This window comes from Eulemur rufifrons, chromosome 30, assembly GCF_041146395.1.
Source record: "Eulemur rufifrons isolate Redbay chromosome 30, OSU_ERuf_1, whole genome shotgun sequence".
Lineage (NCBI taxonomy): Eukaryota > Metazoa > Chordata > Mammalia > Primates > Lemuridae > Eulemur > Eulemur rufifrons.
This window is the reverse complement of record NC_091012.1, coordinates 15,171,066-15,231,956: the sequence shown is the minus strand read 5'-3', so window position 1 is coordinate 15,231,956 and position 60,891 is coordinate 15,171,066. Positions and strand designations below refer to the sequence as shown.

Below are 60,891 nucleotides of genomic sequence, written 5' to 3'. Positions count from 1 at the left end.
CTATTGATGTGTTCTGTCACATTTATTGATTTGCATTTGTGAAATCATCTTTGCATCTCTGGGATAGATCCCACTTTGTTATAGCGTATGGATTTTTTAATGTGATTTTGAATTTGGTTTGCTAGTCTTTTATTGAGGATTTTTGCATCTGTGTTCAATAAAGATACTGGCTGTGGTAATGCTGGCCTCATAAAGTGAGTTTGGAAGTGGTCCCTCCTACTCAATTTTCAGAAGTTTGAGGTTTGGCATTGATTCTTCTTTAAATATTTGGTGCAACTCACTAGTGAATCCATTTGGTCCTGGGTTCTTGCTGGGAGATTTTTGATTACTGATTTAATCTCTTCATGGAAGACAATTTTTCCACAGAAAGCTAGGGACCGTGGAGCTCAGGCTACGATGCGTGGCACGGTTCTTAACAGGCCACACACCGGTTCTGGGCTGCCGCCTGGGGGTCAGGGACCACAGCTCTGCAATCTAATCGTTTTCATGTCTGTAAAATTAGTAGTAATATCTCCTCTTTCATTTGTTATAGTACTAATTTGAATCTTTGAGTTCTCTCTCTCTCTCATCAATCTAGGGAAAAGTTAGTAAATTTTGTTGATCTTTTCAAAGAAACAACTTTTATGATATCAGATCTCACAATTAAGTCTTTAATCCATCTTGAGTTAATTTTTGTATATGATGAGGGATAGTAGTTCAGTTTCATTTTTCTGCATGTGGTTCTCCAAGTTTCCCAGCACCATTTATTGAATAGGGCATCGTTTCTCAGTGTTTTTGTCTGCTTTGTTGAAATCAGTTGGTTGTAGCTATATGGCTTTTTTTCTGTATCTAAACATATCTAAACATAAAAAGATACAGTAAAAATGCAATAAAAAAGATTAAAAATGGTACCCATATATAGGACACTTACTATGAATGGAGCTTGCAGGACGGGAAGTTGCTCTGGGTGAGTCAGTGAATGAGTGGTGAGTGAATGTGAAGGCCTAGGACGTTACTGTAAACTATTGTAGACTTTATCAAACTTAGGATATACCCCTTAAGTACACTTAGGCTACACCCCTTAATTTATTTTTAAAAGTTGTTTTTTCCTTCAATAATAAGTTAGCCTTACCTTACTGTAGCTTTACTTTATAAACTTTTAAATTTTTTTAACTTTTTGACTTTGTTTTAATAACACTTAGCTTAAAATACAGACTGTATAGCCATATAATAATAGTTTCTTTCTTTATATCCTTATTCTATAATCTTTGTTTTGTTTTTATATCTTTTTATTATTCTTTAAACTTTTTTGTCAAAGACTAAGATAAAACACACACATTAGCCTAGGCCTAAATAGGGTCAGGATCATCACTATTACTATCTTCCACCTCCACTTCTGTTCTACTGGAAAGCCTTCCTGGGCACTAACATGCCTAGAACTGCCCTCTTCTGTGATATCAATGCCTTCTCTTGTAACACCTTCTGAAGGACCTGCCAGGTGTAGTTTTACAGTTGAATTTTATAATAAGTATTACATAGAAAGAGTAACTCTAAAGTAATAATAAAATGATAGTATAATAAATACATAAACCATATGTATTTCCAAATATGTACTGTACATATGTGGGATACTTTTATATGACTGGCAGCTCCTTAGGTGTATACACAAGCATCAACACAACCACACGAATAATGGATTGCACTACCATGTCTCTATGTGAGAAGAATATTTCTGCTCTGTTTTAATCATATTTTTGGTCCATCGTTGACCAAAATGTCATTCTCCAGCGCATGAGTGTACCTGTACAATACATTTTTCTTTCTACACTGCTTTAACCATGTCTCACAGATTTCAAAATCTTGTGTTTTCATTTATATTCAATTTTATTTATTTTTAAATTTCACTTGAGTCATTGTCTTTGATTCAGTGATTATCTAGTCATATGTTGTTTAGTTTGGAGATTTTTTGAAATATTTGAAGATTTTTCATGTTATCTCTTTGTTATTAATTTCTAGATTGATTTTACTGTGAGAATATACTCTATGTGATTTGACTTCTTTTAAATGTGTTCAGTTTTTAATGGATTTATCATATTTGGTATTTGTTAGACACTTGAAAAGAAAGTACATTCTATTGGTAGGTCGAGTTATCTATAAATTTCAATTAAATCAATGTCTTTGATGCTTTTATTTGTTTTCTAGGGCTGCCATAACAAAGTACCACAAACTGGGTGGCTCACCCTACAGCAATGCATTGTTTTACAGTTCTAGAGGCTACACGTCTGAGATCAAGGTGTAGGACAGGGTTGATTATTTTTCAAGTCTCTGAGGGAAAAATATCTTCCATGTCTCTATTCCTCCTTCTGGTGGTTTGCTGAAAATATTTAGTTTTACTTGACTTAAAATGTATCACTTTTCTATATATGGGATTCTCCCTGTGTCTGTCTCTGTGTCTAGATTTTCCTTTTTTATAAGGACACCATCATATTAAATTAGGGCCCACCCTAATGACTTTATTTTAATTTATCATCTACAAAGAACCTATTTCCTATTAAGGTCACATTCACAGGTACTGTAGGACTTCGACATATTTTAAGGGGTATATGATTCAACCCAAAAAAATCCTGTTGTTTAGCACTTCTTGTCCTTGCTGATTTTCTCTGTGTGGTTGTCTTATCCATGTTGGGAGATGGTTTTTGATACCCCAACTATGATTGTTGATTTGTCTATTTCTCCAATAGTTCTAGAAGTTTTCGCTTCACATATTTTGCAGCTCTGTTTTTGATACATATACATGAAAGACTGTGATGTTGGCTTAGTGAATTGATCATATGGATGTGACATCTCTCTCTGACTCTAGTTATTTGCTTTGCTCTAAAGTCTGGTTTATCTGATATTAATCTATCCCCTCTTGTTTTCTTTTGATTAATGTTTGCATGTGTATCTTTTTTTAGCATTGACTTTTAGCCTGTGCATATTTTTATGTTTAAACTGAGTTTATTGTAGACACATCTAGTTGGATCACTTTTTAAGTCCATTCTGCCAATCTTTATCGTTTGATTAATGCATTTAAACTTAAATTTAATGTAATTAGCAATAATTTAGGGCATATGTCTGTCACTTTTGTTAGTTTTATGTTTGTTGCCTGTTTTCTTTTCCTGCCTTTCCTGCCTACTTGTTTAACTTGTTTTTGTATTGTAATTCCAATTTGAATCATCTATAATGTGTTGGACTATATCTCTTTGTATAGACATTTTTAGTGATGTGTCCAGGTATTACACTATACATACATAACTTATCACTGTCCACCAGTGTTGATATTTACAAGTTTGAGCAAAGTAAAGAAACTTTATCTCCCTTTAAGTCTTTTACCCTTTTTTATTTATAATAAAATAATGTTAAGCATTTCCTCTATATGCATTGAGTACTACATTGAATAATGTTATAATTTATTTTTAATGTTAAACATAATTTAGAAAATTCATGGGAAGAAGGAAAGTCTATTATTTTACATGTTTTATTCCCTCCTAATATTTCATGATTGCCTCTTTTTGTTTTTTTTTCTGTTCCAAGAACTTTTTAAAGTTATTTCTTTAGTTAGACCAGCTCATGGTAACTTCTCTGTTTTTCTTTATTCAAGATGTCTTTATTTTTTCTTCATTCTTGAAGAATATGTTTTCTGGATACAAAATTCTGGGTTGACAGTTCTGTTCTTTCTACACTTGAAAATGTTTTGCCAATTCCTTTTTGTTTCCATGATTTCCATAGTTTTCATGGTTTCCATGAAAGCTGTCATTTGATTTTTCTCCTTATGTAAGGTGCATTTTTTTGTTGTTCTTGCTGCTTTCAAGATTTTATTTTGTCTTTAGTTTATCAGAAGTTTAATTGTGATGTGTTGTGGTATGGATAAGTCTGGGTTTTTCCTCTACTTTTGTGGGTAGCTTATGGAATCTATTGGTGTGTGCATATATATATATGTGTGTGTGTGTGTGTGTGTGTGTGTATTTTTTTTTTTACTAAACTTGAGAAGTCTATAGTCATTCTTTCTTTGATCACTTTTTACTTTTTCAGCCTTTCCTATTTTTAACTCTCTTTTCAGAATTCTGATAATATGGATATTAGATCTTTTGTTTTAGTTCTATAGACCTCTGAGTCTCTGTTCATTTTTAAAAGTCTATTTTCTTTTTCTCTCTTTTTAGGTGGGTTAATGTCTATTGTTCTATCTTCATGTTCACTGATTCTTTCCTTTATACTCTCTATTTAGTTGTTTAGCCCATATAATGTTTTTATATATATGTAAATATAAATACATATATATTAAGTGTTGTTAAAATTTTGGGTGTTGCATTTTACACTTCTGATTTTTTTTGAGTCTTGCTCTGTCACCATGGCTAGAGTGCAGGGGCATCATCTTAGCTCACTGCAACCTCAAACCCCTGGGCTCAAGCAATCCTCTTGCCTCAGCCTCCCAAGTCAGTAGCTGTGAGTAGACTACAGGTGTGAACTACCATACCAGACCAATTCTGAAATTTTCATTTAATCTTTCTATCTTCTATTTTGTTCTTGAGATTCTTAAAATTTCTTTGTTGAGGATTTCTTATTCTCATTTATTTCCACTGTGTTTGTAATTGATCCTTGAATCAATTTTGTGATAGCTATTTTAAGATCTTTGTCACATAAATCAAATGCTTGTGTTATGTCAGGGTACACATCTGTTGGTCATGATTTTCAGGTTGTGATTTTCTTGTTTCCTTGTACTCCATGTGATGTATAATTGTATCCTAAGTGTTTAGTTATTGTGTTTTGAAACATTGTATCCTATTAAAATCCTCTGTTTTACCATATTTTCTCTGATATCGCACCACTGGAGGAAGAAAAGACTGTCCACAAAACAAGAGAAAATATTTCTGGCACATTATGTTTGACAAAATAACTTTGTCTAGCATACAGAGAAAATTTTTACAAATTTTGATATAGATACAAACAAAAACATTTTCGCCAAAGATATTGTGAACTAAAATAAAATCTTAAGCTCCCCTCCCAAATGAACAGACCCACTCTTGGCCAAAGGGACCACAGAAATACCTTAGAACTGATTTCCTGGCCATGAAGGGAAGGGACGTAAAACACTCCTCAGATCATAAGACACTAAATTATTAAAAGAACCTAAGACCATGCAGGGCAAAGATTAAAATTGCCTGTAAGCCATAAATTTCTTTAACAGATCACTTGAATCAGTATAGTATGGCTGGTCTCCGATTAAGGAACTTGCTTATGTTAAATTAAAACATTTCAAGCCTTCAGACAAAGCTTTATTTCTTTAACCAATTACAAATCAAAGAATCTTTGAACCCACCTATAACCTGTAAGCTGCACCCCCTACCAAAGCAATGCACACCTTCTATGTATTGATTTAGGATTTTACCTGCAGTATCTGTCTTGTATAAAGCCAAGCTGTAACCCGGCTGCCTGGCCACCTCAGACACATTTTCTCAGGACCTCTTGAGGCTCAGTCACACAGAGTTGTCTTGGAATAAACCTCTTTAAATTATTTTATGGAGTTTGTTTTTTTCTATTAGCAATATAAAGATACTCCTCATAAAAGAACATATATCAATTATCAATAAACACCTAAGAATGTGTTGAACTTCATCATTCTTTAGTGAGTTTCAGATTTTAAAATGATAATAGAGCTAGCTACATGCCACTAGAAGGGTTAAAATTAAAAATATTTGCAACACAAAATACAGGTGATGATGAGGAATAATGAGAGCTCTCATACATTGCTGGTGGAGGGTACAATGTACAACTACCATGCTGGAAAACTATCTAGCAGTTTGACCTTCAATATAAGCTAGTTATAGGCTCACATAAAGTCAAAACATATTTCCAAAAGACTTGTATGGTAATGTATGTGGAGACTTTGTTCATATTGGTCATGATAAAAATAAATAAATTCATTGGAGGCCATTAGTCTGTGGTGGTTTCAATGCCCTAGGTTCTTGCATAAGCAAACTGAAATGCAATTCAGTGTAAATGGTCATATTCTAGGCCATCAGAAACTATGAACTTAATCCTAACTAGGAACTTTCCACTAAGCTTAACAAACCAAAAACTACCAACTAAACTCTAACTAGGAAATTTCACACAAGCAATTGCCCTAATTAACCAATCAAATATTTTCTTGCCTTGCTTCCACATTCTCCTTATAAAATCCTCCCTCCCCCTGCCATGTTCCTTTTTTGGAACTCCCAAACTTCTTGTAGTTTGGAGCTGCCCAATCATGAATCACTGAATGCTCAAGTAAACCCTTGAATATTATAATGTGTCTCATTGTAATTTTGAGCAGTTTGGATGTCAGAGAGGTACTCAAAAGAAAACCCTGATGACGACCCCTGGGAGCAATGTGGGACCTCAAAGGGTACCCATTGAGGCCCTTGTGTTCACTGCTTTCTCACTGCACATCTGAAAGTCCCTGCCAGTAGGATGCTCTTGGACCCAAGCTCCACAACTTTTTTGCCAGAACTCTTTGCTTCTATTTGAGCATTTAAAAAATCTGGATTAGTTTCAGAGCTGGACTAGTTCAACAGAAACTGGACTGTGTCCATGAAGAGGCCTCAGGTAGGTAAGGTTTTGGGGAGACAGGGAATAATGGCTTCATCTGAATCCAAGGAGTCTAGGATTCTAATTGGGAATACCCAGACCCTGTGTTTTTTAGAAAAATGGGTGAACCTTACCAAAGACAACAGAATTACAGTGACTACCATGGGGAGGTTTTAACCTAAACAAATTTATACACCAATAGGGCCCACTGGAAATCAAGAAATCCTGAACATGTCAGGCACAATCTGCTTTTGTAAGGGTCCACTCTCTACACCAGGAAAAGAGGAGGAGTAAATCACCAAGAAATGGAGGAAGTGTTGACTTACATCTACATCACAAAACTTAACCTTTGTTTAAGGTATTTTTTTTAGTCTTCTTATATTAACAGGGTCCTTACCTATACCTTTCGTTTTCTTTTGACAAATGACTACATTTAAGCTTGAAGTTTATGCTCTGTGAGTTTGAGATGTAAATTTTCCATGCTGTCCCCTCTAGGACCTGAGAGATATCTCTTTGATATGCAAATTTGAGAGAAGATGTCTCATCAGAAAAATAGAACAATTTGGAAATTGGGCAAATAAAAAATTGTAAAAGTCTTTTCCACAAATACTATTGAAAAGCTTTTGCCATCTGGGCAGGTAATTTCATCTTCATCCATCTACCAGAAACATGATTCAGTTGCAAATATTCTTTTATAAATTGCTGAGTTCTTTATTACTCCACCTCAAATGTGGCTAAAAATTTAGAATGAAAACTCTAAGACCTGTTTCTGTTGGTGTGTTCATATATGTCTATGTATGTATGTACGTATGAGGGCTGTCCGGAAAGTATCCAGCCATTGTTAATATAATGAGAACATATTACATGGCTCCGGACAGCCCTTGTATGCACAATATTTTTTACCTATGGATAATATTGTCAAGATTAATTTTAATAGAGCTTTATTAAATTATTTTAAGGAAAAGTAAGTGTTTATATAAATTAAATATTTATAAAACTCTTAGAAAAACAGAAAGTAACTCCAATATTTCTCAAGTTTGCCTGGTCTGAGTAATCTTTGGTCAATAAAAGCTGGTTTAAGTCTGGTAGTTTAATTAAAACAGGCATTCTTCAGAGTTGTCAGCATTAAATATAATGCAGATACACAGCATTTATTCTACCTTGGTTTACTAGTAAAATATGTTTATATTATCTCAACTGGATGCTTAAGATTTATTATAAAACTATGATTTCATACTAAGAACAAATGAGAGGCTATCCTAAAGGGGAGAATTTTTCTTTAAAGAAATAATAATTGGAAGGCCATTAGGCTGAGGTGGCTACAGTGCCTTTGTAACTGCAGGACCAACTCAAACTGGCCCTGCTCTTTTGATAATGGAATGTCAACTTATGGTGTAGGTATACCAGAGCCAAAACTGCAAGTCATGTTGCCTGGGCATGTGCAACAGAGAAAGCTTTGGCCTCTAATGACACCCACAACCAATGTTTCCTCCCCACAGAACAAAGAAGACCAGAACATGACTGAACCTTGAACTCTGGAACCCCTTCAGAAGTGAGGAGTCTGTTGACCAGGAACATCTTGTGCTAAAATGTCTGCCTCAACATTCCTTACTATAAATGGTCAAATTTGAAGCCCTGCAATCAGGCCCTGCCAAGCCAAAATTCCTAATACTATCCCTTGTTAAAACTTGTCCCAGACCCCCAATTTGAGGAGACAGATTTGAGCTGTGCCTCCTGTTTCCTCAATGGTCTCCTTACAATAAAGCTTGCCTTTTCTCAAAAGCAGGTGTCATAGTTATTGGCTTCTAAGCAAGGTGGGCTGTGACCTCATCACTCTATAACACCATGAGTTCCTATGTAAGCAAACTAGAACCCAGCTCAGTATAAATGGTCACATTCTAGGATTATACAAAATCACCAGCAAACCTCTAACTTGGGGCTTTCCCAAATAATGCAACTGAACCGCTTTAACCAATCAAATATTTTCTTTGCTTTGATTTTATGTTCACCTTATAAAGCATTCCTCGTGCCTCTTTGTTTGAGCCCATTACCACTTGAAGTCTGGGGCTACCTGATCGATAAATTGTGAATGCTCAAGTAAACTGTTTAATATTTTAATGTGCCACAGTTTGTCTTTTAACAGTCAAACTTGTAAACCATTCAAATGTACTTTAATAAGAGAAGAGATAAATACTATGGAACAGTCATACAATGGAATACTACTCTGCAAAAAAGAATAATCAATAGACACACACAATATGCACATATCTTCTTAGATTGCATTTCACAAAAGGAACTGGATGTTAAAAAGCACATATTGTGTGTGTACATTTCATGTGTTCATGTGCTTCAAAGACAGATACATAGATACAGTCAAAAGACAAGATTATAAGAAACTTAAAGATGCTTGGCTTTTGTTAGTGATTATGGAATTGAGCAATATCTCATGCTGTAATATAATGTAGAATGGGTGTTCCAATGAGCTAAGAAGTGGAGGTTGGGTTTTAGGCAGAAATTGGCTTTAAAAAGAGAAGAAACAAAGAAAACACAGATTGGTCATTTCAAAGTTTCTTTCCTTCTAAGAGTAAAACAGAGGATACTTCTTCATCATGCTCTCTAAGGTAAACTGGGCCCCTTCTGCTTGGTTGCTATGAATTTCTGTTTGTTTGTTTGTTTAAACTGGACCATGTCAATTTGATGAGTGACTTCATTCTGATTTAGTCTGGTCTGTTGGGGCCTAGTGTAGGAATCTAGTCCATAGTGATGGTCCATCATAAATTTCATTTAATGGTATATACACATACACATATATATACATGTTTCAAGAACAAGCAAATTAATTTATGATTGAAATAAGAATGATATTTTGGCCAGGCACGGTGGCTCATGCCTGTAATACTAGCACTCTGGGAGGCTGAGGCGGGTGGATCACTCGAGGTCAGGAGTTCGATACCAGCCTAAGCAAGAGCGAGACCCTGTCTCTAATAAAAATAGAAAAAAAAATAGCGGACCAACTAAAAATATATAGAAAAAATTAGCCAGACATGGTGGCACATGCTGTATTCCCAGCTACTTGGGAGGCTGAGGCAGTATGATTGCTTGAGCCCAGGAGTTTGAGGTTGCTGTGAGCGAGGCTGATGCCATGGCACTCTACCCCGGGCAACAGAGTGAGACTCTTTCTCCAAAAAAAAAAAAAAAAAAAGAATGATATTTCAATATTTTTTTAGTAGGGGTGAAGGATTATCTGGAATGAGACAAAAGAGAATTTTCTGGGGTGATGGATAGATTCTATACCTTTATTAGATTGATAGCTACATGAGTATATAAATTTCTCAAAAGTTACTGAATTACATACTTTTGATTTGTAGATTTTATTATGTAAAATTATTATATAAAAAATTACAGTGCTAAGAACTTACTTGCATTATCGATGTAATATAACCCAATGATAAATGTCTCTTTTTTCTGAAAGTATACAATAAGACATTCAAATCATGTGAGTTATATGGAAAATATATGAAAAAACTTATAGGGTAAAAAAATACAATAACCCCATTAAAATTGAGCAAAATACATGAACAGAAGTTTTTCAAAAGAAGGTAGACAAAAGGCCAACAAACATATGAAAAAAATGCTCAACATCACTAATCAGGGAATTGCAAATTAAAACCACAATGAGATATCACCCCTGTTAAAAATGTTTTTTATTAAAAAGCCCCACCACAAAAAATAGATGCTGGCATGGATGCAGAGAGAAAGGAATGCTTATATGCTGTTGGTGGAACTGCAAATTAGTACAACCTCTATGGAAAACAACATGGAGATTTCTCAAAGAATTACAAGTAGACCTATCATTCTATCTAGTAATGCCACTACTGGGTAATTACCCAAAGGAAAATAAGTCATTTTATCAAAAAAAAAAATACACCTGCACTCAAATTTTTATTGCAGCACAATTTGCAATTGCAAAGATGTGGAATCAACCCAAGTGCCCTTCAATGCATGAGTGGATTAACAAAATGTGCTGTATGTATACCATGGAGTACTATTCAGCCATAAAAAGGGTGAATTAATGCCTTCTGTAGCAATTTAGATGGAACTGGAGACCATTATCCTAAGTGAAGTATCTAAAGAATGGAAAAACAAACACCACATTAACTCTCACATAAATTGGAACTAATGGATGGGCACACATGTGCACAGAGGGAGGTAAAAGTCACTGGAAATCAAGCAGGGGAAGGGGCAAAAACCTACTTAATGGGTACAATGAACATTATTTGAGTGACAGGTACACTTATAGCCCTGACACAAGCAGTACCAAAGCTATAAATGTAACAAAAATTTTGTATCTCCTTAATATTTCAAAATGAATGAATGTATGAATGAATGTAAAGAGGCTTGGCCCTGGGGCAAGGTAATTCACTTTTCTATGGATTAGTTCACTCATTTGTAAAATGGGGATATTAATATTAATAGCAATTGCCTTATAGTGTTATAAATATTAAATTAGTATTGTAAAACTCTTTAAAGACACTCTGGCACATAATAAGTGCTCAGTAAATATTAGCCATCGTCATCATTATTATTATAAAATAAATAAAATATATGGAAAACCTTATGGGGTTAAAAAAAAATGCACCACTTCTCTTTCTATTGCCAATCACACCTTCATTGCATTTTGCATTATTTAAACTTTGATATACATATAGATAGATAAATAAAGATAGGTATGTATATATATAAATTCACAAATAGACAAATACATTTTGTTAAAAATCAGTTAAGAAACATTGCTGGCTGGGCATGGTGGCTCATGCCTGTAATCCTAGCTCTCTGAGAGGCCAAGGCAGGCAGATCGTTTGAGCTCAGAAGTTTGAGACCAACCTGAGCAAGAGCGAGATCCCGCCTCTACTAAAAAATACAAAGAAATTAGCTGGGCAACTAAAAAAATATGTATATTGCCTGTAGTCCCAGTTACTTCGGAGGCTGAGGCAGGAGGATTGCTTGAGCCTGGGAGTTTGAGGTTGCTGTGAGCTAGGCTGACACCATGGCACTTTAGCCTGGGCAACAGAGTGAGACTCTGTCTCAAAAAAGAAAGAAACATTGCTGATCTTGGTTTGCCTAATTTGATCTTCAGAGTCTTGAAGAGACAGTTAGATGCTATTAAATAAAATATTATGTATTAAAATTACTTGGAGAAAAATAGAAAAGTTTATGAAATTTATAAATATTACATAAGGAGACACATAGCCACAATTTAAATGTATAAACATGTACTATTTATCAAATTAAATAACACATGATCATGAAGGTCTGATAAAACAATCCACATTTTTCACTAAACAAATAGTAAAAGCCCTTTACAAAATATGTTTAAGGAAATGTTTTCTGTTTTTCTCTGTTATGGGTTCTAACTCTTCTGTTAGTTTTGATTGATCAAGTTCTGCATATGTAAGCCCATCTACTACATCATATGAATAAGGCTGTTCATTTCCATTATATTTGGACCTTTTTGAAAACAATGTTATTTTCCTTGGTTGGCCAGTGGTTATTTTTTACTCTAAAGTGACATGATTTTATTACAGTATTGTTTATAAAAGTTATACTCTGGAATTCTTTGAAATGTGCTGGCTGACTTTGTGCTTAATCACAGACAATGGTTCTTTTGTGATAAGTTTTATAACTCTGATGCAAATGCATGTTGCTCTCTTAGACTACATTCCTCTACAATTAGGGTAGAGGAAAGGGAACTTTGAAATAGGTCTTGCACTTAATGATAAAAGAAAGTAAGCACCACAAAACCAGTGCCTACCTCCAAAGTGAGGTATCACAAGAATGGAAGAATAGGCACCACATGTACTCGCCATCAAACTGACACTGATCAACACTAAGGTGCTCACACGGTAGTAATATTCTTTGGGGGTAGGGGGTTTGGGGGTGGATAAACTCACAACTAATGGATGCAGTGAGCATTGTAGCAGGGAAGGGCACATCTCAAATCATGGTTGGGATGTGGCACAGTCATAACATGTAACCAAAATGTTTGTACCCCCATAATATCCTGAAATAAAAAAAAAAAACAGTGCCTAATGCAAAGACTGACAGAAAACCTAGAGAATCTAATGTATTCATGGATTTGTTAATATAATTCATAAGCAAGAAATCTTCATATTAATGTAATGGGTGAAATTGATACTCTTTAAAAGTAAAATTTACCATTGAAACAATATAGTCCATTGCATATCAATGTTACATATGCTTATTTAATGCCAAATTGTAGTTTGTTTATGTTACATCTAAATTTGTTATTTAGTATCTTGATGTTTCTGTTATGAGGCCTTTGAAATGCTATGCATACTTTTCATATGATTGTCCTATTTTACATGTGATTTTTGAATATTAATTCACCTCAAACCTTATTTGGCAAAATAGGGGAATAAACTAAACTTATAAAGATGATATCGGAATGATATATTTTGGTAATTATATGAAGTCAACAGTCAAATGGCAATAGTAGCTTACCATCTAGCCTCTAATGACTTTCTCTCTTCTCTTTATTATTTAGTTGTCATTTCAACCACAGCTTCTGTGTCAGTCTCTAAAAGAGATCTCTGATGCCCAGTGTTTGATGCATCCCTTCATATGTGATTATGGGTATCTGATGCTTGCCTGTGTCATTCCTTGCATAGTGTTAATTAAGAGATTAGGCTCTACAGTGTTGACTTCATCAACTGGAGTTTAAATCCTCATTCCATTAGGTTCTCTCTCTGTGTTCTTGGGCAAGTTATTGAAACTATTTCTCAGACTCTATCTTAAAATAATCACATGAATATCCATTCCCTAAGTTTATTTTGAGGAATAATTCAGCAAATATTTGTAAAATATTTAGATTATTATTTCCTAAGCACACATTAAGATTTTAATCATTTTACTTAAATATCATAGTATTGACCATTTCTTTTTCTTAAATCTGTCACACAAGGTTGAACTTTTCAAATATATGACCTTTCACTTAGGTAGCCACAAAATGAAATAAAGCAACACACATAGTAAATACTTAATCATATTTTAAATGAATAAGAACATACATTCTTTCTTAAAGTAATCTAAATTGCAGTACATTAAAAAGTATCTCATAAAAGGTAGTTTTTTTAAACCAAAGATTTCTATGCATCAATATGGGATTATGGGACTGCAGAGGCAAGAATTGAAAGATTTAGCAATTCTTGAATATTTAAAATATTTTTATGTATATTGACCAATTTTTATGCAAAAAATTAATCTTACCTTTTATACACATGAAAAAATTAAGTACTCATAAAATATTGAATAGATTGAGCATATTTTTAAAGAGTTCTAATTTTGATTTCTTCACAGTAATTGTTTCTCAGTTTTTATGTTTAATGTGAACTTTTATCAACTTGGGTTGGATTATAACTTTTGACTGGCAGCCAAAAAGATCATAGATTACCAGGTTTCATGAAAATGGAATAATCTGGGCACTGAAACTTATTCTTAGATGAAAACTTCATAGAATATACAAATGTTTGCCAGTAATGCCTATATAATGTTTTGTTCATATCTTAAGATATTTTATTTTTATTTATTTTTTTATTTTTGAGTCAGAGTCTCACTCTGTTGCCCAGGCTAGAGTGCCATGGCGTCAGCCTAGCTCACAGCAACCTCAAACTCCTGGGCTCAAGCAATCCTCCTGCCTCAACCTCCCGAGTAGCTGGGACTACAGGCATGCGCCACCATGCCCGGCTAATTTTTCTATATATATATATAGATTTTTTAGCTGTCCATATAATTTCTTTCTATTTTTAGTAGAGGCAGGGTCTCACTCTTGCTCAGGCTGGTCTCAAACTCCTGAGCTCAAACAATCCACTTGCCTTGGCCTCCCAGAGTGCTAGGATTACAGGCGTGAGCCATGGCACTTGTTTTTGGTACCATGGCCTAAAATCATACCATGTTAGAGACAGCCCACTAACTTCATGTTTAGCAACAGCCCTCATCTGCTCTACTGGCTTCATATCAGCCCTAGAACCCAAATTAAAATCACAATAACTTTCTTTTCCAGGCCAACAAATCAGATTTAGAGGGTGGAAGAAATTGGCCAGTGAAAAGATGCTATGCTAAAATCTTACTACAATCCTTAATTATCTTAACTACAGCTCGTACCAAGTAGGAGCAAAGAGAAGAAAGATTCGAAGTGCCATCCTACAGCAGTTGCCTGCATTTAGGATTATGAAACCACAACTTTGTCAAGACAGCGATTCGCCTTCTATGACTTTTTCTCTCCACCCATTCCCTTTCTAACATTTTCCAACACTAACAGGACAAGAGCCAAAACAAAAATTATCTACTGGGTAAGTCAGATGGTAAATTACTGGTAATGGACCTTGTCATGAGCATAATGGACCTGGATGATCATTATGATTCTAATAAGTAAGGGATCTTTTGCCCAGGTTTTGTTTGTTGGTTTTTTTTAAAAAATTATTAGGGGTACAAAATAGTTGTATATATTTATGGGGAACATGTGATGTTTTGACACAGCTGATTTTTAAATACCTAGTTGATTTTTAAATACCCAGTCCCTGAGCATGGGTAAAAATCCCACCCAAATGCATCTCCACTAAATATAACTTTCACTATGTGTGAAATTGTGTGCTTGTCTACATTAGAAAGAAAATTTGGGTCAAAGAAATGTCTACCACCTTTAGTGCATGTTCAATTCCATACCACACCAATAAAGCAAAATCACAATAAAGTTTTTCACACAGAGAAAGAGAAAAAAAGAATGTGAAATAGTTTTTTATTATTTTATAGAAACAGAAAATAGTCTTGTAATTTCTTTCTTATTGTTCCAAATTTCAACTGATGATATTGGTAACATATTTGAAAATTAAATTATAGAATTAAAAAGATACCCAAATGTAATTATAACAATGTTTGCTTAATTCATTTGAAAATTTGATGTACCATATGCTGCTGTCTAACTTATTACAGATATTTCCAATTTTTTTAATTTATGTATTTTGGAGATGCCCCTACAGTTTTCTCACTTAATGAAAAATTGTTCAACATGTTATACAATAAAGAATATTGATAAACCTGAAAAGTGGAGTTCTCCAAAATCAGGTATAAATTTATTCTGTTTTTCTACATTGCATCTTGGCTAAAAAAAAAAAAAAATACATATATATGAAAAGGTAACTTTTATCTTACCAGGCAAAGTTTTCATAAATCCAAGGAATTTAGAATCAGAAAATTTCATATAAGTTCCTCCTCTGGCAATTGGTAAATATACATATTTGGACAGGTCTCTGCTGCACTTTCATAAAAAAAATAACTGAAAACATTGAGTTTTTCACTATATTAGGTGACAAAATGTACATGAATGTCTACATGCCTGACATGGGGTAGGTCTTCAAATTGACAGGTATCTAAAACAAAGCATAAACAAACAAACAAAAGCAAAAGAACATCTTAATATAAGTATTTAGGGGCAAAGGTGTTAGAAAATCCCATGTGAAGAACCCCATCATATGGCACAGATTGGGACCGTCCAGGCTTCTCAATTATCTCTCCATTTTCTGATGCATCTGTTGTTCAGCCTGTCTAGTCTACACCCCCGTTTGTCTTTAACTTGTGATCTATATCATGGGGAAAATTAGTCTTGAGGTATTTATCTTTCTCCTCAACTTGAAAATCCATGCACAGATCTTTATTTTGACATGTGCTTAGTTTAGGTGACCACTGCCTATCACTGGAAAATGTTACAACTTGTTAACTGGCGCCCCTACCTCCAGTCTATTGTCTTCAAATCCCACATCACTAAAATCTAATCTTTGTCCTTGACCAGAGCAGTGTTTCAAAATGCAACTCTGGTCCTATCATTCCCCTTCATAAAACTTTTAATAGTTCTCCATTGCCCTACAAATACAATCCAATCACTTAGCATAATACACAAGCCCTCTATAAATTGTCTTTTACTCTTTTTTCATCTATAACATCTTCTCTCCTCCTATGCAATATATTCAACTAAATAACATGCAGGGGCTAGAAAGAGTTATGCCATGTTTCTCTCTCAGCTCAGTGTCTACTCGTCCCTTTTGTACATTTTCATCTACTTAACTCTTACTTCTTCTTGTAGGGTTGGCTTAAACATTTTTCCATTTTTAAAACTGGGTTCAGTGTCCCTCATGTATTTTCACAACATCATCTATCCTGCTAGAACATATGCTATACTGCAATAGCCCATTTTCTTTTTTCTACCCTCCAACAGACTATAGAGGTTTTGAAGGCAGACACAGTATTTTATAAGCATTTAGAGCTCAATAAATATTTGTGAATTAATAATGAGTTTGGGTTACACAAAAATATGTACTTGGGCATTACTGTGCTGTCAGTCCTTATGAAAAAACTACTAGCACAGAACCTTCTTCTGAATAAGTTAATTAAGAAGGGTCATATTTGTTTTTGTACAAAATAGGAAAGTATGACTTACTATTTGTTTTTAAGATATATTTTTCAAGAAATATCAAATATCTTACCATTCATATGACAGCTCAGTTTAGCACTATCTGAAATTGCTGTTGAGCAGAACAAAATTTTAAATGCCATAAAAGTATAAAATGTTGACATATAAATTCTTTATAAACTCATACACAGAATAAGAAAAATGGACTGCTTAGAAAAATAACAATTGCCTGAGAGAGTCCAGTGGATCCATTTCTAATGAGTTAATGTCTATAAGCACCCTGCAGAAAAATTGGCTTATATAACTGCTTTATACAATTGAAATATATTTGCAAATGCTCTAACTAGCAGTTGTAAAGTGTTAGCTTCTTGACCTCTTTAAAAATAAAATTGATTTTGTTTTATAATTTTACTTTGGCTCAAAGCATCTAAAATTTTTCTTTGGTGTTTTGTTTTTCTGATAAATTTCACAATAAAACATATACATATTTCAATATGTTTGTATATGAGTGTATATATATGTTAAACTATGTATATGCAGTGTATATGCATATACATATAAAGTTAGTTTTTGGAATTAATATAAAATTTGTGGACATCTTAATAATTTGACATTAAAATGTTTCTTGCAAAAGAAACTGACAAAGAAGTAAAATATAAATTTTGAGAACAAATATTAGACTTCTAATCTACCTATAGGCAACCAAATTATACAAAATTTAACACTTAGGATAAAATTTAGGAGCAAAATGTAGAAAACACAACCAACAGGGACTTATAGAGGACTAATTTCCCATCCCCCCAACAAGAAACTCAAAGGAAGGTGAATCCTTGAATTAGTTTTCTAGTTCAATAAAGCCAGAATGAATGATTTCCCTTGCCTTTTCCTCATGATAACATGTTCTTGTCAAGCTGCAGACAAAACATTCATCTTGAAGATCAGAGTGAAATGATAAGCATTCAGTGAAGACATCTGGTCCTTTAGCTGAGGAAGTAAAATCTTTCAGAGGGTCCCAAGATATCCTGATGCATCTCATTGATAAGGATTGTTTCTTAGGTCATAGCTAGATGCAAATGAGATAAGAAAAGTCAGCATTTTTAACTTTTTTCAAGAGAATGTCTTTCAGCACAATTGCAGTATTTTAACCTTCTATATTCTCTCTCATGTTTTGCTTGATAAATAAATAGTAAAATATCCTGGTGAACTAAAAGATGACTGGTGGAGACTATTGAACACATGAGACATGAGGAGAGGCAATGCCTGCTGCTGAGGCTGCCACCACTGGGGAAACAGGATGAGCCTCGGGTGAATGCACCCCCTCCCCACTGGCTATTACATTCCAAGTTGCTCACAGTAATCTGGTAGGGCTGGATGTCAGACTGCAATGGTTGAGGAGATTTTAAGATACATAATGAGGGACACCCTTGCTCCTCCCTTGGTAAGATTATGAGCTGCTATGCCGTACTGTAACTCACTGCCAGCTCAGTTTTTATGGTTGATGGTAGCACCTATCCCTCCTTTGATGGAGGGACTGAAATACAAGCACTTTGGATAGACTAAGTCAGTAATAAAATTCTCCAGATCCACAATCCCATTGTTGGGAAAGCAACAGTCCTTCCAGGATATATCAAAGACCTTGGATCTAAATCTTGCAGTTGATCAAGATTGATTGTCGAAAGAGCTGAGCAATAATTTGTTTCAGTAGAGTGTTGCAGGAGGTCAATCTTCTTCCGAGAGGCCAGGGTGCAGGGGATAAGTTAATTTTGAAGGAAACAATAAAAAATTTAAACATGATATTTTTAAATGTCAGTTTTCTAAAAAAAAATACTTTAACTGATTTTAATTATATTACTGTATGCCAAGCATGAATACTGGTACATATAAAAGGTTTTGTGTTAAAATTGCTCAAAATTTCATCTGTTTTGATAAAATTTTTAAAATGTATTGCAGAAATGCATAAAAATTATATTTCTGGTTTCTGTGAAAGTTAAAAGCTTGTATATTGGAGAAATGAAATAAATCATGCTACACTGAGAAAATGTAAAATAGAAAAGGAAAGTAACATTTTATTATGCAGCATTAGGTTAGAATTAAAGTCATCTTCCTTTACTGAGACACCAATATATTTTAATTTATGGTATGAGTTTTATATCACTATTATTATGATTAGTTATCAAATAATCACTATCATAACTATCTAGTTACTAAAAACTAACTTTTAAAATGTTATTAAAATGGTTGTTCTCCTATAATTTAACTACTTCCTAATAATGTTTGTGTCAATCTTAATTCAAGTCTCCAGTTACTCCTTCAAACTTTAACAAAAGTATATATGATTAATTCTGGTTTTGCATATACATTACAAGCAGCATTAAATTTCAGTGACATTCCCTAGAGAAATATGATCTTTATTATCTTAGCATAAATCAAAATGGCCACTAAAGAAGCACCGTAAGTCATTACCTCCTATATTTAATAACTTTAGGAGATGTAACTACAATTTTTAGTTCAGGCAAAATTGCTTTTTCCCTACAAATAAATGATACTCTCCTTTGGAATACTGAGTATCTTGTTTAATTGTTTTATTACCTCTTTCTTTCTTTCTTTTTTTTTTTTGGAGGCAGAGTCCCACTCTGTCACCCTGGCTAGAGTGCAATGGCATCAGCCTAGCTTACAGCAACCTCAAACTCCTGAGGTCAAGCAATCCTCCTGTCTCAGCCTCCCAAGTAGCTGGGACTACAGGCAGGCGCTACCATGTCCGGCTAATATTTTCTATATATTTTTAGTTGTCCAGCTAATTTCTTTCTATTTTTAGTAGAGACGGGGTCTTGCTCTTGCTCAGGCTGGTCTCGAACTCCTGAGCTCCTCCCGCCTCGGCCTCCCAGAGTGCTAGGATTACAGGCATGAGCCACCTCGCCTGGCCTGTTTTATTAGCTCTTAATTCCTGGGAAATTTTCTTCTATAAACAGCTAGATATAATTAACAATTAAAGGACAAAAGTGTTACTTATGGAAATGAAAACACTGACTTCTATAGAAAATACACAGACAAGTCATAAAACGGCACTCTCCTTATTTACCAAGCCCAAGCACATGTGAGCAGAGATTTCCTAGGATAGATCAAAATCACCCCAGGCTGACTGAGCCGGGTCCTGCAGCCTTCAGGCTTGCTGCCCACTGTCATGAGAGAACTGAAGGAATGAATCTACCACACTCCCTCGTCTGGGGCTATGAAGGAGGAAATGACCCTTTCCCTACCTAAAGTCACGTCCTCCATCTGCTCCTTGTATTCTATTCTTTACTTTCTTCCTAGAGAGCTTACCAATCGCATTTGTCTTTCCTATGCATTCTGTCAGTCTCTCTAAACAGCATCTGTCACATTAACCTCCAAATATTTTCATGTCTGCAATTTTATAAGAATAATAAAAGTAAAAACACACCTTCAAACACAAGGTTACAAGTTACGCTTCTGAATCGTCCCATCTCTCATTTCAGCTTCATGACCACACTTTTTGAGAGTTGTCTGAATGCTCTTCCTCCTTCTCCTCTTCTCCCGGGACACACAGGCTTTCCTTCAGTGGCTCCAGTGCACCACGCTTCCTCACACCACTGGGTTCATAGTTCTTACTAAGTCTTTCCTCTGGAATACTTACAGTTGCACATTTACCATGGACACTTTACCTAAATGCTGTTTGTTCTGTATTGATTTTTTTTTTTAGAGGCTGGTTTGCCCAGGCTGGACTCAACTTCCTGGGCTCAAGCAATCCTCCTGCCTCTGCCTCCAGAGCAGCTGGGACTATGTCACATGGCACTGTGTGTGGCTTGTTCATCTTTTGGATATCAGCCCAAGCATTATTTCCTCAGAAAGTTTTTATTTTTAATTGCATAATAGTATATTATCAAACTGTATTGCTTTTCCTAAATCATCTTTTTCAGTCAATAATCACCGATACAAAAGTGTGATATTTTGGTTACTGTCCTCTTAGCTGCTCCATGTGAAGCCCATAGCTGATCCTGGCTGTGATAGAAGACTCACATCATTCCTACCAGAGCATTTGGTCTGATCTCAGTAATTAGTTTGTTTCCTTTGTTGATTAATTCTTCCTTTTTCCTGAAGTGGAATTAGAAAAGAAAATTGAACTATGAAAGGACTGGTTTAAAAAAATGGTGTCTTTCCTACTATTTGATCTGAAAGCTGTGTGCATCACTATTGAGGTGGTACAATTTAAAATATAATGTCTTGAGCCCAGAAAGCTATGGGAGAGGACCCTTAGTTCCGTCAACTCACCAAGGCAACTGACACTGTTTAAAGTCTCCTAGTACCCAAATTTTCACAAACTCACTAATGTTTCTTCTTCAAAAATGCATTACCCAGCTACCTTCTTTCTTTCTCTATGGTGACAATAATCCAAAATGATCTACCACCAAGTCATTGTAGATCCTTGAACTTGTAGTTTTATCTCTGTATGTTTCCGTTTCCACTTCCAGCAAAAGAAAACAAATAAAAAATTAAAACACTTGGATATGCTCTTTAAAAAAATACTAAATAATATTTTTACCTTTAAAATTCTTGAATGATAAAAAATTTATTATTTTAACCATTCTTCAGTGTACTTTAAGTGCATTTACATAGTTGTACAAATATTATCACCATCAATCTCTCGGGCATTTTTTATCTTTTCAAATGGAAACTTGGTCCCATTAAACAATAATTCCCATTCACTCCTTATTATAGCCTCTGGTAACCAACCACTAATCTACTTTCTGTCTCTATTAATTTGTTCTACATAAGTGAAATCATGTAATAATTGCCTTTTTGTTTGTGCCTTATTTCACTTAGCATAACGTTTTCAAAGTTCATCTATATTGTAGAATGCGTCAGATTTTTTTTTCTTTTAAAGGCTGAGTAAAATTCCATTGTATCTGTATATTGCACCACATCTTGTTTATCCATTCATATGTTGATGGATACTTGGGTTGCTAGAAGTTTTTAATTTTAGTTATGTCCAACTTATTTTTTTTCTGTAATGAATAGTGCCATTTATGCTGCATTTAAGATGTTATTGAGAATCCAAGATCATCTAGATTTTCCCTCATGTTATCTTCTAGGATTTATAGTTTTATTTGTTTTACATTTATTTCTATCATCTATCTTGAGTTCATTTTTGAGGGTGTAAAGTGTGTGTCCACAATTTTTTTGCATGTGGATGTCCAGTTGTTCCAGTATTACATTTTGAAAAGTCTATCCTTTCTCTATTGAATTGCCTATGCTCCTCTATGGAAGATCAGTTGACTATAGTTATTTAGGTCTATTTCTGGGGCCTTCTATTCTCTCCCACTGATTTATTTGTCTATTCTTTTCCCAACACCACACTGTCTTAATTATTGTAGTTTTATAGTAAGTCTTCACATTCAGTGTTGTCAGACATCTTTGTTCTTCTTCAATATGTGTTTTCTATCCTGGCTTTTTTGCCTCTCCATATAAACTTTAGAATCAATTTGTCGATATACACAAAATAACTTGCTGTGGTTTTGATTGAGATTGTGTTGTACTCTAGAACAATTTGCTAAGAATTGACATTTTAACAATGTTAAATCATCGTATCCCTGAACATGAAATATATCTTTTGTTTAGTTCTTTGATTTCTTTTTCTCAGAGTTTTGTAGTGTTTCTTATATAGATCTTGACATATTTTGTTGATTTATACCAAGTATTTAAATTTTTAGTGCTTATGTAAATGGCATTGTTTTCATTTCAAACTCTGATTGTTAATTGCTGGTACACAGGTAATGAATTACTTTTTTATATTAATCTTGTACCATGCAGCCTTGCTATAATCACTTATTAGTTCCAAAATTTGTTGTTGTTTTTTTTTCCTGTCAATTCTTTGGAATTTTCTATATAGCCAATCAATCATCTGGGAAATGACAGGTTTTTTTTCTTTCTACAAAATCTATATATCTTTTATTTCTTTTTCTGATCTTCAACAGTCCCTGGTGGTCTAGTTGTTAGGATTCCGTGCTCTCTCTTTTTCAGATCTTTTTGTATTAACATTAGCTAGGACTTCCAGGGCAATGTTGAATAGGAGTGGTAAAAGGGCATAAATTTCCTTGTTCTGGATATTAGTGGGAAACCATCTAGTTTCTTACCATTAAGTAAGATGTTAGCTAAAGGATTTTTGTCGATGTTCTTTATCAAGTTGAGGAAATTTTACCTCTATTCCTAATTTGATAAGAGTTTTTTCATGAATGGGTGTTTTATATTGTCAAAGGATTTTTCTGCACCTATTAGTGTTATTGTGTGATTTTTCTTATTTAGCCTGATGGTGTGATGAATTACATTAATTGATTTTCCAATACTGAACCAGCCTTGTATATCTGGAACAAATCCATTTATTCATGACTTATAATTCTTTTTATGCATTGTTAGATTTGAATTGCAAAGTTTTCTTAAAGATTTTTGCACCTACATATATGAGAAATATTGCTCTTTTGTAGTTTTCCTTTCTGGTAAAGTTTTTCTCTGATTTTGGTGTTAGGATAATGCTGGCATCATAGAATGAGTTCTGGAAGAGATTATAAAGTATTGGTATAATTTATTCCTTAAAGGTTTGATAGAATACATCAGATAACCTATCTGGTTCTGGTGCTTTCTGTTTTAGAAGGTCAATAATTATTGATTTTATTTCTTTAATAGATATAGCTACATTCTAATTATCTATTACTTCTTGTATGAATTTTGGCTGATTGTACCTTAAAAGAAATTGATCCATTTTTATCTATTAATAGATTATCAATTTTCTAAGGATGAAGTTGTTCATAATATGTATGTTTTTATTGTCCACAAGATCAGTAGTGATGGCCCTCCTTTAATTTTTATACATGTCTGCTCTCTTTTTTTCTTAGTCAGTCTGGCTAGAGCTGTATCAATCTCACAGATCTTTTCAAAGAACTAGCTTTGGATTTCATTAATTTTCTCTATGAAATTACTGTTTTCAGATTTATTATTTATTTTTTCTGTGGGGTTGTTTTAAGATGTTTGCACTATTCTATTTCTTAACTTGGTGATTGTATGAATTTATTAAACTAGCCAATTAGTTTGCATGCACTTTTCTATATACATGTCATATTCCCAAGAAAAATTGTTAAAAATAATATGGCTGAAGAAGTGGTAACTTAGCAGAGCCGCAGAGATTAACAACTGTCATCAGATGGGTATTCAAGTAAGAAGCAGGGCGGCAGGGGGATTGGGCTATGGCATAGCAGGCGATGGCCCAGAGGCCTTGGTGAACCCGGACAGGGCACACGGAGTGGAGGCGGCCACTGAGCTCAGCGGAGCCCTCTGGGGCCTGGCGAACACGGCCCTGTGCACTGTCCTCCATGCCTTGTATAATTATTTGGGGGCAGCGAAGAGCCCAGCTTTCCAAACGCGTTTTCAGGCTGGGCTGGGCAGCATGCCCACCTACAGCCCGGCCGCCCAGAGCGCTGTAGCCGCCGTCCCCACCTCCGCCTCGGCTTCCAGCCCAGCCGCCACTGCAGTCCACGAGGCTGCCGCGCTCCACAGCCCGGGAGGCCGCCGATTCCTAGCGCCACTCGCCTCCCGGGGGCCCCCAGCCCGCCCAGGCCCCAGCCCACGACCCCTCCGCCTCCAGCTAACGGCGCGGTAGGGCCACAGCCCAGGCACCTGCACACCGGCTTTGGGGAGCCAGGGAGGCGTCTGCTGGGGTGGCACAGCCGCCCACCATGGAGCCCCAGCTCCTGGAGCTGCTTGCTCAGCGTCAGGTGGGCCTGGCCCAGGCCATGAAGGGGATGGAAGCTGTGCTCAGGCTACTTGAGGACAGGGGAGCGCTCAGCCCCAGGAGGTGGGAGGTGCCCAGGCAGAGCCCTGTGCAAGCTGCTATTGGCCAAGGAGTCAGACCAGTTCCAGGACCTGCGGAAGTACCAGGACCTGGAGAAGACTCACCTGCTGCCCATTCTCTACTTGAACGGCGTCGTGGGACCTCGCAGCATGCTGAGGCCTCCGCCTACAAGGGCTCCACCTACAGCGTCCTGGCCACCATGTCCTCAGGCTCAGGGAGCAGCAGCTCCCTCAGCAGTGTGGGCGCCACAGGGAAGGCGCCGTCCCCACCCCAGCCCCTCACTGTCCTGCAGTTGAACGAGAAGGTAAAAAACTCCCCATCCAGCTTCCCCAGTGACCCAAGAGAGAAAAAGGAGCTGCACAAGTCCCTGCCTTCGCAACGCATGGGTGGCCTTCGACAAAAGGTCCGTCGCAGGCTGAATCCCCACTAGGAGAGGGTGAGGATCCAGTGCACACTGGTGCCCGCAGAACCAGTGCACCAACGCCCTGAATGGAGAGGTGCAAGGAGGTGGCCAAGGAGACTGACTTCTACCACACACTCTGCAGCCAGCCACTGAGTGCCGAGACCCAGCTGAAAGATGACACTGCGGGAGCGTGGCCTGCTGCAGCAGTCGCAGGAGGACAAGGAGGGACTCCGCGAGGAGGATCAGGAGACTGGAGACCTCTGGGCCCAGCAGCGGGTGTTGAAGCACAGTGGGTCATCCGAGATCCTCAGCAAGCTATGGCCATGGACAAGCGGGAGGTAGTTAAGAAGGACTATGGTTCCCTGTGGAAGAAGTACGGAAGACAGCTGAAAAAGTCGCCATCTACAACTCAGACCTGAGCCGCTTGGAGCAGCTGGGGGAGGAGAACCAGCGCCTGCTGACCTTGACCCAGCAGAGGGACACGGCCCTCCAGATGCAGCACCAGTAGCGCCCTGTTCCTGAGGAGGTTGGAGGCATCCACCATGAGCTGCACGAGGCCCCGGCCCAGAACAAGGGCCTGTAATGGGAGATGGAGCTGACAGAGCTGAGGACCACACAGGTGAAGACCCCAAGGAGTCAGAGAAATACCGGGAGGAGCGGGCTGCCGTGTACAGCAAGCAGCGGGACCAGGTCATTTCTGAGCTGGACAAGCTGCAGAGGTGGAGTTGGCTGAGTTCAAGCTCAAGAGAAGCACGTCTGAGATGGTCAGCGAGGAGATGTAGGCACTGTGGCAGGTAACAGTGCACTGAATAATGGCACTTTCATACAAAGGGTGCAAGACTTTTCCAGAACATCGAGGTAAAAGCTAATGTGAAGAGGAATATTTACTTTGATGAGTTTTTCTTCTATCTCCTAAATCTTAACTCAAGCTTTGATGAAATTTTTGAAAAGACTATCATGTGAATACATGTATAATAAGTAATGATAATGCATTAGAACTTTGTAATTATCCTAGAAAAACCACCAACTCATTTTCGCATCCTGGTATCTGACCACATAATTGTTGGAGGAAAATGACATCAAATAAGAAAAAGAAAATGAAGAAAAAAAACTTTGAAAATGACTGAGTTAGTAACTACCCTAAAATGTCACAGAATGTCAGATACATGAAAGGTGAATCTGGGATAGGACAGAGCACATGTACGGAGCGTTTTTTTTTTTTTTTTTTTTTTTTGAGATTTTCGAAGTTAACTGTGAAAACTGTATAGAAATGTGGAAAGCACAGAGAAGGACGAAGAACACCTGAATTCTCCGGCGATAAGATGCTGAGGTCTCATGTCTAACAGCAGCTGAACACCCCTCCTGGCACTGAGGCGTGCCCTTCAGCCTGAGGACTGGTTCTGGCCTCTGTAGGAGATTTTGGCTGAGCATGAAGTCCACCTGTCAACTGAGGCAGGAATTTCTTCCAGGCACTGTTCTGAGTCAGCAGGCAGGAGAGAGGAAACCCGCCCCACCCCCTTGCAGTATCCAGGACTGAATTTTGGGTTTTAGTATTGTATTTGGTTGTTATAATTGGGTGTAAATTAGTGACAACAGTGCAGCTTTAGGAACAGGAACAAACTGCCCTAAAAGTTCTAAAACTATGGACAGGGGTGCCATCAACAAACTTTACGCTAGATTGATTCTCCAAGTTATATTTGATAAGAGATATTCTTAATCATATGATGACAGTTTTACATGTTCCTAAGAATCTGTGTCACAGTAGTCTTCTCAGGTGAGGCCTCTCCTGAGAGAGCTTTCCTGACTCCTGTCCCACAGCCCTTGTCCTCTTCACCAGAGCCTTCCCACCTTTGCAGAGATTTGCTTATTTATATACCATTAAGGGCAAAAGTTCCATGAGGATGAGGTTCCCATACCCACGCCTGGCCCTAGGCACTTAATGAATATTTATTGAAAGGGTGAGAAAATAATCTGCAAAGTAGATGATATTACCTTCCCATTTCAGGGGAAGTTCTTGAGATTTTACTCCTGCATGGGTCTCATCTTGTGTGAGTTCTTTTTGAGTTTTCCGAGACTCACATACCCCCGCATGTAGGGGTGTGGCCTTCACTACAGCACCTACCTGGAGAGAAGAGTGATTGGATAGATTGTGCACCCATTTCTGATGCTGAGGAGACATCATTTCTGCTTCAGCAATCTCCATCTTCTTCATCAAGGGGACCCTGTCATTCTTCAGGGTCACAGAATGCTCCAAAGCCTTTCCCTGTGACCACCAGGAAGCAGACCAGTTGCACCTTAATTCATGAAATTTCTGATAAGGGGATCACAGCATCAGACTCCTTGGCATCCTGAGGCCAACTGTGACCTGAGAAGGACACATGGGGACTTGCTACCAGGAAGGCACTTTGCAGAGAGGTCTGAACCCTAGGGCCCATCATTGCAGGAGGGCTCTCCTTCCCATAACAGTCATTAAGCCACTTCCAGGAAGGCATTTTTTGAGAAATTTAAATGAGGACCAAGATGTTCATCCCAACATTTTTAAAATCATAAGGAATTGGAAAAACAGAAATATCCAATAATAGGGGAGTGTGTGCCCTGGACCTTTTGCTCATGCATAATAACATTGCTAACATTTTCTGTTTAAAAATAGATTTGACTGTGACCTAGTGTTTTGAAACCTGCTTTTCCCCCTTCACAGACCCTCTACAAAGTCAGTACCATTCGTGGACTTCCTAATGTTTAGTGGCTGCTTATTTGTTAATCTAGGACCCTATGTGATGCATTAAAGTAATGCCTTTTTGATGATCACACAGGTTGTTGAAATCACCTGGTTCTCTCTGAATCACTGCACAGACAAAACACGATCTTGAAAGAAACACACAGACTCATACTATATTCTTCCTTTAAAGTTCTGTATTGCTTATTTAAAAGGAATTTTCATTTGTAATTAGAGCTTTAAGTAACATTCTTTGTAGAACTTTTGGAAATTATAAAAATACAAAGAAACCAAAGAAATAAATTTTTCACATAATCCCTATAAGCAACACCACATTCTTAATGTTTGGCATAGTTCCTCCAGGTCACTTTTTATGGACTGTAAATTTTGAGCTCATACCGTACAACATTGGCTATAATTTTTAAGTTATCAATATAATTGCTATTTTAATAGTATATCATCTCACATAAGCATTTCCTCATGTTTTTTAATCCAATTTTTAATAAATGCCTAAGGTTCCAATGAAGGGGCATACATCATTTATTCAACCAATCCTCTATTATTGGACCATTCTCTTTTAAGAACAGAAATTATAAAGATTGAATTAGTTTTAGATGGAAAAAAGAAAAAAATATATAAGTAACCAAGGGAAAAGATAAAAAACACAACAGAAATAGAAAATGGAATTATTTACAGTCACTGCTATCTCTGTCCTGTCCCAGGGGGCCCTGCTGGCTTGGGCCTTGTACATCAAATTATGTCCTCCCTTCCTTCCTCCCTTCTTTCTTTCTTTCATAGATTACCTGAGTAGTGATCCACCTTCCATGTTCAGAGATGTATGGGAGGCCATAGACAGGAAAAATGCCTTTACCTCTCTTTCCTGCCCCTTAGTGTCATCTATAATATTAATCTCCTCATTATTCACCTTGAAAATGCCTTTGACTGGAACCTCATTTTTCTCCTTTGCTTACCTCAAGCCAGTGCCCATATCCACAAAGCCCGTAGATCAAAGAAAAACAGGAAACAACTTAACAGGTAATATTTATTGAGAAGATTAATCCCTTCTGAAACTATGGAAGGGAACCATAATTAACACATTTTGCAGTTGAGAAAACTGAAGCTCAAAAATGTGGTCCAGATCTCGGAGATAGAAAGTGGTGAGAACCAGGATATAAATCTGGGCGCCATAATTCCAGAATGAACAAACCTCTATTTATACTGGCCTTGAAACTAACTGGAAAAAAAAATTGGATCCAATTTAGCAGATATGTGTCTTGAAGCATAGCATGTATGCCTAAATGTATGGGAATGGCAAGGACAGGTTGAGCATCCCTAAACCAAAAATTTGAAACTTGAAATGTTCCAAAAGCCAAAACTTTTTCAGAGCCAACATGACACACGTGGAAAGTTTCAAATCTGACCTAATGTGATAAGTCACAGTCATAATACAATTGCACAAGACACAGTTTATTCCATATCCCCCAAGGGCAAAAAAAAAAAAAAAAAAAAAAAAATCCCTCTCAGTCCCCTTCAGCTGCAATAGCTCTTTTCTGTGCACACCCATATTTCCCCATGCAAGCAGGCCCACAAAGGGCAATACTTAAGAAAATGGCATGTGTGCAGGCCAGAGGCAGCAATGGTAGGTTCCCCATGGTGCCCCACATAGTTTCAAGACCTACATGTATTGCTTACTGTGTTTTTGCTTATTTTCTGCTTTGTGGTATAAAGATACATTAAATTGTCAAGTCTTGCAGATACTCCTATGGGTAACAATGATAAGAAAAGCAAGAAGCATTTACATTTATCTATAGCACAAAAAGTCAATCTACTGGAGAAACCAGACAGTGGCATAAGTGTAAAACATGTTACAGAAGAGTATAGTGTTGAAATTATCAACATATATGACCTGAAGAAATGGATAAAAAGTTAAAATTCTATGCTAAAAGTGGCAGACAGAAGTTAATGAACACTGCATAAAGCTATAAATGAAGATCTTGATTGTGTGTCGCAAAAGTAAATTGAGATGCACAGTGAACACATGCCACTTAATTGTATGTTGATCATAAAACAAGAAAAGATCACAATAGACTAAACATTAAAGAGAACTGTAAGTATTCCAAAGGCTGTCTGCAAGAATTTAAGAAGACATCACATTACATTTTTAAAGATCTATAGTGATAAAATGTGCTAATCATAAAGCAGTGGAGAAATTTATTGATGCGTTTACCAAAATCACTGCTGGTAAAAATTTCATGCCAGAATGAGTCTACAATGCTGATAAAACATCACTGTTTTGATGTTATTGCCCCAGAAAGAAACTGACTACAGCTGACAAGACAGCCTCTGCAGGAATTAATGATGCCAAAGACAGACTAACTGTGCTGGAATGTATAATGCAGCAGGCATGCGTAAGTGTAAACTTGCTGTGATAGGCAAATGTGTGTTTCCTTGCTGTTTTCAAGGAGTGAACATTTTACCAGTCAAATGTTATGCTTTAAAAAGGCAGGGATTTCTAAGGATGTCTTTTCCAATTGGTTGAACATACATTTTGTAACAGTGGCTTATGCTCACCACAGGGAAACTGGACTGGAAAATAACTGCAAGACTTTGTTATTTCTTTTTTATTTCTCCAAATATGATGTTGATACAGATGATTTTTTTTATTTCTTTACAACAATTTTGCTTGTCTTCCAGCTAAAATTTTCATTAAAAGTAATGTTTATGCCATGTGCTTTCCCCCAACGTAACTTCATTAATTTAATCATGTGACCAGGATATTCTTATATCAATAAATAGTAAATATAAAAACACTTTCTTGAAGAGCATGCTAGCAGCAGCGAACACAGGTGTGAGTGTGGAAAGTTTTATAAAGGAGTTTAGCATGAAGGATGCCAATAGCTGTTGCCAACACTTGGAACACAGTTACTAAAGATACAATTATGCATGCCTTGAACAAGCTCCGGCCTGAGACTATTTTTAGTGGTAATGGTGAATAAGTTGATGGCATTGAAGTTAGGCATATCAAAAGAAAAAAAAAGTCTGAGCTTCTTACACATGCAAAGCATTTACCTTGGGAGACCATCAGTAAACTGGACAAAGTGGATATTAAAGAAGTTTATAGCACTGATAATGAAGCTCCAGTTGTTTATTCACTGACATATGGTGAAGTAGCCAAAATGGCTCTGAATAAAAGTAATCATGATAATAGCAAAGATGAAGATGTTGTTAACAAAAGTTAACAACCTATAGGTGACATGGTGAAACGTGTGGCTGGATTACTGAAGGACTCAGAGTATTTTGCATTCTTACAAAACAAGAAATAATGATGGTTTACAAAATCAAAGAGACTACTGAGATGATAAGCACTGTTAATGAGGCAAATGACTCTGGAGGAAACATGTTAGGTGTTCAGCAGAATGCCCTCTCATTTCTAGAGGACCCACTTACTGGTGGTCCCTCGATTGCTTTGATTCTTCTTCTCAAATAAAAAGGAAAAGAAAAGAAAGTGTGCAGTAATCTTTTAATGAAATCACAGATCATATGTAAAAACTGCAAGCCTGCCATTATTTGTTGTTGCTATTGTTTAAAAGCTGAAACAGATATTCTGGTGATGCTACTGTGCTACGTAGCTACCCTGAACATATATATATTTTTTTACTTCATTAATGGTATATACTTTTCTTTAACTACAAATGTATAAGAAAATTATTGATTATTAGTAGACAATTAGGAATGATGGTGATTCCATACAACCACAGATTGCCCACACGGATAGTTGAGATACTGACATTTTTCCTTTCTTATGATTTTAATGTACAAAAATTTTACTTCATGAACAAAATTATTTAAACATATTCTATAAAATTACATTCAGGCCATGTGTATAAGGTATGCATAAAACATAAATAAATTTTATGTTTAGACTTGAGTCCCAATCCCAAGATATCTTATTGCAAATATGCAAATGTGCAAATATTCCAAAATTTTAAAAATCTAAAATTTGAACCACCTCTGGTCCCAAGCATTTTGGATAAGACATACTCAACCGGAACATACTAATGAAGTATCTGACAGGAGCACATCCAGCTTCCAGTGGCCACAAGAAAAAAAAAATATTACAAGCCCTCCATGAGATCCCTCATATTATAATCCCAAATCCATACTTTCTTCCTCAATGGTAAAAAAAAAAAATCAAACTTCTGAATTTGGTTTGCTTATTAGCTTTTAATCAAATAAAATAATACAGAATGTACTGTTTTATGCTAGTCTAATTTCATGATATTTGCAAGTTTCATACATATTTTTAAAGTGGCTATAAATAATTTTTATATGCATATCACTTTTGAAAAGATATAAAATCTATTTTATTAATTATTTCTATTATTAAAGCAGAGTTGAGTTGTTTTGGATAGTCCGGTTTGGAACCTGAGAATATCTTTTGCCTGGTGCCTGATTGTTCAATTTGGAGGCCTGACCCCATATATGCTTGGCAAGCAGAAAGCTGGGATTGCATTCACATCAGCACATTTTGCCAGAGGTTGAGGAAGTGGCCAGGACAAATGTCTTGGTGGCATCTGGGGAACATCATGAGCAAACATCATGCCTGCTTACTGTTATCTTGGCAATGATTGTTTAGTCCTGGCCAAAATGCTTGGATGCAGCATGGGCCCATGGAAAAATCCACCTCCCATCCTTTATCTGTTCATGAGGTGAGAGGGAGCCCAGTTCTTGTCTTGATGGGAGGCTCTGCCAGGGCCATGGATCACAACTCAGGTTTCTTTACAGCCGGCTCATTTGTAAGACCAGATCCAGGTCAGATCTATTCTTGAATGTATAGACAGGAATCAGCTTCCTAGGATGATGTGAGAGGGACAGCATTCAAATAAAATATGTTAGGAACCCCTGACAATAAAGAGTAAAAACACAAACAATATAAAAAATCAAACAGATGCAAGACCTATGAAAACATTTCACAGTAAAAAAAAAAAAAAAAAAAAAAAGTGCAAATGGTCATTTCCCACACAAAGAAGCATCCAACTTCAATGGTGGTTGGAAAAAATAAATTAAATTAAAAATATATGTGTTTTGTGTGACCATCAGATTTCAAAATTAAATGGTTCCTAATCCTATATCTTTTTCTGATCAGTAGTTTGTACATGCTTACACAGAGTATAAAGGACCAAAGAACTTTTGAAGAATAATTAAGGAATATGTGTCAAAACTTAAAAGATGCGTGCTTTTGCATATAGGATTCTACATCCTGGAAGGCATGTGATAAGAACACTTGAACATCTGCACCAAAGTGCCCACACTAGCCTGCTGTTGGTGGACATGTAAATAATAGCAAAAAAGGAGAATGAGGAGGAGGAGGAGGAGGAGAAAGAGGAAGAGAGAAGTACACATATGTGAGGAATCCTCTTGGTCATCCTGGGTTTTTAAGATAAGCCCCACCCCAGAAGGTCACAGAAATAAAACAAATCAGGGAACCCATGAGGACCAAACGAGCAGGGAACTAGAGGGAAAAAACACCCTCAGAGTGCCTTTCCTTTCAGTTTGCTGATGCTTCAGTTGAAGTCTCCTGGGAATCTTCCACAGTAGGATCTTCGTTTGCAGCTCTTCTCGCCTGTAGTACAATTTATGTTAAGTGTGTGGACATATCTCAACTTACTGTTTCCCTTGGGAGATGGGAAGAAAGAGTAGAGTCCTTGCTCATATTTGAAAGTGAAGGAAGCACTGAAGGTCCTGCAAACTTTGCCAAAGTTTCTCCTACCCTCATGTTATATCAGTACCCAACTCCAGGCAGTCCCCAACCCCCATAATGTTCTGATGCACAATCAAGATCCACTTTCATTTGGAATCCATTGCTATTCTACCTGCCACACACAGTTTCAAGATATCCCCATATCCCATCCAAAATGATCCTCCAGGTGTAGCATGTGCTCCTGAGTGAGGAATTCTGGAATATACTGTGCTCTTTGTGTATTTCTGCTGAGTTCCTCTACCCATGCTTGGAGAAGGCAGTAAACACAGAGTAAATAGGAGACACAGGGAGGTCCAAGGATGATTTCAGTCCTTCAGATGTCTCACCTTTGCCATTGTTTCTTCTGTCAGTCATGGTGTAGAGGCCCAGAGTCTGGAGTTGCTGGGGCTCCTTTGGCTGCATATTCACCTTATTTTTCTTATTTGCACCCAAGGGCTGTGGGACAGGGCCCCACCTCACTCTTCACTGAGCACCTCCATATCTTTATCATGTGCCCTAAAACCTGATAATCCTTCCACATTCTCTGTGGGTTGAGAAGTAGGGAGGTCAGTAAGTCAGCATCCATCACAGGCAACGTTCAAAGGTTAATGTTAGGACAGGCTTTTTGGATTTGTGTATTTTTTTTTTTTTTTAGGACAAGACACAGACAAGTAGCCCATTAGGTCTCTGAAAACTCATAATGCAGTAGTCATATCCTCACCCATTATGAACAGAAACACAAGGAAAATGTGCCAAAAGGTGTAAGAATGATAATAATCCAGCTGAATTTATCGGCTCAGATTACAGATGCTGAATAAATTCTACAGAACACAGTGGAATCCCGGGATGACTGAGGTAAGGTAGAGGGGAGGTTCCCCTTTCCAGCTGCACTCTTTGCTGCCTCTAGAATTAGCAGTCACTTAGGTTAGCATTTTTTGTTTGTTTGTTTTGTTTGTTTGTTTGTATGAGACAGAGTCTCACTCTGTTGCCCAGGCTAGAGTGCCATGACATCAGCTTAGCTCACAGCAACCTCAAACTCCTGGGCTCAAACAATCCTCCTGCCTCAGCCTCCCAAGTAGCTGGGACGACAGGCATATACCACTATGTCTGGCTAATTTTTTTATATTTTTAGTTGCCTGGCCAAATTTCTTTCTATTTTTTAGTAGAGACAAGGTCTCACTCTTGCTCAGGCTGGTTTTGAACCCCTGAGCTCAAGCAAGGGCAACGGGAGCCTGTATCTACCCTATAAAATACCTGTGTGGAGTTTCAGTCTTGGATATATTTTATGCAGGAAGAAATATATCAATCCGGATACGCTCCTTTTATCTATTTTCATAAACCTTTACTTTATAAACTATATATTTGGCTCTGTGTATTTTTATTATCATTATTTTACTTTTATTTCTGTTTCCTACTATTTTTTCATCCTTTGCGATGACCTCTGCCTGAGAGACCTGATCAGAAGAAAGAAAAAAAACCTCTTTGCGGGGAGCGTAGCTAACTCCCTGCAATATAGGTATTGTCATTTTCCTTATATATTGTTATATTTTATTGATATATTTTTATTGATAGTTTACACTGGGATCATGCAATATTTCAATATATAAATTCGCTTATTTTTTATGTAGGAAAAATAAAAGCATTTGACTCTGTTTTGTTCTTTGCCTGATAATTTCCATATTATAGAGGATGACGTAAACATTCATATTTTCTGAATATTTTAAATTTTAGATAATTATGCATTTTATCCACATGTAATTTGTTTTAATTGCATGTGTGGCTTACAGGTCTGCTTTCTCTTCACTTCTTCTTCATCCCCACCATGGCTTCCCCAGAATGCGCAGCTTTTGTTGTAGTTGGGGAACAGCATTTTATTATCCTAGTAAATGGGGGCAATTCAATGATATCATTGATTCAGTTTGAAACCATGACAGGTCTTCAAATACAAGTGCCTACATGGGTAAAAAAATTAAAATTTACAAGTTAAAGTTGACAGGGCAGATGAAATTTTTTAAAAAATTGTTAAGTTAAATGGAGACCAGGTCTGAAGAATCCCTGAAATAGGCCTTATTAGTCACCTCAACCTTGCTTAGTTTGCAAACATAAGTAAAACTTAACTTGAGCCATTACTTGCAAAGGCCTATATTTAAAAAAAAAAACACATAAATTAAGCTCAACCAATCACAAGTAGCCAACAAAATTCTTATATAACTATGGTCTTTCTAACAAGATGTGAACTAAAATAAAATCTTAATTCCTCCCCCCCCAGCTGACTGAATGGACCACCCCTCATTGGCCAAGATATTAAAAATAATAAGTGAAAATTTTTTGTCCTCATATGAACAGTTGTCAATGACCTATAGCTTGGAAAACAGTAAATTAAAAAACAATGTAGAATGATACAATTTATGTTAAATTATTTTTATATTTATAATTTCATACAAAGTATCCAGAAAAATAAACACCAACGTCTTAACAATAATTTTTTCTATGAATGGAGTGAGTTTGGAGGAAAGGGAAGACTTTCACTTTATAAAGATCTGTATAATTTGACTTTTTTTTTACAGTATGCATTTCTTTATAATTAAAAAAAGATGAAAAAGTGTTGTTTCCATTTGGTAGGTGGGCAATAGTTTCATTTTCATCAGTATCTGTAGCATATGTTAGTTTACAGTACAAACCTGTGAAAGCCCAGAGGAAAAATTAACACAAAAAAATCACACCTGCAAAAAGTGAGTGGTTTATCTTTGCATGACAGCAAATGTTCAAGGTGAAGACTGGTCAGGATCCACCATTGCTCCAGCTCACTGGATAAACCTAGCACCTGCCAGGGGGAAAGCAGAGGGCAGGGAAGGCCAAGCTACAGCTTCTTTCCTCCCCGCAACTCCTTTTCATGGAAGTTTCCTATTACTAAGTAGAAAATGGACTCAGAATGCAATGTGTACCTTTGGGGATTCAGGTAGAGAGACACAGAATAGAATATGAGGTCATTGAACACACCTAGATGCAGAGCTCCAGGCTAAGACTCAAAATGCACCATGAACTTGTGTAAAGCTAAGATGTTACTCAACCTCCTCTCAGTGTTAATTTTCTAACCTATTAAATGAGAATTACATACCTACTTGATTAATTTGATTTGAGGGTTAAGTTCATTAAGGTATTTAAAAGTGCCTTCTACAAGTGTTCCCATTATTAAAAAAAGTAGTATTAGACTGCAAAACACACAAAAAGAATGATGTCAATGAGACCAAAGACAAGATGTCCAGCTTCCTAAGCAGCCTCAGCAGCATCAGAATGAGTGAGATCAAGTAACTAGAATTGTTCACAGCTCCACTGGAGTAGATGAACATGGGGCTACAACAAGAAAACTAGTGGCCAGTGTACATTGACTTAGGTAGTGAGGGTGGAATCCTGTGACACACAGTTACACAACTGGATCCCAGGAAACAACTGGAACAAACCAGAAAACCAAGCAGATATTTCCAGGAATGAGGTGAGCAGGGTAGGATCAGAGCCACAAAATCTAAACAGAAGACACCAAGCCACAAGGAGCACCCAGCTCTGTGAACAGCAGCTGTGGTTGCATCAGGACTGAGCTTCTGAAATAGCCACTGTGGGACTGCTGAGAGCACAATCTTTGTAGCCACGCACCAAACAGCATTGCCTCTGAACACAGATCACAACACCCTCCTCTCCATTAATCCTTCCTTTAATATGGTGGATACTCTTATGTTACAACATCCCCATCCATCACTTGTGGGATGTTGGAAACTCCCACCTAAAGAGGGCTTAGGAAGGAGTAGGAAGACAATACTTGAGGAATAGGAAGAGATGCATGCCCTTCACCATACAGACTGTCTGCACAAGCCTTATTTAAAATCAGAAAGGAGGCCGGGCACGGTGGCTCACGCCTGTAATCCTAGCACTCTGGGAGGCCGAGGTGGGCGGATCGTTTGAGCTCAGGAGTTCGAGACCAGCCTGAGCAAGAGCGAGACCCCACCTCTACTAAAAATAGAAAGAAATTATATGGACAGCTAAAAATATATATAGAAAAAATTAGCCGGGCATGGTGGCGCATGCCTGTAGTCCCAGCTACTCGGGAGGCTGAGACAGGAGGATCGCTTGAGCTCAGGAGTTTGAGGTTGCTGTGAGCTAGGCTGATGCCACGGCACTCACTCTAGCCTGGGCAACAGAGTGAGACTCTGTCTCAAAAAAAAAAAAAAAAAAAAAAAAAAAAAAAAATCAGAAAGGAGCCTTAGTATTGTCCTGTGGTCTCCTCCTTCTTTTGCCATGCTTATAGATGACACGATGATTTCTTTCCCTTTCAATACAAAAGTGCTGATGAATGAACATGTAATTATTTCTAAAGAAGTAAACTCTTCACAGAGTAATAGGGTCCAATTTCCATGGTCGGGTTTTTCAATTCTTTTGATAGAATCCCATAGTCAAAAATTACAAATGAAAGCTATTGGAATGTGTACTATAAATAAGGTCTTATTTTCATGTATATTAACAGCCAAGTTTTTACAGATTATATATAACACCATGAAAGCTGGCACCATCTGGGAATTTTTTAAAAACTGTCCCTGAGGGCATAAAAATTTAGGGACATCTATCCTTAAGAGGCTACATGCAAACAGAAGTTCTTCTGGATGTTTCCTTTCTCTAGGCAGAAAAATTCAACAGAACAGGAGTTAAGGTACATCCCTGACTACTGTCATCCAGGACAGAGATATAAAACCTGACGGGCTTCAAATGCCCCTCAAATGCTCCATACCTTGAAAGTCACTTCCACAAAGCTGAAACACTTTTTCTGTTCTGAGGGATCAGGTCACTATCCGTGTCTCTGAGACACTGGCCAGTCAGGCCTGAGTTGAGATGAGGGGGATCAGTTTCAAGTGTAAAGAACTTGAACCATAATCACTTCCAGGTTGATTTGAGGCAGGGGAGGGCCTGTCCACGTAAATGGGTTGGTGAAGGTAGCCAACCACACATGCCTGGGAATTGGGGTTTTCCCTTCTGCTCTGAGCAGATCCTGGGTAATGCAATAATTAGCATGTCTCACCTTCCACATCTGGGTATCAGTGAGGGTGACAATTCCACAAAGGCACAGTCCATGTCATCCCCTGCAAAACTCTCAAGTTGTTCATAGGTGGGCCAGGTGATTGATTTCTCCTAAAAGCAGTGGAACTGTTGCTCTGGCTGGAGAAAGCTGGTGGGGCGTGGGGCGGGGGGCGGTCAGCAGCACAATGGACAGTGTTGTGGGCGTCACTCTGTTTCCATAGCAATTTAGGAAAGCAGGCGGCTCTGTGACCTGGAGGAGGCAAATAATCTGGAAAGATCCCCTGGTGCTGGTGGGAGAGGAAAAGGAGCTGTACAGCTGAAGGTGGAGCGAGCAGACCCACCAGATTAAGGTAAATGCAAGGTGTACTTCTCAGCCGCACACCCTCCTCACTGCCCTGCCTGGACTGGCCCTTTATCTCTGCCCAGAGTAGGTCATAAGGAGGGCGACAAGGAGGCAACAGCTAGCTTCCTTTGGAAAAGGCGAGGCACGGACTTCCCTGTCCCTCCTTCTATACCTGCGCACTGCCCCCGAGCCTGGCGCATGCTGGGATTGTAGTCCCACAGCTCTGCAACCAAAGGCCTGGCAGCAGTGATGAGACTACAGCTCCCAGAATGCAGGGCGAGGTGTGCGGCTCCCTACCCCTCCTTCCAGGGGTGCGCATCACCCCTGAGCCCGATGCATGCTGGGATTGGAGTCCGGCCTCCCTGCACCCAAAAGGCTGAGCTGGTAAAGGATTAAGATACCCTGCAAGCCCTGCGAAGTCCCAGCCTTTGGCCCACCCCAACATGCATGGACAGAGCATTTTCACCTGGTGGACAGGAACCTGGCTGTTCTGAAACCTCTCCTGTCTGTGGTGAGTGAGCATAGTCAGGGCGACCTGTCTCCCCCATAAGTGTGAAACCACATCTTCAGGAGATGCCATTTTCTGACCTGTCTTGCCTGAAGTTTGATTCTGTACGGACCAGCTAGGGACCCAGGGGCTCTCTCAGTTTACTCAGCATTGCCATGGTTACAGTTGTCTTCCCCGCCCCTTCCATTCACCGTCCACTTGGTATTTCCCTCCACCCTTCCTCACATTCCCTTTTGTCAACCATGGCCTTTCCTGCCCCACCTCCTCTCCTCTGCCTTGCTCTTTTGGACGTGCACAATACTGTTCCTCCATAAGAATGGCACTGAAGGCCTATGGGCCTGGAAGTTCTCAGGTTTCTTGGGAACCAGGCAGAAAGTTCCCTGGTGAGTGCCTAATACTGTCAGTTCATTGCCTAAAATGAAAATACCTGGTCCCTGGTAACCTGGCACTTGCCTTTTCAATGCTCCCATTCTCTGTATTTCTCCAGGCTGCCACAAATCCCGCTCTGCACCCTGGGAGCACCCCTTGGATGACCAGATTGGCAGCATAACTCACATCTGGCTTAGGTCCCTTAGGGGGATGCTCCTGCCACTACCAGGAGGAAAAAACATAACAGGGGAGAAAGGTCTGACCCCTGATTGATACAGTTAGGAAACTCAGTCACATGGAAGAGACACCCAAAGCTGTTTGGAGGCCACATCTGCCACTTCTCTGACTCCCATCCAGGCTGGTTCCAAAGTCCTTGCCATTTTCTCTGCCCCTCCAAATACTTGGTCCCCATCTCCTGGCCTTCACACTTTCTTGATGAGCAGACCCTGCTTAGTGTGTTTCCTTTTGTGAAGATTTTTAAATTTTATGTGGAGACAGACAAGAAGAATAAATTCAAATATAATGGGGACTAGTGCAAGTTCAATTTCCTTTTATTTGAGGAACAAATGGATCCACACTGCCTGGTGGAGTTTCCACTGGGCTCCTCTGAACCCTAAGGGCTCCATGGCACAGGAAAGGGAGCTTTGTGGAGGCTAAAGTAACTCCTCTTGGATGCTAAAATGGCATATTTACTTCTGATTAACGCCTGTTCTGGGAATGCCTCGGAGGTTTTTACTTTATCAACTGCTCCGTGTGTAAGAGCACATATTACCATAAATCCAGCCCTTACATCAAAACAAACTTGAAGTTATCACACAAATTACAGGCCATGAAGTACACAGCATTGGTATTTTTGTCTTTTCCTGAAAGGTCAAATTTAATTGTCCTGCACCTTAACATGTATACCCTTTCCCTATAGTATATAAACACTGTATCTAGGGTGTAACAGCATGGGGATCCACCTGTCTTTTTGCTACCTATGACCATGCACCTGTCCATAAACCCCCCAGTAAGACCCTCTACTGTCAAACTGATTTGTCTGCCTCTTTATTTGGTTTCTTGACTTCTTCTGCATTTGGACATCACTTTGCATGTGTGGGAATTTTACAAAACAATTGATGAGCTAGCCACCACTAGTCCAATAACCAAAGTATAAATATGAGGAAGGAAGTTTTGGAGTGGAAAAACTGGGGTGTTACTCTTCATCTATTTCAGGTGGTGTTACCAATTTGTGAGATGCATGTGGACTACTGAGTACAGGGATGCTCCTAAAATGCCAGAGGGACTAAACAAGTTTTTAGTAGAAAAATGCATTACACCCTAGAGTAAGGAAGATAACCACGTGGCATTAACCATGGATTGGCCATTACTGGGAACTTTGCAAGTGGTCACAAAGCCAGTTATCAGCTGAGATGAAGGTACAAAAGCTAGGTGAAGAATTACTGTTAGAAAAGCATATGAAAACCTCCACAGTCATGTTATCAGTCAGCTTTGTGGATAAGTTTGAAACCGAGAAGCTACAGCTAGAAACTCTATCTTCCTGTTTTGTGCAGCTTGAAGGATGGAGGTGTGAGCATATGACAGTCCATCTATGCTCAACAATTTCAGGGACAATAAAATCATATAATTACTCTAACTGAATAAGCAGAAAGTTAAAAAGACAGGATTTGTATGAAGGGATTCTGCACCCTGGAGACATGAGATTTGCAAGAAATAAATTTAATGTACAGCAGAGAAACTCAGTTTGCTTTGAGAATTTGTGAGGTCCAGTTTGCTAGTACATCATCAATTCTTCTGAAATTTGTTTTGATCATTGTTTCCATTTTCTTCTGAAGATAGGTACACACACACACACACACACACACATATGCATTTCTTCCTCTATAGTTCTCTTATACAGTTTATTTTTAGCTTGAAATATTGTATACTGCATTCAATGTAAATCTAAACAAAACATCTCTATGTGTTCAACTATCCCAGAAAAGGACCATGTGCAAAGAAAAATATTGCATAAAATTTTATGCATAGTGATTTAAAATTTAAAGGTATGGCTTTGAATTATGCTCCCATATACTCTTTATTGTAACTATATCAATATACCCATAGTTATAAAAAAGAGAAAAAGGACACAAAATAGTAACTATGAGAGCAATATTACAATAGTATTGAAAGCTTAGGTCCTCAAAAAAATAGATTACTAAAGAAGTTATTCCATTGTGTTACCCAAATACTACATTATTTTTGTCTGTTAACTACAATCTTGGACAACATAAGATAGTTTAACATTGGTGGCAAGGTAACATTTCACTCATTGCACATCACTGTTAAAACATTAAAAACCATTTAGTTTTACTAATAAAAACAAATTAATTAACCCAGAGACTAAATAAAGCATTTTAAAATCCACTATATGCTCCTAGGTCACAAGCACTCAAGAAAGATTATTTTCTGTCTACTATAGTGATCTTAGAGTTATGTTTTCTTTAAATTTAAAGATTGAGACTAACTATTTAGTGCACATTGATTTAAATACATATGCAACCTTTCAGATAGGAGTTATCTTCACTTTCCTCTGATATATGTGAAGATGTTCTTATTGCTATCACATCAAATAACATTCAATATTTCTATGTCCTCTAGCACATCAAATAGTATTTAAGACTTCTATTTCATTCTATTGTTCAGATATGTCAGTATTTTAAATAATTGGCCAGTTTTTTCTTACGTAAGGAGCAATTGGTAAAATGATTTATTTTGAAAATTTAGGATGTTTTTCTCTTACTTTAATACAGAAGACAAAAACTGATTACAGAAGACAAAAACTGTGTACACTTGCACATATCATTATTTTATGCTTCCAACACCAACATCATCTTTCATTATATTTTATTAATTTATTTTACATTTGCCATTAAACTTTCATAAAAAATTGATATTCATCATATACACCTAATATTGAATGGCCTCTCATAGCTCTGATGAAGAAACATCAGAACACATATTTTCATATAAACATTAGGAATGAAGGTATTATATAAACTAATTTAAGAATTGAATTACATTAATATTTGCTTTTCAAAAATTTCAAATGCTGTCTATGCGAACTACCCACTGAATATAATTATGCCTGTCTAAATATCAATGTTCTTGTTCTTTTGAAAAATATGATCAGATAAATTATCTAATTGCTTTGACTTCACATTATTCTGTACAATAAATACTCTGGGTTAGTGTAAAATCTGAAAATGTGCTTCAGCTTTTACTTGTGTGAATCCCTTGATGAACTTAGACTTAGGTTTGGATTAAATACTTCCATACATTGCACCTGTAAAGTTTCTTTCCCTATGAACTCTCTGGAGATGTCTAAGTTGTAGATTTATTTGGAATAAAAGATTTTTCACATGTATTACACATATTGGGTTTCTGTAGTATGAAGTTGTTGATGTTGAGTAAGGTGTGAACTACAGTAAAAGATATTGTCACATTTTTTACACTTGTAAGGTTTCTGTCCAGTATGAATTCTCTGATGTTTTCTGAGGCTTGAAAACTGAGTAAAAGTTTCACCACATTCTTACATTTATAGGGCTTCTCTCCAGTGTGAATTCTCTGATGTTGAGTTAGGTCTGAACGACGGTTAAAGGCTTTATCACATTTGTCATATTTGTAGGGTTTTTCTCCAGTATGAATGTTTTGATGTTGACTAAGGTTTGAACTAGAGTGGAAAGGCTTTGGCACATTCTTCACATTTGTAGGGTTTTTCCCCAGTATGAATGAATTCTCTGATGTTGTCTAAGGTTTGAAAACCGAGTAAAAGTTTTGCCACATTCTTTACATTTGTGGAGGTTTTCTTCAGTATGGACTGTGTTATGTTTTCTTAGATTGAATGGCTGACTAAAGAGTTTCTAACATTTATTATGTCTGTATGAATATTCTCCAATATGAATTCCCTGATTTTGAGAATATTTCCCTGACTGGGAAAAAGCTTCTACACATTCATTATATTTGTAGGAATAATCTTGAATATGGATATCCTCATGGCTAACAAGCTTTAAACATTGATGAAAGACATTCTCACATGTTTTACATTTGTACTGGTTCTCTGGATATTGACCTTTCTGATATTTTCTAGAGCATGAGACTGGGTTCAAGTTTTTTTCAGGTTTGTTGCATTGATAATTTCTCTCATCAATATAAATATCCTGGTAATTCTTTAGGGTTTTATTGGACATGTAAGTTTTTCCCAATTTTCTATTCCCTGATATTGATTAAGCAATGATGATTGGATATACTCCTCACTATACTGATCACAGCTGTAGATTTTGGCATCTGGTGGTAGTATTTGTTGGTGGAAGAATAATAAAGTTTCAATGAAGGACTCATCAAATTGATCATATTTAGAAATATTCTCTTCAATTTTAAATCTCTGGTCTTCAGAAATATTTGAGTGAACACTTAATCCAATTTTATATCCAAAGTCCTGGGTTTCTCTGGTTATTTCAAAAGACTGCTTATTGCTTCCTTTAATATGTAGTGCTGAAAATAATTCAGACATAGTTTAAATGGCAGGCTGACTCTAGTGAGAACAAAGGTTAATAACAATTGCAGCAACAGAGAGACTGCACAACATATAGAATTCATCATGGAAGGTAAAGACTGAGCGCTTTTAACAAGAAATAGGTAAAGCTTTTTAGTGGGAAAATATACAGAGTACTCCAGAGAAGATACATCCTGCCAACAATTTGGAGAAGTGCCCAGAATGTCCAGTGTGGCTGTATGGTGCTAAATTTCCCCTGAACAAAGCCATTCAATAAAAGATGGAATAGGCAGCTTTTTTTTAATGACCAAAATCTCATCAAAAATGAACCAAGACGTCAAAATAACCAAGAAATATAGTCCAATAAAAGGACAACAATAATATTCAAGTGACCATAAAGAAGTGAAGATCTATGAAGTAATTTTATTTTTTTAATATTATTTTATTTCAGCATATTATGGGGGTATAAATGTTTAGGTTATGTATACTGACTTTGCCCCAGCTGAATTAGAGCTTCAAGCATGTCCATCCCCCAGACGGTACGCACCACACCCATTAGGTGTGTATATACCCATCCCCTCCTCCCCCTTCCCATCTGCCTGACACCCAATGAATATTATTACTATATGTGTACTTAAGTGTTGATCAGTTAATACCAAGCTGATGGTGAGTCCATTTAGTGCTTGTTTTTCCATTCTTGTGATACTTCACTTAGTAAAATGGTTCCAGCTCTATCCAGGATAATACAAGAGGGGCTATATCACCATTGTTTTTTGTGGCTGAGTAGAACTCCATGGTATACGTATACCACATTGTATTAATGCACTCATGTATTGATGGGCACTTGGGTTGTTTCCACATTTTTGCAGTTGTGAATTGTGCTGCTATAACCATTCTGGTGCTAATGTCTGCTTTATAGAATGCCTTTTGTTCTTTTGGGTAGATGCCCAGTAATGGGATTGCTGGATCAAATGGTAGTTCTACTTGTATCTCTTTGAGGTATCTCCATATTACTTTTGACAGAAATTGTACTAGTTTGCGGTCCCACATAAGATAATTTTAAAAGTATTTAAAATAACTTTTTTAAAGATGCCCTGCTGGCTTAATGAGAACACAGACAACTAAATAAAAAGAAAAAAAATGCATAAAGAAATTGAGATTATTAACAAAGAGATTTAAACTTGAATAAAACCCACAAACATAAAGTATGGAGCTGATAAATATAAAAACTGAATTTAAAGATTCACTAATGCAAGAGCAGACTTGATGTAGAAGAAAAAAAAAACCCAGCTGCTTAGTAATAGGCCATTTGAAATTATAGACAAGAGAGAAAAAAAGAGAGAGAGAGAGAAATGAGCAGGGAGCATACCTGAAGAAATAATGTCTGAGAACTTCCTAAAGTTGAAGAAGATAGCAGAAAATTTAAAGAAGCTAAAACTACTCTAACTAGAAACAACAGAAAAAGACCCAAAACAAGACACATCATAATCAAAAATTTAAAAGTTACTAAGAGAATCTTGAAAATCAGCAAGAAAAAATGTGACTTGGCATGTACAAGGGCACTCCTATAGGATGATCAACAGATTTTTTAGCAAAAAAACCTTGCGGGCCAGAAAGGTATAGGATGATACAGTCAAAGTGTTGAAAAAATGACAACTAACAAGCAGAACACTATTGCTAGCAAAAATTAAAATTAATATTAGTTAAAAATTAAAAATTAGTTGAAAACAAAAAATTTCAAAGATCAAAAAAGCTTAAACAATTTATACTCAAGGGACATACCCTACACAAATTGCTAAAAACAGTGAGTTCTTCATAATGAAAAGTAAAATATTAGCCACATAGTTATGTGACTATATCAAGTTCCATGGTAAATGTAATTGTGTGCATACATATAGTATTCTGTGTTATCATAATGATGGTGAATAAAATACTTTTAATTCTGCTATAGATTTGAATAGGCAAACCCTTAAAATAACCACAAATTTGAGTTAATGGATACACAATACAAAAGCATATAATCTGTGATATCAATAGAATGCAATGTAAAAAGGCAGGGACTTTGTATTCAGTTAAAGTTTTCAGCTTAAAATAGTTTGTTATAATAGGCAGATGTTTAAAAATAATTATAGTAAACACAAACAAAATATCTATGGTATATACACATCTCAGTGCTCTTGGGGTTTTAACGAAAAAAGAAAAACATAATAAAATATAGTAGATACACAAAAGGAAATGAAAAAGGAAAAAAAACATGTCACTACAAAAATCAGCAAAACACAAAGGAAGACAGTAAAAGGAAACAAGAACAAGATAGCTATAAGACTTACAGAAATAAATAAAATGCAAGTTATTCCCTTTTGTTGAGCCTAATAATACTGAGTTATAGAAATGCCCCTTGTATTTCTGGAGACAAAATTTGATTTCAGAAGTCAAATAAGGCTTTGCCTTAAAGAAAAAATAAATGTGTTAGTTCAAAAGCTGCCTCGTCTCAGGAGGGCGTCTCGCTGGTCAGTAGAAGCTGCACTTCAAAGAGACAGTTGTAAACTGGGCCTTTGGTTCTCATCTGTTTTGAAAGACAAGGCAGGCCTTTCCCTTAGAACCAAAAGGTTGCCTGAGCTGACAGGCGTAGACCCCCAGAGATGAGATCTGATGAGATAGATATGCTAATGCCCAAGCCGGGCCCAGAAGGAACCATGCGGTTAAAGTAATTATCACAAAGCACAGCTCATGTTGACTTCTGAGATCATCTCTGTCTCCAGGAACACAATCACCGGAGCCAAGATGTCTCTGTATTTTGCTAAAGTAATAGCCTTATCATAAAACTTAGAAGTTTGCCCCAAGAAGAATTTATAACTCATTGTTCCCCTAGTTAGAGTTAGTTAAAGGATCTGTAGTAGCCTTTTAGGAGACTTTGACCCTACAGCACACTGCCTGTTAGTATGAAAATTCTGTTGCCGTTGGAAACCGGAGCCTGTATCTACCCTATATAATACCTGTGTGGAGTTTCAGTTTAGGATATATTTTATGCGGGTAAAAATATATCCATCCGGATACCCTCCTGTATCTATTTTCATAAACCTTTACTTTATAAACTATATCTTTGGCTCTGTGTATTATTATTGCCATTACTTTATTTTTTATTTCTGTTTCCTACTATTTTTTTCATCCTTTGCGATGACCCCTGCCTGAGAGACCTGATCAGAAGAAAAAACCTCTTTACAGGGAGCGTAGCTAACTCCCTGCAAACTGGTGTAGTCAACTTAGAGATCTGATCAGAAAAAAGAGAAAAAAACCTCTTTGCAGGGAGTGTAGCTAACTCCCAGCACCCTTTCAGTATTTACTTTCTCTAAAATAAATTAAATCAATCAAAAGACATATTTTGTCTGAATAAATTGAAGAAATAAGATCCAACTCTATGCTTTCTACAAAAGACCTCCTTTTTTGGGGTGGGGGACAGAGTCTCACTCTGTTGCCTGGGTTAAAGTGCCGTGGCATCAGCCTAGCTCACAGCAACCTCAAACTCCTGGGCTCAAGTAATCCTCCTGCCTCAGCCTCTCGAGTAGCTGGGACTACAGGCATGTGCCACCATGCCCAGCTGATTTTTTCTATATATTTCTAGTTATTCAGCTAATTTCTTTCTATTTTTAGTAGAGACAGGGTCTCGCTATTGCTCAGGCTGGTCTCAAACTCCTGAGCTCAAACAATGAGAGTGCTAGGATTACAGGAGTGAGCCACCACACCCGGCAAAAGACTTACTTTAGATGTAAGGGCACAGAGGATTGTAAGTAAAAGAACTGAAAAAAGTTATTGAATGCAATGTCAAATACTCCCACATTGACAAAATATATGTTACGTCAAAAATTGTCATAGGGGACAGCAAAGGGCATTATATAATGATCAAAGAGTCTATTGATCAGGAAGCTATCACAAGTATTAATCCTTATGCATCTACCACTACAGCTCCCAAATATATGAAGCAACTTTTTACAGAATTGAAGCAAGAATCAGACAATATCACAAGAACAGTAGTATAATTTGATAACATCCTTTCCATAATGAAAAGAAGTCAAGAGACAGCAAAACAAAATGAAACAGAAGATGTTAACACTATAGATTACATCTAAAAGTCTTATACTGAACTCTCCACTCTACACACTATTTTTAAGCAAACATAGCACATTATAGCAGATAGACAACCTGCTAAGCCACAAAACAAGTCTCAACAAATTTAAGCACATAAAAATCACACAAAGTATTATTTCTGACTACAATAGAATAAAAATAGAAGTAAAAATCAAAAGGAAAGTGATATGTCCACAACTATGTGGAAATTAAACAAAAAACTACTTGAAACACTTATTTTTTCAAAAGCTAAAAGATTTAATATTATTAATATGTCAATGCTACCCAAAGTGATCTACAGATTTGATGAAATCTCTGTCAAAATACCAATGCAAATTTTTAAAGAAGTGTTAAAATATTCTAAAATTTCTATGGAATCTCAAAAGATTAAAAAAAAAAAACAGAAGAAACAATATTGTAATAGAAAAACACAGAGGCAACAGATTTTCCAATTTCAAAACATATTACAAAGCTATGTTATTCAAAACAGTGTGGTGCCGGCATAAAGACAGACAAATAGATGATTAAATACATTTAAAAACCCAGAAATAAACACTCATGTATAATAAATATATTGACAACTTATTCTCAGCAATTCTCACCAGAACTTCACAGTCAGGAAAGGACAGTCTCTTCAATAAATAAGGTTAGGAATACTGGAAATCCAAACTGGACAAATTAAAGTTGGACCTTACCTTGTACTACACACAAACAAGAACTCAAAATAGACTGACTTATTTTTTGTAGCCTTTCTAAATTGAATTTTTACATTTCTATTTTAGTTTACTGTTAGTGTAGAGAAATAGTATTAGTTTTATGTTGATTTTGTATTCTGTAACTTTACTGATTTTTTAAGAGTTCTAACAATTTGGGGTGTGTGTGTAGTTTCTTAGGTTTTTTTTTTTAAATATAAGATCACTTTGTCTGCAAACAGGGACAATTTGTGTTCTCACTTTCCAGTTTAAATGATTTTAGTTCTTTCTCCTCTTTTTCTCACAATGGCTTCCAATACTATATTGAATAGGACTGGGGAAAACAGGTATTCTTGTCTTGTTGGAAATCTCAGAGAAAAAGTTTGCAGCATTTCCCTGTTCATTATGTTATCATTTTTTTATATATGGCCTTTATTGTGTTGATATACATACCTTGTATACCTAATTTGTTGAGTGTTTTTATTATAAAGGAATGTTGTCAAATGCTTTTTCTGCATCTACAATAGCTGTAAAAAATTAAGATATCTAGCAATAAACTTAAAAAGCTGAAAGATATAGATACTAAAAACTATAAAATAGGGATGAAGAAATTGAAATACACATGAATAAATGGAAAGTTACCTTTTGTTAATGGATTTGAAAAATAATTTTTAAATGGCCATACTACCCAAAGTGATGTACAACTTCAATGTAATTTCTATCAAAATACCAATGACATTCATCACAGAAATTTTTAAAAAATCCTAAAAATGTATATGAAACTAGAAAATGTCCTAAATAGTGAAAGTAATCCTGAGCAAAAAGAACAAACCTGAAGTCACAGTATATGACTTCAAAATTTACTAAAAAGCTATAGTAACCAAACAGCATGGTACTGGCATACAAACATGGATGGATCTAAAGGACATAATGTTAAGTGGAATAAGCCAGACACAAAAAGACAAATACTGTATGATTGTACTCATGTGTGGTATGTTTAAAAAAAAGTTGACATCATAGAAGCAGAAAGTAGAACAATGGTTACCAGAGACTAAGGGAAGGGGACGATGAGGTGAGGTTGGTTAACAGGTACAAAATTACAATTAGAAAGAAGAAACAAGTTTTGGTTTTCTATTGCATAGTAAGATGAAAATGGTTAAGAGTAAGGTATTGTATATTACAAAATAGTTAGAAGACCAGCTTGTGGATATTTTCACCACGAAGAAATAATAAATGCAGTAGGTAATGAATACACTAAATATCATGATTTCATTATACAACATATATATGTGAAACATCAAATTGTATCCTGTAAATATGCACAATTATAAGTGTCAATTAAAAACATAGACAAAGACTTAAATGTAAGACCTAAACTCCTAGAAGCATATATAAAAGGAAAGCTTCATTACAATTACCCTTTGTAATGATTTCTTGGATATAATATCAAAGTTATCACACAACAAAAGCAAGAATATGCACATGGTACTACATCAGTGTATCCAAAATATCTCAAACTTATTCAAAGCAAAACATGGAATAGATATTTGCACATTTGCAAACATTGCAGCATTATTTACTAAAGACAATACCTGGAAACAAACAAAATGTCCCTTTATCGATGAGTAAATAAAGAAATGTGGCATATACATATAATGGAATATTATTTAGCCTTAAAAATGTTCATCTTGACACATATTACCGCAAGGACAAAATGTTGAGGATAATATGTTAAGTAAAACAAAGCAGTCATAAAGAAACAGTCACTGTATTATTATACTCATAAAGTATGTGAAGTAGTCAAACTCACAGAAAGAGACAGTAGAGTGATGTTTTTCAGGAGCTAGAGAGAGGTAGAAAGAATCATTTCTTGTTTAATGTCTATTCACTTTTTGTTTAATAAGATAAAAATGATCCAGAAATATGTTGAAAAACTATGTGAATATACTTAACACTACTAAACTGTATACTTAAAAATGTTTGATATAACAATTTTATGTATTTTACCACAATTAAAAATTTGGCTACCTAAAGAGATAATTAGAAAACTTTTCAAAAATCACCTTCAAATAACAAAATTGTTTCTCTCATAAAATAACATAAATTCAAACAATAAATACATTGTGAATTTAAGACTATTTCATTCACCACTCACATAGATAGGATAAAGCAATCACTGATAACAAACCAGCACACGCACGCGCGCACACACACACACACACACACGCACGATAAGTCCTGAACAAGCATGGACCATGTAAGTCCTGAACCATGTATGAGCAATTTTTATAAAGTCAAAACACACACAGATATTTTATAGGCAAGAGACATATGCCCAATGTATATAGAAATCATGTACCACATTATTTTAAGTGTACAGAGCTAAACATTATCATCCATTTCATAATATTCAGGCTCAAAATAAAAAATACAATGCATTCATCTGAGAAATCATACACTCAAAAGAAACACAGTAATATGGACTTGAAAACAAGAATAAGAGAAATTTTGATACATAAAATACTGAAGATAACATAGATATACTATTTAAAAATGATTCTTTTGTCTTTTCTCTCTGTACTTTAATGGATGCAAATAAAAATAATTCTTTAGCAATAAATTAAGACCCTGTCTCAAAAAAAATTAATGCTTTCGATATCTACAATTTTTAATTGCATGCTGCCATGAAGATTGGTGCTAGTTTTACATAAAATATAGAAGCAATAATACAGCCTTCTGAAGTTAAGAAATGCTTGGCATTTCCAAATGAACAACATAAATGTTGTAAAATATGGTATAAAAATAAAAAGTAAGGTTTTGGGATTAAATTATGCTATCATTTAAATATAGTCTGAGAAAATGGATATTAATTTTAATGAATTCTTCTTGCCTACAATAAACTTGAACTTAACTCCAAACATTTTAATAAATATTTGGTGCCCACTAGTAATCTAATTTGCTTCGTACATAACAGGTAAATTTAGCACTTTATTTCAGAACTTTTGAATCTAAGAACCATGAACAAATTTGACATATATTTCAGAAAGTGAAGCATATAGCAGAGTAACATAAGCGAGATGACAGAATAGGAGGTCTCCCAGTCATATCCCCACAGCATAATGTGATAGCCATGCTCAAACAAAGCAGCCTTGATGGGAGTTTTGCACTCCAGGTCAGAGTTTTTGATACCCTGGTTGAGCCCAAGTTTGAGGAGGGCCATTTTGAGAAAGCCAGACCATGACCAGGTGGCAGACTTGCCAATAAGAGTCCTGGCAAGAGAATAAAAAACGACCACATCCCACTTTAACCTAAGCTATAGCCCATTTGACCTTGATCTTGCCACTAGCACCATCTGTCAAGATACACAGGAAGATTCATATCCACCTGAGTCTCAGGTGAACAGGCCTGCAGACCTTGGTCCTATCTTTGGCCACTGAATCAGCCTAAAACCCACCTTTTTCACCTCTCAGCCATGGTATGGGAAAAATCCTGCCCACATAGGAACACTCAGGGAAAACACTCATCTGTGCTCCTGAATATAGAACCGCTAAGAGAAAAAAAAATAATAACGTTACCTTTGGGGCCCTGCTGACTTCTTAAAATACTATTGAAAAACTGCCATTTCGCTCCTCATCACAAACACCCATTCCTGCACCCTCTGCTTTTGTCTTTACCTCAACAACTCAATGCCAAAAAGCCAAGTCAGACCTGGAAATTATTGTGGGAAAGAATAAACGGTGCAGACAAACCCAGGCATGCCTCGACCCTCTGTGAAGAAAAACCACAAGATCAGCCCCCAATCTTCAAGTGAAGTCAGGCAGGATTTACCTCCGCCTGCCAGGGAGATTTCAGTTCAGGAACATTCAGCCATTTTTCATTTTGTTGCTCTTGGAATCTTAAACGTTTTAAAAGAACTATTATTATTTTTCAAAGGTGGCAAAAAATGAGTCCTAAAGGACTGGCTTTCTCTAAATCTTAGAGAACCAAGGCAGATCTTTAGGAAGGTCCAGTAGTCTCCGCACAAGGGGTCCCTAAAAGCCGACTAGCCGACAGTGGGTAGTGGGGAAAGAGCTGGCCCTGGCCCCTCCCTGCCCCCAGGCTTTCTTGCTGACCCTGACAGGCCATAAAACTCCATCCCCAGGGTGGCTCCTCTGTGGTCCTTCACACCTCCACAGTGAGGAGGAGGAGGAGGAGGAAGACCATCCCCCCGTCCCATTTGTTGCAGGCTTCCCCCACTCCCCACAGGCAGTGGCCCTGGGAGCAGGACTGCAAAAGAGATGGGGACACGTGAATGATGAGCAGGATTGACTTTTAAAAAAATATGCTAATGCACTAAAAAAAGTGAGACATGAATTTTACATATTGTGCGCACAGAAAGGAAGCAGCAGATAGGCACTTTCTACACATCTGGAAACAAGAACATGAAATGCTGAGGCAATGCACTGGACCAGACACCTGAACCTGAGAAGGCCAAAGGTTCAAAGAGCCCCCAAGCAAGTGTGCACAAGAGCATGTGCCTGTGCATTTACACGTGCGTGTGCGCAGTAGCTGTTACCATCCACTAGCGCCTGTCATTTGGGAGATACAGACACATTAGGAAGAATAGTAAGATTGTGATTCTGTTAATTAAAAAAAATATCTCTTTTCTTCTGATAGGTCATAAGCCATGGTAAATTTTCAATTCAACCCTCCAGAAAAATTAGAATCCTAGCAGGCTAACACAAATCACCTCTAAGTGGGATGTCAGGGAACTTCACCCAAATCATTTCAATTCCTTTTATGTCCCCATAATGCTGGTGCCTGCAGACCTCGAATTCTGTCCTCTTCTCACAACAGAGAGAAAAACACGTATCAAAATGCCCACAATCTCTACTCCTGCAGCTTGCAGAGAATTTAGCAGAAGATGGCCTCACCTTTGTCTATTTCTGAGGGATCTTAGTGTTTTCTCTTTTAATTTCTCTTAGTGTGGTCAGTGGCTGATTACATTTTTATGATAATATTTATAGTTGAATTGTGAATGTCCTGAAGAATGTTTTCTATTTTAAATTGCCTGTGCAGCAAGGATGTAGATCCAATTTTTAGGAATGTCTCCCTTCGTATTTTGGTTAAACAAGTAACACACGTTGACCAGGTGCAGTGCCCGGTGTGCCAGCAGATGATGCCCGCGGCGCACATCAACTCGCACCTGGACCGCTGTCTGCTGCTCCACCCCCGGGGCATGCGGAATCCGCAGGGGCGCTGCACAGCGCCAGGGAGCGGGCCAAGGGGCCCTGGCCGCCGGCCGCCAAGAGGCGGCAGCTGTCGGAGAGCTCCGCGCTGAAGCAGCCGGCCACCCTGATGGTGGCTGAGAGCAGCAAGGGCGAGGGAGAGGAGGGCGACGACGGCTGCGAGAGGGAGAGCAGGGAGAGCTAGGACGCGCCGCCCACGCCCAGAGGCGCCCGCCCCATCCCCGACTTCCCGGTGGCCGCTCCAGCAGCCCCGGGAGGAAGGGGTCCGGAAAGGGGCCGGCGGCCGCCCCTGCTGCTGTGGGCAACGTGTCTCCGCACAGCTGGGACGAGGCTGAGGCGCAGAAGGAGGAGGAGGCCTTGGGCAACAGCAATGGCGAGGGAGACGCGGAAGCAGACAGCAAGGACAACCCAGGGCACTGGGATGTGGAGGACGCCGCCACTGCCGCCGCCACGTGTGGGGCCAGCAGCGGGGCGTCTGCACCCCCGCGCGGTGGCCGCCAATGAGATTCCATAGATGCTGGAGGGCAAGCGGCTGGCCAAGATGCGTCCTGACTCGCTGCAGGACTACATGGGGCAGAGCAGGGCTGTGGGGCAGGAGACCTTGTTCCGCTCGCTCTTGGAGACCAACGAAATTCCCTCGCTCATCCTTTGGGGGCCACCGGGCTGCAGCAAGACCACTCTGGCTCACATCATAGCCAACAACAGCAAGAAGCATAGCACAAGGCTTGTGACATTGTCTGCAACAAATGCCAAGACAAATCATGTGCGAGATGTCATAAAACAAGCTTAAAATGAAAAGAGCTTTTTCAAAAGGAAAACCATCCTTTTAATTGATGAGATTCATCGGTTCAATAAATCTCAGCAGGACACTTCCTTCCTCACGTGGAATGTGGGACGATCACCCTGATCGGGGCAACCACTGAGAGCCCTTCCTTCCAGGTCAATGCTGCTCTTCTGAGCTGCTGTTGGGTGATTGTTCTTGAGAAATATCCAGTAGAGGCAATGGTGACTATTTTAATGCGAATGATCAACTCACTGGGAATCCACGTCCTAGACTCTAGCCGTCCCACTGACCCTCTGGGCCACAGCAGCAACAGCAGCTCTGAGCCCTCCGTGATCACAGAGGACAAAGCAGTAGACACTCTTGCTTACCTCAATGACGGGGACGCCAGGGCTGGGTTGAATGGACTGCAGTTGGCTGTGCTGGCCAGGCTAAGCTCCAGGAAGATGTTCTGTAAGAAGAGTGGGCAAACCTATTCTCCCAGCAGAGTTCTGATCACTGAGAATGACCTGAAGGAAGGCCTGCAGCGATCCCACATTATGCATAACCGTGCAGGAGAGGAGCACTACAACTGCATCTCCGCCCTGCACAAGTCCATGCGGGGCTCTGACCAGAACGCCTCCTTCTACTGGCTGGCTCGCATGCTCGAGGGAGGAGAGGAACCGCTCTATGTAGCAAGGAGGCTCCTGAGGTTCGCCAGCGAGGACATAGGTCTGGCAGACCCATCTGCGTTAACACAAGCAGTTGCTGCCTACCAAGGCTGTCATTTTATAGGCATGCCTGAATGCGAGGTGCTTCTGGCCCAGTGTGTAGTCTATTTTGCCAGAGCCCCAAAGTCCATTGAGGCATTCAGCGCCTACAGTAACGTCAAAACCTGCCTGAGGAACCACCAGGGCCCTCTGCCCCCGGTGCCTCAGGGCCTTCTGCACCTGAGGAATGCACCAACCAGGCTGATGAAGGATTTGGGCTACTGCAAAGGCTATAAGTACAACCCCCTGTACAGCGAGCCTATGGAGCAGGAAGACCTGCCTGAAGAGTTGAGAGGAGTTGATATTTTCAAGCAAAGGAGGTGCTGACTCTTTTAGGTTATGACAGCAGAAGGATGTTTCTTTTTTTAGGAAGGGCCAGAAAGAAGGAGTAACTGGACTGTGAAGTTGGTTACCTGGTAGAAGTTAAAACAGACCAACATTTTGTGCCAGAAATTTAAGAGCTCTGTAGGTGGACGCACAGTTACTTCAACTAAATGTGTGACATTGAAATTGTGTTCATTTGCACTCTGTGCAATGGTTATGCTTATGAAAATATCTGGCAGCTTTGTGCAATGAATTAATGTTATAAGGAATTATCTGTTTTGTCATAATATTTAAGTCATAATGTCATTTCAGAATTCAGTTCTGTAGGATTTTTTTTCTTTAAAAAATGTATATTCTGGGTAGTTTTAATTGGTAAAAAATGTAATTATGATTTAATACTGCATAGTGTTTTGGATTTTTTTTATATGCAAAGATCTTACAAGCCAATAAAACTATTTCAAAGTAAAAAAAAAAAACAAGTAACCCACGATAACTTGGGTGGAAAATAATTGAAAAAATAGAGATGAGAAATAAGAAAAAAAAAGATAATAAAAAGTCAACATCCCACCCTCTAGAGGTAATCACTGCCAACATTTTGTGTATGGCCTTGGGGACTATGCATATGCGGGGGTCTGTACATGTGCACACACACAAAATAGCACGTGCACTGCAACACTGTGCCCAGAACTTTGTATACGATGCCCTATTTTCTGCATACAAAACCCCAAGGCTAGGAAGGAGCACAAGGCAATGAAGCTGGGTCTCTGGCAAGTTCATAACAGAAGGACTTGAGGACCCAGTGTGACTGCAGGCAGTCTCCTGATGTCACCATCCCCTCTGCTCCTGAGAAAAGATCAGGGGAAACTTCCTAGAATTTCCTTCCCCATGTGGTCCAGGAAGGAGTCTGCCAGAGAAGCACTGGGGCAGTTGGGAAGAACAGTCTTCATCCTCCATCAGCCCTTGCATGTAGCTGACCACCCCATGACTGCATGATTTCTGGGTCTTTTCTCTTCGTGGTGTGTCCTAGCTGAGATTCGCAGCTGGCAAACCCGGGGCTAGTAAGTGATGGGGCAGAGGCCAGAGGTGGGAAGGAAGGTGGGCGGGACAGACCCCCTGCCCATAGAGGAGCACAGGGCCCTCCACGCACTGTTTCATGGGAGTCCCCTCACACGTGTAGAACCCGACTTTGTGGATGGCAAAGCTGTGAGCATGTGGAATCGGCCCAGGGCCACACACGGAGCCAATCCATGTCAGAGTGAGGACTCAAGCCCATCGCTCTGGCTCCAAAGCGCACTGGGCCCCGGGAGGCTGCCCTTACACAGAAGGCACCAGTGGGCCTCACGGTGTGGAGGGGAGAGAGACGGCTGCAGAGTTTCAGGGTGAGATGGAACAGCAGTCAGGAGGAATGCAAGGGGAAGAATGCAAGCCTGCAGAAGAGGCAGTCATGGGGGGTGGAGGGGGAGAGTGACCAAAACAATTTCTAAGGCCAGTTCCAGAAGCACAGAGACAAGATACCGGGTCAGGGAGCCTCCACCACAAAGGGCCCCGATGCCAGAGGGAGAGCCAGCCCTCCTGGAGCTTGCCTTGACTCGGTCCCTCTGCATAGGGGAGACCTAGATACTCAGTACCTAGGTCTGACGCCGGGTCCCAAGGAGCCGTATTCCAGCAGGATGTTCCAGGAGGTCTGGCTGAGCCTCACACTGTCCTAGACTTACTGCTCTCTCAGTGTGTTCCCTTGAATTTGAATATTCATGTGCCTGAACTTTTTTCTTCATTTTTGTAGTTCTATAATAATTTGAGTCTTTGACTTGTAAAATTAGCTTCTGAGTCATTTTTTCCCCTCAGTGACATCTCAGCATTTCTCGTCTCCTAGCTGTGCAGCAAATGCCGATTCCTGTCCTAGACCAAAGGCCACAGGGGGAAAGTTCTGACGAGGGACTGAATCAGTCTCCTGAAAGATGGAGCAGGTACCAACAGGAACTTGATCTTTATAGCCATGAAAAGGCAACCTGATTTTTGAAATAGCTATTGCCAGGATCCCAGAAGATGCAAGATGGGGATGAGGTGCCCTTGCATGTGACACTGACTGTATGTGCTGTGTCTGCATCAACCGAAGGGTCTGTACGTCCACCGGCTCCCCCCTCTGCACGCATCTCCATGTGGTGGGCTGCGTTCCTCTCTCTATTACCCTTCTCCTTTCCCTTTTATCTGGTCATGTTCCATCACTGGAGTACAGATTTATGAATTTTAGCTTGGTCTTTGTTCCCCATTCTTTAATTTAAATTTACAATGACTAGAGCACTTAATTTGCTTTATTAAAAAGCTAACAAAAGGAAGTAGCTTTTTATTAAATAACACTAATTGATTTTTCCCGCAGTGGAAAAGAAGCTCTCCTGCCCTGGTCACATGGCCTGTGATGAAGATGAGGAGGCCTGTTGTCATCTGTGGCTCTGCACAACCTGGGTCAAGGGTACCTTTCCAAAGAAGGGCATCCTGGAGGCACGCCAAGGCCTGAGTCCTCCAGAAGATGAGAGAACTGATCCCATTGTCCAGGTAACTGGCAGGGACACAGATGATCTGGGTTTATAAAGAAAATAGGAGATGCAGAGAATCCTGTTCTCTGACACTGTGATCCATTAAAAGAGATTTCTGAGTTCTGTGTGCAGAAATGGTTATCACTTCTGGTGGCAGAAAAGAATAAATACAAGCCAATTTAACAAGATGCCCTGAGGCCATTGACAATGCAGAAAGATTATAAATCAATAGATTTTTTTGTGCTTATACACCTTCCAACAATCTCATTACAAATACTTGTTTTTTGATGTAGAGGTTTATTGATATCAATTTCTCTCTTAGTACTGCTTTTCATTGTATCCCATAGATTTTGGTGTGTTGTATTTCCATTTGAATTTGTTTTTAGCAATATAAATCTTCTTTAAAATTATTTTGTCTAGTTTTATATCAAGGATATATTGTTATAAAATGATTTGGGGAGAATTTCTTCTTTCTTGTCTTCTGAAAGAGTTTGTGTAAGGGTGGAAATTATTTATTTATTTATTTATTTATTTTTTGAGACAGGGTTTTGCTCTGTTTCCCAGGCTGGTGTGTACTGGAGTCACCATAGCTCATTGCAGCCTCCAACTCCTGGGCTCAAGCCATCCTCCTACTTCAGCCTCCCAAGTAGCTGGGACTACAAGTATGAGCCACGATGTCCAGCTAATTTTTCTATTTTTTGTAGAGACAGGGTCTCATTCCTGCTCAGGCTGTTGTTGAACTCCTAGACTTAAGCAATGTTCAACCTCAGCTTCTCAAAGTGCTAGGATTATAGGTGTGAGCTGCTGTGCCTGGCTGTGGAATTCTTGATTCATTAAACATTTGCTAGAATTTACTCACAAAGCCCACATGAAATGGCTCATTCTTTATGCAGAAATATGTTTACAACTAATTCAATATCTTTAATAGTTATATGATAATTTAGATTTGTTCATTTTTTATTGAGTCAGCTTTGGTGGTTTATATTTTTCTAAGAATTTGTTCACTTTTTCCTGTTTTTGACTATATTGGCATAAATTTGTTTATAACTTAATATGACTATTTTTTCAATATTCCCTCCATCTCTAATTGTGCCTCCTTTTCACATCTATTCTTATTTATTTGTGGCTTCTTTTTTTTTTAATTGATGAATTTTGTCAGGGATTTGTCACTTATCTTTGTCTTTTCAAAGAATCATCTTTTGTCTAGTTTGATCCTCTATTTCCACTCATTTTATTATTTCCTCTTCTTTGATTTGTTTAAATTTTTTTTCTAATTTAAGTTGGATACTTAGCTAATTTTATTTTAGCCTATCTTCTTTAATAATATAAGTTCTAAAACTTATGAATGTCCCATTTAATGTTATACTACATTCTACATGTTCAAAACATTAATATTTTATTATCATGCAGCCCTAAATATTTTCTACTATAATTTATATTGACCAACAAATTATTTATGAGTGCTGTAATTTGTCCTCGATTTCTAACTTCTTTGAACTTAGGTTAGAAAATGTGTTCCATAGAATATTGATTCTCTAAAATTTGTCTTACTTTTTGGCCCAGCATGTGGTCAATATTCAAATGTATATTTAATTCATATTTAGAATGAATAAACATTCTCTAGTTTTTGAAGGCATCATTTCTTATGTTCATTAGATCAAGTTTTCATTTTATTTATCCTTACGTGTTGCCTAAACACATTTATCCTATGTGTTTCACTTAGTAAAATTACTAAGTGAATTTTATTACAGTTCTGAGTCATTTATCTTCACTCAGAATTTTGAAGATATATTTCTATTGTTGTCTGGGTGCCACTGTTGCTTTTGCGAAGTTACCTGTCTAATTATTTTTGTTTTAC

At 37.7% G+C, this 60,891-nt stretch overlaps 1 pseudogene; it reads left to right on the top strand.

The window, feature by feature from the left end:
• The first annotated feature begins 25,908 nt into the window (after window positions 1–25,908).
• On the top strand, window positions 25,909–56,502 carry LOC138378774 (ATPase WRNIP1 pseudogene; annotated as a pseudogene).
• The last annotated feature ends 4,389 nt before the right edge of the window (window positions 56,503–60,891 follow it).